Source organism: Taudactylus pleione, unplaced genomic scaffold, assembly GCF_031769625.1.
Source record: "Taudactylus pleione unplaced genomic scaffold, aTauple2 ptg000569l, whole genome shotgun sequence".
NCBI classification, from domain to species: Eukaryota; Metazoa; Chordata; class Amphibia; order Anura; family Myobatrachidae; genus Taudactylus; species Taudactylus pleione.
This window is the reverse complement of record NW_028284971.1, coordinates 133,860-186,690: the sequence shown is the minus strand read 5'-3', so window position 1 is coordinate 186,690 and position 52,831 is coordinate 133,860. Positions and strand designations below refer to the sequence as shown.

At 47.4% G+C, this 52,831-nt stretch overlaps 1 protein-coding gene and 1 pseudogene across 2 annotated transcripts; both read left to right on the top strand.

Moving 5' to 3' along the window:
* Positions 1–17,002: 17,002 nt before the first annotated feature.
* LOC148481720 (U2 spliceosomal RNA) lies at positions 17,003–17,088 on the top strand (annotated as a pseudogene).
* Positions 17,089–24,349: 7,261 nt separating this feature from the next.
* Positions 24,350–38,951, top strand: LOC148481719 (uncharacterized). Of its 2 annotated transcripts, XM_088453069.1 has the most exons (7): positions 24,350–26,612; positions 30,298–30,422; positions 31,068–31,255; positions 31,376–31,454; positions 31,561–31,658; positions 31,767–32,163; positions 36,313–38,951. In XM_088453069.1, the coding sequence occupies exons 4-7, from the start codon at positions 31,388–31,390 to the stop codon at positions 38,022–38,024; spliced, it is 2,274 nt and encodes a 757-aa protein (XP_088309195.1). In that variant the 5' UTR covers positions 24,350–26,612; positions 30,298–30,422; positions 31,068–31,255; positions 31,376–31,387; the 3' UTR covers positions 38,025–38,951. The 2 variants fall into 2 exon arrangements, with proteins under 2 accessions (XP_088309195.1, XP_088309194.1); XM_088453068.1 differs by lacking the exons at positions 24,350–26,612; positions 30,298–30,422; positions 31,068–31,255 and having other exon boundaries at positions 31,370–31,454.
* Positions 38,952–52,831: the final 13,880 nt, after the last annotated feature.

The following is a 52,831-nucleotide window of genomic DNA, read 5'->3' as shown; positions in this document are numbered from 1 at the left end:
GTTATTTGAGCTGTAGGGCGGCGGCCATTTTTGTGTAGTTTCTAGAATTGCTTGTTGCACCTTATACGGCAGCTGTGGGCACGTGATGTGGTCGTGGGCGGAGTCACAGACACTTCCTGACGCCATTTTGTTTTGTGGAGAACACGGACCTGTAGGCTGATATTATACAGCGAGGCTGAGGTTATATATATCTATCATACTATATATCATTATTATATAGGGGGAGGGGACTGTACAGTGATATATGAGGGGGAATAACACAGCTCCCAGCACACACTGATATGTGGTATTATTATTATATAGGGGAGAGGGGACTGTACAGTGATATATGAGGGGGAATAACACAGCTCCCAGCACACACTGATATGTGGTATTATTATTATATAGGGGAGAGGGGACTGTACAGTGATATCTGAGGGGGAATAACACAGCTCCCAGCACACACTGATATGTGGTATAATTATTATATAGGGGGAGGGGACTGTACAGTGATATATGAGGGGGAATAACACAGCTCCCAGCACACACTGATATGTGGTATTATTATTATATAGGGGAGAGGGGACTGTACAGTGATATATGAGGGGGAATAACACAGCTCCCAGCACACACTGATATGTGGTATTATTATATAGGGGAGAGGGGACTGTACAGTGATATATGAGGGGGAATAACACAGCTCCCAGCACACACTGATATGTGGTATAATTATTATATAGGGGGAGGGGACTGTACAGTGATATCTGAGGGGGAATAACACAGCTCCCAGCACACACTGATATGTGGTATAATTATTATATAGGGGGAGGGGACTGTACAGTGATATATGAGGGGGAATAACACAGCTCCCAGCACACACTGATATGTGGTATTATTATTATATAGGGGAGAGGGGACTGTACAGTGATATATGAGGGGGAATAACACAGCTCCCAGCACACACTGATATGTGGTATTATTATATAGGGGAGAGGGGACTGTACAGTGATATATGAGGGGGAATAACACAGCTCCCAGCACACACTGATATGTGGTATAATTATTATATAGGGGGAGGGGACTGTACAGTGATATCTGAGGGGGAATAACACAGCTCCCAGCACACACTGATATGTGGTATAATTATTATATAGGGGGAGGGGACTGTACAGTGATATATGAGGGGGAATAACACAGCTCCCAGCACACACTGATATGTGGTATTATTATTATATAGGGGAGAGGGGACTGTACAGTGATATATGAGGGGGAATAACACAGCTCCCAGCACACACTGATATGTGGTATTATTATATAGGGGAGAGGGGACTGTACAGTGATATATGAGGGGGAATAACACAGCTCCCAGCACACACTGATATGTGGTATAATTATTATATAGGGGGAGGGGACTGTACAGTGATATCTGAGGGGGAATAACACAGCTCCCAGCACACACTGATATGTGGTATAATTATTATATAGGGGGAGGGGACTGTACAGTGATATATGAGGGGGAATAACACAGCTCCCAGCACACACTGATATGTGGTATTATTATTATATAGGGGAGAGGGGACTGTACAGTGATATATGAGGGGGAATAACACAGCTCCCAGCACACACTGATATGTGGTATTATTATATAGGGGAGAGGGGACTGTACAGTGATATATGAGGGGGAATAACACAGCTCCCAGCACACACTGATATGTGGTATAATTATTATATAGGGGGAGGGGACTGTACAGTGATATATGAGGGGAAAAACACAGCTCCCAGCACACACTGATATGTGGTATAATTATTATATAGGGGGAGGGGACTGTACAGTGATATATGAGGGGGAATAACACAGCTCCCAGCACACACTGATATGTGGTATTATTATTATATAGGGGAGAGGGGACTGTACAGTGATATATGAGGGGGAATAACACAGCTCCCAGCACACACTGATATGTGGTATTATTATATAGGGGAGAGGGGACTGTACAGTGATATATGAGGGGGAATAACACAGCTCCCAGCACACACTGATATGTGCTATTATTATTATATAGGGGAGAGGGGACCGTACAGTGATATATGAGGGGGAATAACACAGCTCCCAGCACACACTGAGATGTGGTATTATTATTATATAGGGGAGAGGGGACCGTACAGTGATATATGAGGGGGAATAACACAGCTCCCAGCACACACTGATATGTGCTATTATTATTATATAGGGGAGAGGAGACTGTACAGTGATATATGAGGGGAATAACACAGCTCCCAGCACACACTGATATGTGGTATTATTATATAGGGGAGAGGGGACTGTACAGTGATATATGAGGGGGAATAACACAGCTCCCAGCACACACTGATATGTGGTATTATTATTATATAGGGGAGAGTCGGGACCGTACAGTGATATATGAGGGGGAATAACACAGCTCCCAGCACACACTGATATGTGGTATTATTATTATATAGGGGAGAGGGGACCGTACAGTGATATATGAGGGGGAATAACACAGCTCCCAGCACACACTGATATGTGGTATTATTATTATATAGGGGAGAGGGGACCGTACAGTGATATATGAGGGGGAATAACACAGCTCCCAGCACACACTGATATGTGGTATTATTATTATATAGGGGGAGAGGGGACCGTACAGTGATAGATGAGGGGGAATAACACAGCTCCCAGCACACACTGATATGTGGTATTATTATTATATAGGGGAGAGGACTGTACAGTGATATATGAGGGGGGATAACACAGCTCCCAGCACACACTGATATGTGGTATTATATAGGGGAGAGGGGACTGTACAGTGATATATGAGGGGAATAACACAGCTCCCAGCACACACTGATATGTGGTATTATTATTATATAGGGGAGAGGGGACTGTACAGTGATATCTGAGGGGGAATAACACAGCTCCCAGCACACACTGATATGTGGTGTTATTATATAGGGGAGAGGGGACTGTACAGTGATATATGAGGGGGAATAACACAGCTCCCAGCACACACTGATATGTGGTATTATTATTATATAGGGGAGAGGGGACCGTACAGTGATATATGAGGGGGAATAACAGCTCCCAGCACACACTGATATGTGGTATTATTATTATATAGGGGAGAGGGGACCGTACAGTGATATATGAGGGGAATAACACAGCTCCCAGCACACACTGATATGTGGTATTATTATTATATAGGGGAGAGGGGACTGTACAGTGATATATGAGGGGGAATAACACAGCTCCCAGCACACACTGATATGTGGTATTATTATTATATAGGGGAGAGTCGGGACCGTACAGTGATATATGAGGGGGAATAACAGCTCCCAGCACACACTGATATGTGGTATTATTATTATATAGGGGAGAGGGGACCGTACAGTGATATATGAGGGGGAATAACACAGCTCCCAGCACACACTGATATGTGGTATTATTATTATATAGGGGAGAGGGGACCGTACAGTGATATATGAGGGGGAATAACACAGCTCCCAGCACACACTGATATGTGCTATTATTATTATATAGGGGGAGAGGGGACCGTACAGTGATATATGAGGGGGAATAACACAGCTCCCAGCACATACTGATATGTGCTATTATTATTATATAGGGGAGAGGGGACTGTACAGTGATATATGAGGGGGAATAACATAGCTCCCAGCACACACTGATATGTGCTATTATTATTATATAGGGGAGAGGGGACTGTACAGTGATATATGAGGGGGGATAACACAGCTCCCAGCACACACTGATATGTGGTATTATTATATAGGGGAGAGGGGATTGTACAGTGATATATGAGGGGGGATAACACAGCTCCCAGCACACACTGATATGTGGTATTATTATTATATAGGGGAGAGGGGACTGTACAGTGATATATGAGGGAATAACACAGCTCCCAGCACACACTGATATGTGATATTATTATTATATAGGGGAGAGGGGACTGTACAGTGATATATGAGGGGGAATAACACAGCTCCCAGCACACACTGATATGTGGTATTATTATTATATAGGGGAGAGGGGACTGTACAGTGATATATGAGGGAATAACACAGCTCCCAGCACACACTGATATGTGGTATTATTATTATATAGGGGAGAGGGGACTGTACAGTGATATATGAGGGGGAATAACACAGCTCCCAGCACACACTGATATGTGCTATTATTATTATATAGGGGAGAGGGGACTGTACAGTGATATATGAGGGGGAATAACACAGCTCCCAGCACACACTGATATGTGCTATTATTATTATATAGGGGAGAGGGGACTGTACAGTGATATATGAGAGGGAATAACACAGCTCCCAGCACACACTGATATGTGCTATTATTATTATATAGGGGGAGAGGGGACTGTACAGTGATATATGAGGGGGAATAACACAGCTCCCAGCACACACTGATATGTGCTATTATTATTATATAGGGGAGAGGGGACTGTACAGTGATATATGAGGGGGAATAACACAGCTCCCAGCTCACACTGATATGTGATATTATTATTATATAGGGGGAGAGGGGACTGTACAGTGATATATGAGGGGGAATAACACAGCTCCCAGCACACACTGATATGTGGTATTATTATTATATAGGGGAGAGGGGACTGTACAGTGATATATGAGGGGAATAACACAGCTCCCAGCACACACTGATATGTGGTATTATTATATAGGGGAGAGGGGACCGTACAGTGATATCTGAGGGGGAATAACACAGCTCCCAGCACACACTGATATGTGGTATTATTATTATATAGGGGAGAGGGGACCGTACAGTGATATATGAGGGAATAACACAGCTCCCAGCACACACTGATATGTGATATTATTATTATATAGGGGAGAGGGGACTGTACAGTGATATATGAGGGGGAATAACACAGCTCCCAGCACACACTGATATGTGGTATTATTATATAGGGGAGAGGGGACCGTACAGTGATATCTGAGGGGGAATAACACAGCTCCCAGCACACACTGATATGTGGTATTATTATTATATAGGGGAGAGGGGACCGTACAGTGATATATGAGGGAATAACACAGCTCCCAGCACACACTGATATGTGGTATTATTATTATATAGGGGAGAGGGGACTGTACAGTGATATATGAGGGGGAATAACACAGCTCCCAGCACACACTGATATGTGGTATTATTATTATATAGGGGAGAGGGGACTGTACAGTGATATATGAGGGGGAATAACACAGCTCCCAGCACACACTGATATGTGATATTATTATTATATAGGGGAGAGGGGACTGTACAGTGATATATGAGGGGGAATAACACAGCTCCCAGCACACACTGATATGTGGTATTATTATTATATAGGGGAGAGGGGACTGTACAGTGATATATGAGGGGAATAACACAGCTCCCAGCACACACTGATATGTGGTATTATTATATAGGGGAGAGGGGACCGTACAGTGATATCTGAGGGGGAATAACACAGCTCCCAGCACACACTGATATGTGGTATTATTATTATATAGGGGAGAGGGGACCGTACAGTGATATATGAGGGAATAACACAGCTCCCAGCACACACTGATATGTGGTATTATTATTATATAGGGGAGAGGGGACTGTACAGTGATATATGAGGGGAATAACACAGCTCCCAGCACACACTGATATGTGGTATTATTATATAGGGGAGAGGGGACCGTACAGTGATATATAAGGGGGAATAACACAGCACCCAGCACACACTGATATGTGCTATTATTATTATATAGGGGGAGAGGGGACAGCACAGTGATATATGAGGGAATAACACAGCTCCCAGCACACACTGATATGTGGTATTATTATATAGGGGGAGGGGGGACCGTACAGTGATATATGAGGGGGAATAACACAGCTCCCAGCACACACTGATATGTGCTATTATTATATAGGGGAGAGGGGACTGTACAGTGATATATGAGGGGGAATATCACAGCTCCCAGCACACAATGATATGTGCTATTATTATTATAAAGGGGAGAGGGGACTGTACAGTGATATATGAGGGGGAATATCACAAATATCACAGCTCCCAGCACACACTGATATGTGCTATTATTATTATATAAGGGAGAGGGGACTGTACAGTGATATATGAGGGGGGAATAACACAGCTCCCAGCACACACTGATATGTGCTATTATTATTATATAGGGAGAGGGGGACTGTACAGTGATATCTGAGGGGGAATAACACAGCTCCCAGCACACACTGATATGTGGTATTATTATTATATAGGGGAGAGGGGACCGTACAGTGATATATGAGGGAATAACACAGCTCCCAGCACACACTGATATGTGGTATTATTATTATATAGGGGAGAGGGGACTGTACAGTGATATATGAGGGGAATAACACAGCTCCCAGCACACACTGATATGTGGTATTATTATTATATAGGGGAGAGGGGACCGTACAGTGATATATGAGGGAATAACACAGCTCCCAGCACACACTGATTTGTGGTATTATTATATAGGGGGGAGGGGGGACCGTACAGTGATATATGAGGGGGAATAACACAGCTCCCAGCACACACTGATATGTGCTATTATTATATAGGGGAGAGGGGGACTGTACAGTGATATATGAGGGGGAATATCACAGCTCCCAGCACACACTGATATGTGCTATTATTATTATATAGGGGAGAGGGGACTGTACAGTGATATATGAGGGGGAATAACACAGCTCCCAGCACACACTGATATGTGCTATTATTATTATATAGGGAGAGGGGACTGTACAGTGATATCTGAGGGGGAATAACACAGCTCCCAGCACACACTGATATGTGGTATTATTATTATATAGGGGAGAGGGGACCGTACAGTGATATATGAGGGAATAACACAGCTCCCAGCACACACTGATATGTGGTATTATTATTATATAGGGGAGAGGGGACTGTACAGTGATATATGAGGGGAATAACACAGCTCCCAGCACACACTGATATGTGATATTATTATTATATAGGGGAGAGGGGACCGTACAGTGATATATGAGGGAATAACACAGCTCCCAGCACACACTGATTTGTGGTATTATTATATAGGGGGAGGGGGGACCGTACAGTGATATATGAGGGGGAATAACACAGCTCCCAGCACACACTGATATGTGCTATTATTATATAGGGGAGAGGGGACTGTACAGTGATATATGAGGGGGAATATCACAGCTCCCAGCACACACTGATATGTGCTATTATTATTATATAGGGGAGAGGGGACTGTACAGTGATATATGAGGGGGAATAACACAGCTCCCAGCACACACTGATATGTGCTATTATTATTATATAGGGGAGAGGGGACTGTACAGTGATATATGAGGGGGAATAACACAGCTCCCAGCATACACTGATATGTGGTATTATTATAATATAGAGGAGAGGGGACTGTACAGTGATATATGAGGGGTATAACACAGCTCCCAGCACACACTGATATGTGGTATTATTATATAGGGAGAGGGGACTGTACAGTGATATATGAGGGGGAATAACACAGCTCCCAGCATACACTGATATGTGGTATTATTATTATATAGGGGAGAGGGGACTGTACAGTGATATGAGGGGGAATAACACAACTCCCAGCACTCACGATATGCGGTATTATTATTATATAGGGGAGAGGGGACTGTACAGTGATATATGAGTGGGAATAACACAGCTCCCAGCACACACTGATATGTGGTATTATTATTATATAGGGGAGAGGGGACTGTACAGTGATATATGAGGGGGAATAACACAGCTCCCAGCACACACTGATATGTGGTATTATTATTATATAGGGGATTGGGGACTGTACAGTAATATATGAGGGGGAATAACACAGCTCCCAGCCCACACGGATATGTGGTATTATTATTATATAGGGGAGAGGGCACCGTATAGTGATATATGAGGGGGAATAACACAGCTCCCAGCACACACTGATATGTGGTATTATTATTATATAGGGGAGAGGGGACTGTACAGTGATATATGAGGGGGAATAACACAGCTCCCAGCACATACTGATATGTGGTATTATTATTATATAGGGGAGAGGGGACTGTACAGTGATATATGAGGGGGAATAACACAGCTTCCAGCACACACTGATATGTGGTATTATTATTATATAGGGGAGAGGGGACTGTACAGTGATATGAGGAGGAATAACACAGCTCCCATCACACACTGATATGTGTATTATTATATAGGGGAGAGTGGACTGTACAGTGATATATGAGGTGGAATAACATAGCTCCCAGCACACACTGATATGTGGCATTATTATTATGTAAGGGGAGAGGGGACTGTACAGTGATATATGGTATTATATAGGGGAGAGGGGACTGTACAGTGATCATATGAGGGGGAATAACACAGCTCCCAGCACACACTGATATGTGTTATTTTTATTATATAGGGGAGAGGGGACTGTCCAGTGATATATGAGGGGGAATGTAAGGTCAGAGTTTGCTGCACTGTTTCCTACCAGGCTCTGTGTTTGTGTAGTTGATCTCAGTGCAGGGAGTTATTTCTGCATTGTATGTGACTTAATGCTAGCGCTGTCAGCCATTTTTTTATCCCTGTTCTGTAAAAGCCCTTGCGGTGCGGTGTTGCAGGGTTCTCATTGCCTCACAGTAAAAATATTGTCTGTGAGGGGAGTCAAATACGCTTCGTTACTCATCATGTCTGAGAGTGAATGTAAATTTCCTCTCCAGCTAAAGTGTACCCCATCTACTGTACCAATAGCGGAGGGTGAGGGGCACACTGAAGGTTTATGTCGGGCATGTTATATAATTTCACGCCCATTTTCTGTAACTGCGCCTGTGCAGGAACCGCCCTGGGCTTGTTTTGCTAAGGCACTTACAACCCTTGTGGGCCAGCTGGCGACACCCCCTGCGTTTCCCCAAATGGGGTTATCGCTGCATTCGGTAGGGTCATCACCCATGCAGGGGTTCCCTAGACAGCTGATGGTACCCCAGTGTCTCCTACTTTCTCTTTCATCCAGTAGGGGACACTGGAGTTGCTTACGCTGGGGTATAGAGGCGTGGTTAGCTGGAGCTGGCACTTTAAATAATTAAGAAGTGTGAAGCTCCTCCCCCTCTATTCCCCACCAGCCCTCAGTTTAGAAAATGTTCCCTAGGAGCTGGTCACTACAGGCTGTGCTCCAGCAATACATTTAATTTTTTTATTTTAATAGGTTAATATTTTTTATTACATCTTTTACAATGTATTAGGTACCCTTCGCCACCTCTCTAAAGATGGGGTCCGGGTACCTGGCGCCCTGTCCTTAGTAGAGCAGGAAGGAGTGCACAGTGCTTATCCTAAAAGCATCTGACAGCTCCTTATCGCCACAGCACATTCTACACAGTGACAAGGTCACAAGAAGAAAGAAGTGCTGTAGCTGAACAAAGAGAGAAGAGACCTCTGAGGGAGCGCAATGAGTATGCTCAACTGCGCATCCCCCGTCTCCCGCCCTGCTTCCCAACGCTGAGCTGCAGCGCTGCTCTCTATCTATTAAGTCTCCCCTCTGCCCGCTAGTTAGAGCGTCGTGGGCAGTAGAGGGGCAGACAGGTGCTGCAGCCAGCGGTACACAGGCTCCCCTTCCCCCGCTAGTAGAGCGGCAAGCGGCTGTTACACAGTAGCGGGGCAGTCAGAGGGGAAAGTTAGTATATGGCCAGCGTTAAGCAGCCATGTTGCATGCTCAGGAGGAGGAAGGGGGCGGAGTCTAATGAGCGGGCTCTCGCTATCTATAAGCGGGAAGCGGCTGTTACAACAGCGTGGCTGCGATTTCTACTTCAGGGTCCATAGGGTATCCACAGGATACCTTGGGGTATAGGTGTGACGTCAGTCATCGGGCACCAAAGAGTTAAGCTTTTCAGCCTCCCAGGATGCACTAGGTCCCCCTCCTATACCCCGCCCCCGAGCCAAGGCACCTCTGTTTAGTTTGGTGCCCGGCCGGAGTCGGGTGCACCTGTCGGAGTGGGGGCTAGAAGAGCCCCTGAAGCTTTCTTCATGCGGCTGTGGCTGCACATCTGGATGGACAGTCAGTCCTGACGTCCATGCTGTCTTCCCTACACCCCCGCCGATACCAGAACGGCGGTACTGATCCGGGGATGCTGGTGAGCATCTGGGGTCACAGCTAGCGGTGACCCCAGATGTTCCGGACCATGGCCGGATTCAAGGGGGACAAAGGTAAGCAGCGGGGTCCCGCGGTGGGTCCCCGCTGGTCACATGGTCCTAAGTCCCCAGGCAGGGGGCTCCCTGGGGACTGGCTGCAGCGTGGAGCCAGGCGACCAACCTGCGATTCCACTACCCCCTGGGACAGTGGACCGTAGCAGAGCGGTAGCGCTGCGGCGTCCCAGGGGTTAAATGCATGCCAGGGGAGCGCGCCTTCCCTGTCTCACAGCCGGCGCCTCCCCCGCTGCACACAGCCCCCTCTGCATGCAGCCGACTGGTCCTGTGGCAGCGCTCCTCCCACAGGCCAGCCTCCTCTCTGCTCCTCGGCGGCCATCTTCCTCTGAACGCATGGTGAACGCTGCTGGAAGCCTGGACGGAAGCATCGTGGTCTGGGTCCCCCCGCATACCTCTCCTCCGATTTGGGTCAGGTCTGTGTATGCTGCGCTGTGTCCTACCAGGCCCTGTGTCTGCGTAGTTGAGTGATCAGCGCTGGTTAGTGCAGGAATTGATTTTCTTTGCATTGTATGTGACTGTGCTAGCGCTGCTGCCTGTAACTTTTCTTCTATTCTGACTGTCAGCTTTATTACTGTCCCTGTTCTTTCTGCTAAGCCCTTGCGGTGCGGTACTGCAGGGTGGTCTCTCGCCTATTTAATATATAATTGGTGAGAGGGGTCACATACGTGGTGCCATCATGTCTGAAAGTGATTTTCCCCTCCGGCTACAGTGTACTACGTGTAAAGTACCGTTAGCGGAGGGGGAGGGTAGCGCGGAGGGCCTCTGCTGGCAGTGTTTGTCCATGGCGCGGCCTCTTACGGGTTACAGCACCGGTACAGGAGCCGCCCTGGGCTTGTTTCGCTCAGGCGCTTACAGCCTTAGTGGGCGAGTTAGCTCCGCAGCCTGCGTTTACACCGATGGGTTTGTCCCAGTAGTCAGTGGTGTCGTCACCCATGCAGGGTTTCCCACGACAATTGGTGGTACCCCACAGTCTCCCTATTTCCCCGCTCCCGGTTTCTCAGGAGCCAGCGTGGGTTAACTCCCTGACGAGTTCTGTACAGCACTTGTCGGATGTGTTGCAAGGGGAGTCTGTGATGCGGCCACATAAACGGCCGGTGGCGTCTCTGTCGGCTCCTTATGAGGATGACGAGGGGACGTCTGATGATGGGGAGATTCTGGATCCTTACGATCAGGAACCCCTCCATACTAAGGACGCTGATGCTAAGTCCAAAGTATATATTCCTGGACTTATTCGGGCGGTCCGCACAGCCTTGGTGATTGAGGACGAAGTTCCCCCAGCGGCTAAATCTAAGTATGCCTTTTTCAAGGATGTGAAGGGCGATGCCACAGTCTTTCCTCTTTCGGGTCAGTTGGTGGACCATTTAGAGGAGACGTGGAAACAGCCTGGCAAAAGATACCAGCCGCAGAGGCGCCTGGCGGTGGCTTATCCGTTCGCAGATTACTATTTTGCAAAGTGGGAATCCCCTCCACAGGTGGATTCTCACGTGACCCGTCTTGTCCGTAGTGCCACATTGCCGATGCCATCCATGTCCTCCCTTAAGGATGCTACGGACCGCAAGGTGGAGATCTGCCTGAAGTCCGCTTATTCCCTTGCGGGGAGGGGGCAGCACGGCCGGTTATGGCCATTTGCTGGGTTGCCAGAGCGATGGAGCGCTGGGCGGATTCATTAGAGGCATCTTTTGATTCCGACTGTCCGGCCGAACAGGCGGAGTTGATTGGTAATCTCCGTGATTCGGCCACTTATATCAACGAGGCGGCTTTAGACATTAGTACTCTGGTGTCTAGAATTTCTTCAGCAGCGGTGGCTGCTCGTCGCACCTTGTGGCTACGATCCTGGAAGGCAGATGCAGATTCCAAAAAGGGTCTGGAGGCGTTGCCATTTACCGGAGAAGTTCTCTTCGGTCCGGATCTGGATAAGATTGTGGCCACGCTGGCGGCAGCCAAATCGGCTTGTCTCCCGTCGGCCGCTGCTCCTTCTGGTTCTGGACCTTCGTCCTTTCGGTCATCTAGGGCCCAGGGCAGGCCCAAACCACAGTCGTTTCCTCGACAGGCTGGCCCTAAGAAATCGGCCAGGCCCCGGAAGCAGGCATGGAGTACCAGACGTCCGGCCCCCAAGCCAGATGACAAGCCTGCGGCCTGACGGTCCGGGCCTCCGTTTGGGGGATCCCAAGGTGGGATGCCGCCTGCTGCAGTTCGCCCAGTGTTGGTCGGCCACTACGACAGACACTTGGGTTCTCGAGGTGGTCTCCCACGGGTACGCCCTCTCCTTCCGGCGCAGACCCCCGGCTCCATTCTTCACCACGGGTCTACCATCAGACCGGAACAAGGTACGGAGCTGCGGAAGGTATTGCACACTATGCTCCAGGCTGGAGTTATAGTGCCTGTTCCATTCTCCCAGAGGGGCCAGGGTTTTTATTCAAATCTTTTTTTGGTACAGAAACCCAATGGGTCATATCGTCCGATTCTCAACCTCAATGCTCTCAACAGGTCTTTGCGGGTTCCGAAGTTTCGGATGGAGACCCTACGGTCCATCATTCTGGCACTGGAACCTGGGGACTACATGGTGTCATTGGACGTACAGGACGCTTACCTGCATGTCCCTATTCTTTTGCGCCATCAACAGTTCCTCAGGTTTGCAATCCACAGCGACCACTTCCAGTTTCGGGCGTTACCTTTTGGCCTGGCGACAGCACCACGTGTTTTCACCAAGGTGATGGCGGTCATGGCGGCTTCTCTGCGGCTGCAGGGAGTCCGCATGTTGCCGTACTTGGACGACCTTTTATTGGTGGCAGGATCTCCAGAGCTCCTGTTACGCCACTTGGACCTGACCATTGCGCTACTGCAACGGCACGGCTGGATAATCAACTGGCAGAAGTCCACTCTAATCCCGTCTCGGAGGATTCTGCACCTCGGAGCCTTATTGGACTCGGAACAGCAGAGGATCTTCGTGACGGAGGAAAAGATCTCTGCTTTACAGTCGAGGGTGCGCAGTTGTCTGCTCAGCCGCCGGGTGTCTCTACACTCGGCGATGAGGTTACTGGGCTCCATGGTGTCGGTGTTCGACATGGTGGAATATGCCCAGTTTCACTCCAGACCTCTGCAGCACCTGATTCTGTCCAAGTGGAACGGGCTGCCTCAGTCTCTGAAGTCCCAGACGATTGTGCTCACCCCGGAGGTTCGCCTGTCCCTTGCCTGGTGGTTACAGACGACCCATCTCAGCGGGGGACGTCCGTTCTGGGTTCCAAATTGGGTCCTGTTGACAACGGACGCCAGTCTTCGGGGCTGGGGAGCAGTTTCGGGTCCACACTTGTTCCAGGGCAGGTGGACGCCGACAGAAGCGGAGCTTCCAATCAATATCTTGGAACTCTGTGCGGTCTTCAATGCTCTACAGCAGGCACATCGGGTTCTCCAGGGTCGTCCGGTACAGGTCCAGTCGGACAACGCTACCACCGTGGCCTACATAAACAGGCAAGGAGGAACCCGAAGTCGGGCGGCTCTCGTGGAGGTCTCTCAGATCCTGGTATGGGCAGAGCGCAATCTTCCGGCCATATTAGCGGTCTTCATCCCGGGAGTGCTAAATTGGGAGGCGGACTTTCTAAGTCGCCAGGACGTTCATCCGGGGGAATGGTCCCTGCACCTGGACGTTTTTCAACTGCTGGTGGACAGATGGGGTCTTCCAGAGATCGACCTCATAGCGTCCCGGCACAACAACAAGTTGCCGGTGTACGGGTCTCGCACAAGAAACGAAGGGGCGTCTCTGGTGTATGCTCTGTCCGTCCGGTGGACGTTCCGGTTCGTATACCTGTTCCCTCCGGTCTCCCTTCTTCCACGGGTAATCCGGAAATTCAAACAGGAAGGAGGGACACTCCTGTTGATAGCTCCCGCGTGGCCCAGACGGCACTGGTTCTCAGACCTTCAGGGTCTGTCCGTGGACAGTCCTCTGCGGTTGCCGCTACGGCCGGACCTTCTGTCTCAGGGTCCTTGTCTTTACCCGGACCTGACTCGGCTGTCTTTGACGGCGTGGCTATTGAGATGGCCATGATGAGGTCCCAGGGGTTTTCCAGCACTGTGGTGCGTACCATGTTGCGAGCTCGGAAACCGGCTTCCGCGAGGATATACCATCGCGTGTGGCATACGTTCTTCCAGTGGTGTCGACCGAGAGGTTATGCATCGCGGGAGTTTCGTCTGTCTCGGATTCTTGCCTTCCTGCAAGCGGGACTAGATCATGGGCTTAGCCTTGCTTATTTGAAGGTACAGGTTTCGGCCCTGTCTGTCTGGTTTCACCGTAGGATTGCTACAATCCCGGATGTGCGCACCTTTATGCAAGGTGTTCTCCGCATTCAGCCGCCCTTTGTTCCACCTGTGGCGCCTTGGGATTTGGCTGTGGTCCTGAGGGCTCTCCAAGGACCGCCGTTTGAACCACTGGGCTCAGTGGATCTTAAATGGCTAACAGCTAAGACTGTTTTCCTTCTGGCTATTGCTTCGGCCAGACGTGTTTCTGATTTAGGGGCTCTTTCTTGTAGACCCCCTTTCTTGGTTTTTCATGGGAACAGGGCAGTGCTCCGCACTCGGCCCGAGTTTCTTCCCAAAGTTGTTTCCCAGTTTCATGTTAACGAGGAAATCGTTGTTCCGGCCTTTAACTCACCGAGTCTTTTCGTGGGTGAGGCCTCTTTGGATGTTGTGCAGGCCTTAAGGACTTATGTTGACCGCACTTCTTCGTTTAGGAAGTCGGACGCTTTGTTTGTCCTCTATGGCTTCCGTAAAAAGGGTTGGCCTGCCTCAAAGCAAACTTTGGCAGCCTGGATCCGTATGGCTATTTCTGAAGCTTATCTTCATGAAGGCCTATCGGTTCCTCCTTCTCTGAAGGCTCATTCCACTAGGTCTGTGGGTCCTTCGTGGGCAGCTCGACGTGGTGCCTCCGCAGTTCAGATCTGCAAGGCTGCTATGTGGTCCTCTGTCCATACCTTCGTGAGGTATTACAGGTTTGACACCTTCGCCTCTCAGGATGCTTCCTTCGGGCGGCGGATTCTCCTTTCAGCACAGGAGCGTACCCACCCTTAAGGGATACTGCTTTGGGACATCCCCAAGGTATGCTGTGGATACCCTATGGACCCTGAAGTATAAAATATGAGATATTGTAAGAACTTACACTTGCTATCTCTATTTCTACGAAGTCCATAGGGTTCCACAGGACTCCCGCCCTGTCGCACCTGTGCTGCAGATGGGCTTTGCTCTGGTCACCGGTTTTTCCGTCTCCCTCTGGTGAGAATGTGATTCTTGTATGTGTCCAGATCTTTTTTCTCTCTCTTCCTTCTCCTCCTCCGGCCTATGGCTTGGTAACTAACTGAGGTGCCTTGGCTCGGGGGCGGGGTATAGGAGGGGGACCTAGTGCATCCTGGGAGGCTGAAAAGCTTAACTCTTTGGTGCCCGATGACTGACGTCACACCTATACCCCAAGGTATCCTGTGGAACCCTGTGGACTTCGTAGAAATAGAGATAACAAGGGTAAGTTCTTACCATATCTCATATTTTTTTATACACCACCTGCATCTCTCCTCATTACAGGAGAGTGCAGAAGACGCACAGTGAGCACATCCCTTATACAGGGTCCTTTCCCAAAAGGGCTGTGACTGAGGTGTACAAAGTGCAGGGAATGTGGATTATAGGGAGGGAGGGAGGGGAGTGAGTGAGTGAGGGAGTGGAGTGAGTGAGGGAGGGGTGTGTGTGAGGGAGGGAGGGGTGTGTGAGAGGGAGGGAGGGGTGTGTGTGAGGGAGGGAGTGTGTGGGAGGGAGGGAGGGGAGGGAGGGGTGTGAGGGAGGGAGGGGCTGGTGTGAGCCTCTTCCTCTGTTTCCCACTAGTAATCTGTCTCTGTGTTCTGTCCCTGTGTAAGCATAGAGTCTGATTCTGTGTGAGTGGCTGTGTGTGTGAGTGGCTGTGTGTGTGTGTATGCCAATGACAGGACTTAGGCTTACCAGAGAAGGTTTGTTCCAAATGTAACAACAACCGAACTAAGACAGATGCTGCTGGCACCACGCTATGTGATGCTTGTTTAGTAACGATCCCTCTGTTACTGTCTCGCCTACTTCTCCATGGGCCGCTGACATGGCAGGTGTTATGGCTCCTGTAACGTCAGAATTGACTGCTAATAGGAGGCAAATATCTGGACTTGTACAGATTGTGTACCACTTCTACATTGTCCTCCACTGCCTATCATAAGCCTGCACTAAGCGTTCTCTGCTAACTGTCCTCCACGGATGAGGAAACCCTCGCAGCTCCGCACCGCAGGTTTTAGAATCTGCCTTTCGGGGTGGAGCCTTTTAATTCTAGCGGTCAGGTAGATCCTTAATCTACCGGTGGAAGTAGTTCCTGCAGCTCAGGAACTCCTCTTTGATAACCAAGCAGTTTTCTGTAGCATGGAAACAACTGGATAAGCGGTTCAAAATCCACTTTGGTTCCCCTCCGGCTATCCATCATCTATGATAGAACAGCGTGAAACACCTCCTCAAGTAGATGCGTTTGTTTCTTCTTTTTTGGGGGGAAATGATGCTCCCTGTGTCGGGTGCTACGTTATTTAAGGACTCTTCTGCTCGTAAGTTGGAAGCAACACTGCGATCCATTTACACTGCAGCGGTAAGCCAACTTAGGCCTACGCTTGTTAGCGCCTGAGTAAACATACTGTAACTTGCTGGGCGGGCCAGTAGATACGCCCCCTATCTGGGGGCCATATATTAAATGGATTTTTAGAACACGATCTCAGCCTTTTGGCTAAGATCAAGTGTAGTTTCTGTTCTTATCAGTTTAATATCTGAGAGCTTGCACTGTCCACTCCACAAAAAACTTGGACTTCCAGAGCAGAGTTCCGACTAGCAGAACTCTCCGTGAGTCAGCAGTTTTCCTGACCAGGGTTTCCTGAGATGTTAGTCAGTGCTCGTATGTCCGCTTCTGTTATTTTTGCCGTAGAATTCTCTGCTTGTGCTCTTGGCAGGCGGACGCAGAATCCAACAAGAGAGCGCATGCCTTGCATGTATGAATCGTGCTGTTGAGGGTCTATGGTCATAGGTGATATGCTTTTTGGCCCAGAATTGGACAGATGGATATCCCAAGAAGTCGTCTTTCTTCCCTTTGACTGCTCCGTCACCCAGGAGGACTTACACTGGTCCCTCATTTCATTCCTTTCGTGCATAGCCCTTTAGTTAAAGGGCCAGAGGTACCCCCTCGCACATTAGGAGTGGCAGAGGTAGAGGTCGCTCACATACATTTGCACGTCGACAGGATCAGAAACCAGTCGACCAACAGTTGGCTTGACTGTCTCCCATCCCACCTGGGATCGGTGGGACCTCGCTTACAGACTTTTCAGTAAGCTTGGAACCAGACTGCTTCAGATCCGTGGATTCGCAAGCTGCTTTCCGCGCGGTTCCAAATAGATATCGAGGTTTCTCCTCCACATCGGTTCTTCTCTACGAGTCTGCAGGTGTCCAGGGCAAGGCCAGGGTTCTGCAGGAAGCAATTCAGTTTCTGCAAGAATCGGCAGTGCTAGTCTCCAGTTACCCTGCAGGCAGGCCCCTGTTAAACCTAAAGTCTCCTAACCAGTATCTGAAGCTGTATCGTTTCACTATGGAGTGGATTCAGTCTGTAATTGCGAGAGTGAATCTGGTGGAGTTCCTCATTTCTCTGTATATAAACACATCTCCATGCCCCAAATTGGGAACTGCATCAGGCTTTACTGCATTTTGCAATTTGGCATACTGACCGTTGCCATTTGGTTTCTCCTAGCCTCCCCGTGTTTTCACTAGAATAATGTCTGTCATGACGACCAGTTAATCAAGACTCCATCGGAATCTATTCTCTTGGACCATGTCTCACTGACAATCAATTTAATAATCCGTCCCAGAGACTCCAGTTCTGGGGATATTACAGAGGATTTTCTTCCGGAAGACAGGGCCCGGGATATCCGGTTGTTCTTTCAGCTAGTCCTCAGACCAAAGAGGGTGTCCTTGCTTCTTGGTCTTCGTCTCTTCGGGAAGATGGTAACTGCTTTCAAGGCACTACAATTCGGACAATTCCACTAGCCGCTGTTCCAGCTTGCCCTGCTAACGGGTCAGGGTCTCACCTGCATCTAAATCAACTGATCCATTCGGCCATGGAAACCATCTCCGCTGGGGGATACAATGCAGCAACCTCTTGGTGGGTCGAAGATTCGGAGTGTGGGATTGGATAATCGTGTCAATGCCAGCCTCCAAGGAGGGGGCGCTGTTGTCCTTGACTATCACTTTCAGGGAAGGTGGTCCCTACAGAAAGGACGGTGGCCCATAAATGTGTTGGAACATGCTCTGCTAGAAGCGGCGCAGTTTCTAAGGTCTCTCCCGGTACGAGTTCTGTTTGACAACGCGACGGCCGTCGCTTACATCAACCACCGGGACCGGCACTCGAGGTCGCATGACCATGCAAGAAGTATCTCAGATTCTCTAGTGGGCCGAAAGTCAGTCAGTAATCCGGTCGGCAATATTCATCCCGGGAGTGGACAACTGGGGAGCAGATTCCCTAAATCGCCAGGATAACCATCCCGGGGAATGGCAGCTTAACCCACGCTTGTTGCATGCACTGGGGTTGTCAGGCGGACCTCATGGCATCTTGATTAAACATCAGCGACCAATATACGTGTCAAGAGCTCTGGATCCGCAGGCACAGGCTGTCGAAGCCCTAACAGTTCCATGGACCTACGACATGGTTTACCTGTATTCTCCGATTTCACTAATTTCTCATCTACTCAAACGAATAAAACACGAGTCGGACTTAGTCATTCTCGTGGCACGGAACTGGCCTCGGAGTAGTTAGTTCTTCGGTCCTTCTTGGAAGTCGATCCGGGCCTCTTCCTCTTCGTCCGGACCTTCTGCAGCAGGGTCCTTTGGTCCACCCCAACTTAGAGCAACTGCGTGTAACGGGCTGGTTCTTGAATCCGATATCTTTAGACAGAAGGGCACCCCAGACTCGGTTATTCCCACCATCAGACTCTGTTATTCCCACCATTCTTCGCGCCAGGAAGCAGGTTTCTGCTGAGCATTATCATCTCATTGGGCGCTCTTCTATCATTTGTTGTTAGTCTGGACCTTCCGTCAAGGAAGTTTCGTTATCCTGTTTTTACTTCTCTCCAAAAGGGATTAAATTCTGGTCTTTACGCAGGATCATTAAAAGTGCAGATATCTGCTCTTTCTATTTTCTTTCAACGCAGGATTGGCCCTCCTACCGGCGACGCTGACATTATTCAAGGGGTGTTGCGGGTGCAGTCTCTTTTTGTACCACCGATGGCTCCCTGGGGCTTCTACTTGGTACTTTTGTCTCTTTAGTTTTCCATGTAAGAACCTCTTTAGAGGTTGATGTTAAGTATTTGTCTTGGAAGTCTGTCCTCCTCTGGGCCTTGGCTACGGCTCGTAGGGGTTTCGGTAGGTGGGGCTCTGTCCTCCAAGCTTTGTGATTCATGATGATAGGGTGGAGCTCAGAACGCAAGTTACTTTCCTTCCTACGGTTGTGTCGGCTTTCCACATAGATCAGCCTCTTGTGGTGCCTTCTTTGGTAGGGGACTCCGGTGTTCCTTATACCCTGGATGGGATTCGAGCTCTCCTCTATGATTGCTTGGATGGCGTCCTTACGCTAGTCTGTCTGTTTTTTCTTTTTTTGTCCTCTATGAGGCTGTTCGGAATGGTTGGTCAGCATCCAAACAGGGTAGGCTTGTTGGCTTAGACTGACAATCCGTTTAGCTCATCTCAACTATGATCGTCAGTCTCCTATGTCCTTGTCGGTTCATTCCTCACGTACTGTGGGTACATCATGGACAGCACGTAGGGGTGCCTCGACTTCACTTTTGGGCCGTGTGACCACTTGGTCATTGGTGCTCACTTCTGTGAAGTTTTTTATAGATTTGATACATTTGCGGCTTCAGCATCATGCTTTGCCGCATTGTTTTGCAGGTTCCTCTGAGCGCTCCCGCCCGTGGGGAAAACTTTGGGACGTCCCCAGTGTAAGCAACTCCAGTGTCCCCTAGTGGATGAAAGAGAAAATGGGATTTTAGTACTTACCGGTAAATCCTTTTCTCTGATTCCACAGGGGACACTGGACGCCCATCTCAGCGCTCTTCGCCTGCCTGTTCAGTTTGTTCCATATGTTGTATGGTTTTGTTGTTGTGTAATATTCTCTTCCTTTCATTCCTGTTTTTCTCCATCTCCTCTCGGTCTTCATTTTCTAAACTGAGGGCTGATGGGGAATAGAGGGGGAGGAGCTTCACACTTCTCAATTATTTAAAGTGCCAGCTCCAGCTAACCACGCCTCTATACCCCAGCGTAAGCAACTCCAGTGTCCCCTGTGGAATCAGAGAAAAGGATTTATTGGTAAGTACCAAAATCCCATTTTCGCCCCCCCCCCAGGTATCCCAGGAACCTGCGTGGGTAAACTCATTGTCCAGTACGGTACAGCACCTGATGGATGTTTTACAGGGGGAGTCCTCATTACGGCCTGCTAAGCGGCCTTTAATGTCTCAGACAGCTCATTATGATGAGGATGACATGACGTCTGATAACGGGGAGATTTTTGACCTCTCAGACCAGGAGCTCCCCCGTACTAAGTAGGTGGAGTCAAAGTCTAAAATATATATATACCTGGCCTTATACGGGCAGTGCGTGCCACCTTGGTTATTACAGATGATGATCCCCCGTGGCCAAATCTAAATATGCTTTCTTTAAGGATATTAAGGGTGATGCCACTGTATTCCCTCTATCTGGTCAGTTAGTGGATCATTTAGAGGAGGCGTGGAAAAATCCAGGTAGGTGGTACCAGCCTGTTTGGCTTTTGCATACCCCTTTGTGGATTATTATTTTTCCAAATCCAGATGGATTCTCATGTCACACGGGATACGTTTAGGAAGCCGGCGGTCGGCTATCCCGGCTAGGGTTAAATGACAGGCATCTAAAATCTAGCCGGGAGATAGGCGCCCGGCATCCCGATCGAATGGATGCCGGGTGCCGAGAGCGGACAGCCGTGGGGGGGGAGGGTTAGGTTTAGGGCCCCCGGGGGGGACTTGGGGTGAGGCACCCCCCCGGGAGGGTTAGGCTAGGGGGAGGGAGGGTTAGGCACCCCCTGGGGGGACTTAGGGTTAGGCACCCCCTGGGGGGACTTAGGGTTAGGCATCCCCTGGGGGGACAGGGTTAGGCACCCCCCGTGGACTTAGGTTTAGGCAGCAGGGAAGGGTGGGGTTAGGGTTAGGCACTTGGGGGGGAGGTTAGGGTTAGGCACCCTAGTGTTTACTTTCCTTATGGACGATCGGGATTTCCAGCTGCCGGGCTCTGCTCTTTTGTCGGGCTGCCGCTGCCGGGAATCGAACTGCCGGCCATGCGGCAGCCGGGATTTCATACCGATTGCTGTCACACCCCTAGTGAGGAGTGTTACATTGCCCATGTCCTCCTTAAAGGATGCTACAGATCGAAAGGTGGAAACATGCCTGAAATCCATTTATTCCCTTGCGGGGGGGACAATGGCCGTGTGCTGGGTAGCCAGAGCCATGGAGCATTGGGCTGATAGCTTGGAGATGTCTCTAGCCTCTGACTCGTCACCTGAGCAGGTGGAGTTAGTGGGTAACCTCAGAGCCTCAGCTACATACATTAATGAGGCAGCCTTAGATATAGGGCTCCTCACTTCCAGAATCTCCTCAGCAGCAGTGGCTGTACGCCGCACCCTCTGGTTGCGTTTTCGAAAAGCAGATGCAGATTCAAAAAAGGGATTGGAATGCTTGCCCTTTAATGGACAGGTACTGTTTGGCCCTGATCTGGACAAAATTGTGGCCACTCTGGTAGCTGCTAAGTCTGCATGTCTGCCATCGCCGACAGTCCCATCAGGGTCTGATATATCTATAGGGCCCAGGGTAAGTTCAAAGTGCAGTCCTTTCCTAGACAGGCAGGGGCCAAGAAATCTGCTAAGCCAAAGAAGCAGGCTTGGAGTACAAGATGTCCAACTCCCAAGTCGGATGATAAGCCCTCAGCCTGATGGTACGGGCCTATCCTTGGGGGACACCAAAGTGGGAGGCTGGCTTCTTCAGTTCGCCCAGTGCTGGTATCTTACCACCGTAGACACTTGGGTAAGAGAAGTGGTCTCTCAGGGATACACCCTCTCCTTCCGGTGGAGGCCTCCCAGCCGGTTGTTCACCACAGGCCTTCAGTCAGACCAAGACAAGGCCCGGGAATTCCGGAAGGTGATCCACTCTGTGCTCCAGGCTGGAGTTATAGTGCCGGTCCCATTGTCCCAGAGAAGATCGGGGTATTAGTCCAATCTTTTTCTGGTACAGGAACCCAATGGGTCTTATAGGCCCATCCTCAACCTCAAATCACTCAACAAATTTTTGAGGGTTCCTTGGTTCAGGTTCCTTGATGCGTTCCATCATTTTGGCAATGGAACCTGGGGATTTTATGTTGTCACTAGATATTCAGGATGTTTACCTGCATATTCCCATTGTCTCAGCACACCAGCGTTTCCTCAGGTTTGCAGTAGGAAACCAACACTTCCAATTTCAGGCACTGCCCTTTGGTCTGGCCACAGTGCCTCGAGTGTTTGAAAAAGTCATGGCAGCCCAGCCCACTCCAGACCTCTGCAGAAGTTGATCCTCTCTAGATGGAATGGGTTGCCCCACCAGATAAAGACACAGACAATAGTGCTGTCACCTGAGGTACATCTGTCAGCCTGGTGGCTGCAGACTACTCACCAGAACAAGGGTTTGCCCCTTTTGGATTGTGGACTGGGCCCTTCTGACTACGGACGCCAGTCTCCGAGGTTGGGGAGCAGTGTCGGATCCACACTTCTTCCAGGGAAGTTGGATGCCAGTAGAATCTGCGCTTCCAATCAACGTCTCGGAACAAAGCTCTTCAACAAGCAAGACATGTTCTCCACGGAAAGCCTGTGCAGGTGCAGTCGGACAACGCCACCACGGTGGCTTGCATAAACCGCCAAGGAGGAACCCACAGTCAGGCGGCCCTGACAGAGGTGTCCCACATTCTAGCGTGGGCGGAAGACAATCTCCCTGCCATCTCGGCAGTGTTCATACCAGGAGTCCTCAACTGGGAAGCAGACTTTCTCAGCCATCAAGACGTGCATCCAGGAGAGTGGTCTCTTCACCAGGAGGTGTTTCAGCTACTGGTGAACAAGTGTTGCCTTCCAGACATATACCTCATGGCTTCCCAACACAACAACAAGCTTCCAGTGTACGGGTCAAGAATAAGAGACACAGAGGCACTTCTGGTAAATGCTCTGTCTTTCCGGTGGACTTTCTAGTTTGCGCACCTCTTCCCTCCGTCCTCCCTTCTTCCTCGAGTGATTTGCAAATTCAAGCAAGAAGGCGGCACGCTCCTGCTGATAGCTCCAGCGTGGCCCAGACGGCACTGGTACTCAGATCTCAGGAGCCTATCCATAGACGCGCCGATGCTGTTGCCTCTACGTCCGGACCTGTTGTCTCAAGGTCTTTGCCATCACCCGGACCTGGGCCATCTGTCTTTGATGGCATGGCTATTGAGACTGCTCTCTTGAGGTCCAGGGGTTTATCCAGCTCTGTAGTTAACACCATGCTCAGAGCTCAGAAGCTGGCTTCTGCAAGAATTTACCACAGAGTGTGGCATACTTTCTTTGAATGGTGTCGAGCTAGAGGCTATGATCCTTAGGTTTTTATGATATCCAAGATTTTGGCTTTCCTACAAGCAGGCTTAGATCATGGTCTTCGCCTTGCTTCAATGAAGGTGCAGGTTTCTGCCCTCTCAGTGTGGTTTCAGCGTAGGTTTGCTACACTTCCTGATGTCCACACCTTTATGCAAGGTGTACTTTGCATACAGCCTCCCTTTGTTCCACCTGTGGCTCCTTGGGACTTGGCTGTGGTCCTTACGGCTCTCCAATGACCCCCATTTGAACCACTCGGCTCAGTGGATTTAAAATGGCTCACAGCTAAGACTGTGTTTCTTCTGGCCATTGCTTTGGCCAGAAGAGTGTCAGATTTGGGGGCTCTCTCATGTCTCCCCCTATTCCTAATTGTTCAAATGGACAGGGCAGTGCTGCGCACTAGCCCTAGGTTCCTACCTAAGGCTTGTATCTAGTTTCCACATAAATGAGGAAATTATAGTACTGGCCTTTAATTCTCCAGACCTATCTGCTGGTGAGGCCTCCTTGGATGTGGTATGGGCTCTTAGGATTTATGTTGACCGTACCAGTTCATTTAGGTAATCGGATTCTCTTTTTGTCCTCTATTCTTTCCATAACAAGGGTGGGCCTATAAGTTTTCTTCATCAACATGAACAAGAAATATCTGAAATATATAAATCAAATCCGTTACTATGGACAACTCGAAAGATGTGGCACATTTTACGACATAAGGCTGGATTAAATGCTTACTACACTCTTCACCTTCCACTAATTCGTAATCCTAGTTTCCTTGACGGCATGGCTGCTCACCCTTTCACACTATGGCGTCTAGCGGGTATAATCAATTTGAAATCGCTGGTTTCAGTTGAAGGAAAACGTATGCTCACATACACGGAAGTCTCAAATAATTTCCCAAAGATAAACCCTTATCCATTGGCATTTTTGCAAGTGCGTTCCTATCTTGCACACGTTCTACAATATTATTCCAATAAGGATTGAGACAATACATTGGACACATTTCTGTCGTATCAGGTACCACACCGTAGAGCTATCTCAATCCATTATAATTTTTTAAGAGATATAATTGATCATGCTACAATCTCCGGAGGTGTGGCTAAATGGCTAACTTATTTCCCAAATTTGACGATTCCAAGGCTAGAAAAGGCATTGGAGTTCTCTAGAAGAACTTTGCCAGCCAGTATGTATACTGAACTCTTTATAAATGTTTATCATAATGTCTATCTTTCCCCCATTAGACGGTACAAAATGGGTTCATCTAGTAATCATTTATGTCCACGATGCCAACAGGAGGAAGAGGACAATTTTCATTGTCTATGGGCGTGCCCAATAGTTAAAAATTTTTGGCATCAGATAAGAAGATATGCAGAAAAAAACTTTATAAATTATGTTCCATTTACTCCTGAGTGGGCGATATTGGGGGGTTTTGATCCAGAACAGCGTATGACCTTAGATAGTAAGAAATTACTGTTGATTATGAGCGCGGCAGGTAGGAAAACCATACTGCAGGGTTGGTTGGATAGCTCACCCCCCCAATGGTCCCTATTCATTACAAAATTGTATTTTATTTTTAAAATGGATTGGGTAGAGACTTAGACACAAAAAGAAAAAAAAAGTGGAACGTTTCTTTTCACTATTGGAAATATACATAGACACACTCCCAGTTACTATAAGGAAACAAATACCCCACAGTTTGAAAAATACCACATGGTATCTCACAAGACTGGCGGTAGGTGATCCTCCTATTAATATTTAGAAAGATTTGGTTTGCTCTCTCTCCGGCTCAATAATTTTGTAATGGTTTATCAAAATAGAAATATAAATGTAAAGGATTAAATTGAAGACTTGTTTATAAATTTGAAAGTTGTACTTCACAAAATGATCAATGTGATTTTATGTTGGATGTTGTAATACATATTGTCTCAATAAAAATGTATCGAAAAAAAAAAAAGGGTTGGCCTGCCAGTAAGCAAACCTTGGCAGGATGGTTTCGCATGGCGATTTCTGAGGCTTACATTTATGAGGGACTGTCTGTACCATCCTCTCTTAAAGCTCACTCTAATCTGTCTATGGGTCCTTCATGGGCAGCTCACCGTGATGCCTCTACAGTTCAGCTGTGCAAGTCAGTCCACGTGGTCCATACCTTTGAGGCATTATGCATTTGATACCTTTGCCTCTAAGGATGCTTCCTTCAGGCGGCGGATTCTCCTTCCAGCACAGGAGCGTCCCCACCCTTAAAGGATACTGCTTTGGGACATCCCCAAGGTATCCTGTGGATACCCTATGGACCCTGATGTAGAAAATAAGAGATATGGTAAGAACTTACCCTTGTTATCTCTATTTCTATGAAGTCCATAGGGTTCTACAGGACTCCCGCCCTGTCGCACCCGTACTGCAGATGGGCTTTGATCTGGTCACCAGTTTTTCAGTCTCCTTCTGGTGAGAATGTGATTCTTGTGTGTTCCAGACTTTCTTCTCTCTTTTATCCTCCTCCCGCCTTTTGGCTTGCTACGAAACTGAGGTGCCTCTGGCCCGGGGGCAGTCTATAGGAGGGAGACCCAGTGCATCCAGGGGGAAAAATTTACTGCGTAAGGTGCCCGGATGACTCTGCATCACCTATACCCCAAGGTCACCCTGTGGACCCTATGGACTTCGTAGAAAGAGAGATAACAAAGGTAAGTTCTTACCATATCTCTCGTTTTTGCTACTTGTGCTGTTTTTTAATTTTTTGGTTTATTTGTATCTATTATTATAAAATTGGCCCATGGTGAAACTTAGGCCATCATGTCTGTGTCAGCCAAGATGACTGGGAAGTGGGTTACGTATAACAGGACGGTGCAGAGTAGGGGCAGCTAATATTACCTGGCAGATGCCGATTTTAATTTCTAAAAATTTCATAAAATTGGACTTCAGTGACCATAAATAGAATCAAAAGGGTTTTTTTTAAGAATCAAAAGTTCTCACATTCACCTGGCCACCCATGGACATTAGAAATTATGGTTTGTCAGTCGCACAAGATATGCCTTCTCAATTCTAAGACAATAATAACCCCTTTAAATAATCGTACGATCAAGGGGGTGCTACCATGGACATACAGATTCAATAGCTACAAAGGAAAAGAGAGAGGGAATGAAATGTCCAAAATTGGTGCACTAACTCAAAAATATTATTATTAAAACATAACTTTTATTGTTATATATCAAATAAAATATATACCTGAATTACAACAGGAAAAGCAGCGAAAATTATTTAAAATACAAGTAAGTAGTGTCAAAAGATAAGAAATAAGTGATTAATAAATTGTTCCAATAGGAACATAAATAACGGCGCCTCTACACTGTCATATAATTCCGTGTATACACTGATAGTGATTAATCTATATGTATATATAGTGTCCCCACATTTCTATATAGTATCACTTCAGTCAAAATTCCTGGTTACAGCTGAGCAATATTGACTACAGTTCGTTCACCACTGAGTTCTAATATCATTCAGTGTGTTGTACACCAACAAGCAATATAAATATCCTCATCAGCACATTCATCTAATGCATGATCAACATCATCCTAAAATTGGCTGACAGTGTATTTTCTAATACAGATAAAACCATAGGTTTCTGATTTTATGTACAACCAGTTGTTATTTAACCATGGGGGTGACTCTCAGAGAATGCTGGTATAATTAAGGTCACTAATATAATTCACTTCATATGACATTTAGTTCCTCCTTGACATATCCCCATACATTGGTAAGTGTGATTCAGGTAGTGAAATTATATTAAATCTTTATTTCAGATTTATTTAATCACATAATCCTCATTCATTCATGAAAGTGCTTCCTGGGAAATATGCAAATTAAATGATTCATCTATAGTAATGAAAGTCAGCAGACTTATGCTGTTCAAGCAATATAGACTCTAACTACTGTGTAGTTCAGCACTCTAATTCACACTGGTATGTACATAGATTATCATGGATTTGCTCAGAAAATGATTATAACAACATGTAAATGAGTAGTAGAGACGCCGTGAAACTGACGCAGCGTTTCGCTATAGAGCTTTTTCAAGGTCAAGCAGAGCTGTTCTCCAGACCTCCCTTAAATACCCCTTGATGTGTCACATCTCCTATCACATCGTTGATGGATCTATGGGCACCAATCGATTCATGCCACATCCTTCTGAATCCGCCCTCCTTGTCTAGATTGACATGTTGTGACTAATCACTTTCCCAGAGGCTGTAATAGATGATCTCCAATATATGGATACTTTTTAAGTCCAGAGCAATCGATCACCGATCCGTGCTCTGCTTTTCTAATATAACTCCATTTGGAGATAAAAAATGGTAGCATCTATATGTTAAATATGTGTTTCTAACATTAAAAATTTAGGTAGGGAACTTCTCCCATATCAGTAATGAATGTAAAATAAGAAATCAGTTACAGCTCTATAGGTCACATGACCACTAGTCCAATGATAGAGCCTATCCAGGTTTACCTAATCGAAAATAGATCAGGGAGTTCTTTCCAGGTAAGCTAATAATAATGAAATACCTATTTAACATTAAAACAGGCTGATAATGGAGAAAATATAATATAAGTAGGTTAAAAAAAAGGATATATTGAATATATAGCTACATAAAACTATATTATAAATGTTACATAATATATTGTGAAAAAATATCTAATAATAAGGTAATCAATCATTATAAAAAGTATAATATTACAGGGATCCTAAATATTGTCATTAATATATTCTTTTTCTCAAAAATCTAAGTCTGAAAAAGATACTGTATATGATAATTCAGATCCAATAATATCTCTCATTATAAAGTCATATATCATTCTATCTGGCATATAGAGTGTAAATCCACACCTACGTGTATATAAATGTGTATATGTGCATACTTATAAGTGTACATCATGTCATAATCATGTTCCAAAAACCGGAAACAGAAAATGTGATAGTGAAAATCCCAAAACAATCAAATATATGTGATACCGTCAAAAAATATGATAGGTCAGTGAATAAAAGAACAAAAATTTTTTTTGGTGTACCTGAATAAGGAAAGGGATATTTTCCTTTCAATTAGTGAACATAAAGTGAAGGTATAAGAGTGTGTAAATAAGTGAATAGGTGTCATTGGAATAGACATCTATATATATACCCTTTTGGTATTCAATATGTGTAAATTGTTTATATATAACAAAAATATAATATACATTACTAAAAAAAATTCAAAAAATATTAATACACAATATTCAATGTATCCATGATAATCTATGTACATACCAGTGTGAATTAGAGTGCTGAACTACACAGTAGTTAGAGTCTATATTGCTTGAACAGCATAAGTCTGCTGACTTTCATTACTATAGATGAATCATTTAATTTGCATATTTCCCAGGAAGCACTTTCATGAATGAATGAGGATTATGTGATTAAATAAATCTGAAATAAAGATTTAATATAATTTCACTACCTGAATCACACTTACCAATGTATGGGGATATGTCAAGGAGGAACTAAATGTCATATGAAGTGAATTATATTAGTGACCTTAATTATACCAGCATTCTCTGAGAGTCACCCCCATGGTTAAATAACAACTGGTTGTACATAAAATCAGAAACCTATGGTTTTATCTGTATTAGAAAATACACTGTCAGCCAGTCTTAGGATGATGTTGATCATGCATTAGATGAATGTGCTGATGAGGATATTTATATTGCTTGTTGGTGTACAACACACTGAATGATATTAGAACTCAGTGGTGAACGAACTGTAGTCAATATTGCTCAGCTGTAACCAGGAATTTTGACTGAAGTGATACTATATAGAAATGTGGGGACACTATATATACATATAGATTAATCACTATCAGTGTATACACGGAATTATATGACAGTGTAGAGGCGCCGTTATTTATGTTCCTATTGGAACAATTTATTAATCACTTATTTCTTATCTTTTGACACTACTTACTTGTATTTTAAATAATTTTCGCTGCTTTTCCTGTTGTAATTCAGGTATATATTTTATTTGATATATAACAATAAAAGTTATGTTTTAATAATAATATTTTTGAGTTAGTGCACCAATTTTGGACATTTCATTCCCTCTCTCTCTCTTCCTTTGTCACCTACGGACATTTCCACTCCATACCACTTAATCACAAAAAGAGCTATAAACAACAAGTGTGTATGAGAAGATCTATTTTATTCTCTTGTATTTCATTTATAAATTTTTATCGTAACAATTTTATCGTGTTAAACATAGCATCTGACACATTCCAGCGCTCTCAAGTCTATTTTCACATAAATAGATTAGGTCAAATAATCTTTATAAATCCATTTTTTTTCCAGGCTGCAAAACTGATTTTTTAAATTAGAAGAAAAGAAATATATCTTCTAATTACCATTCATCTGTGGATGGACAAGGATAACAGTGTGATGACACCCTGGAGATAATCTACCTGCTGACTGGCGAGGTGAGAGGATCTGGGAGTGTCACAGTGACATCACTTATATCTATAGTAATAATACAGGGACATGACTGGGGAGGTGAGAGGATCTGGGAGTGTCGCAGTGATATCACTTATATCTATAGTAATAATACAGGGACATGACTGGGGAGGTGAGGGGAACTGGGAGTGTCACAGTGACATCACTTATATCTATAGTAATAATACAGGGACATGACTGGGGAGGTGAAAGGATCTGGGAGTGTCACAGTGACCTCACTTATATCTATAGTAATAATACAGGGACATGACTGGGGAGGTGAGGGGATCTGGGAGTGTCACAGTGACATCACTTATATCTATAGTAATAATACAGGGACATGACTGGAGGTGAGAGAATCTGGGAGTGTCACAGTGACATCACTTATATATATATATATAGTAATAATACTGGGACATGACTGGGGAGGTGAGAGAATCTGGGAGTGTCACAGTGACATCACTTTTATACCTATAGTAATAATGTAGAACCATGACTGGGGAGATGAGGGGATCCGGGAGTGTCACAATGACATCACTTATATCTATAGTAATAATACAGGGACATGACTGGTAGGTGAGAGGGATCTGGGAGTGTATACAGTGATATTTTGTGTCTGCCTCAATACACAGGAATAGACAGTTGTGAAGAAGACATTCGGTAAGCGTGAGTCACCCAGCTGCTGTCCCCGTGTGTCAGGAGGACTGGGCAGCACCCAGAGACCCATCACGGTGCCTACACCTCACTCACTTATACATGATACGAAAACCAGAAGATCCTGGAACATACCAACAAGATCATTCAGCTGCTGACTGGAGAGGTGACTGCTGGGAATTGGACATTATACAGTTATACCTGGGATGTGTCTGGGTGATGACTGTATTGTGTGTGTCAGGTTCCTATAAGGTGTCAGGATGTCACTGTCTATGTCTCCATGCAGGAGGGGGAGTACATGGAGGAACACAGGGGTCTGTACAAGGACGTGATGATGGAGAATCACTTGACCCTCACATCACTGGGTAAGAGGAGACTTTTGTATTTGCTGGGAAGATCAGGTATGGGGGCCCCCTATATATCACCTGATAATCACATATATACAATGTACTCACTGTGTGTCTCCTACAGATGGACTCAGTAACAGAAATACCCCAGAGAGATGTCACCGTCCTCTTTATTCACAGGATTGTACAGAGGAGAATCACAGGATCCCTCAGGAGCATCAGGTAGAGAACTGTGTCTGTTTTATGTAATTAAATTATATTGTATAATCTCCATTATTGAAAAGAAACATAACTAATTTGTTTTTATTTATTGTTTAATGGATTAATAAGGTTGATGTTCTGACTGATATTAAGGCAAAAGATATAGAGGGAGAAGAAGAGACGTATGTGACTGATATAAAGGCAGAAGATATAGAGGGAGAAGAAGAGACGTATGTGACTGATATAAAGGCAGAAGATCTAGAGGGAGAAGAAGAGACGTATGTGACTGATATAAAGGCAGAAGATATAGTGGGAGAAGAAGAGACATATGTGACTGATATAAAGGCAGAAGATATAGAGGGAGAAGAAAAGACGTATGTGACTGATATGAACGCAGAAGATATAGAGGGAGAAGAAGAGACGTATGTGACTGATATAAAGGCAGAAGATATAGAGAGAGAAGAGATTTATGTAATGGGTGATCAGCAGTATAAGGAGGAGGAAATCCCTACAGAAATCAGCTCTGGTGAGTAATAAACACTTATTACAGAATAGACTCACATATTCTCCTTTTTCAGTCACTACAGCAATCTCTTATCCTACACCCTCCTCTGTCAGTTCAAGCTAATGAGGTAAATGTAATCAACCCTTATTAGACTCCTATTCCCCTAATCCTATCATGTCACTGTGTGTTACCAGCCCAGAGATCTGACCAGTCTCCTCCCCACACTCTCTGGTGTATCTCATACATCAGGAGTCATCAGCCCCTATTATACTCCTGCTCTCCTCCTCACATCATGTCACTGTGTGTTACCAGCCCAGAGATCTGACCAGTCTCCTCCCCACACTCTCTGGTGTATCTCATACATCAGGAGCCATCAGCCCCTATTATACTCCTGCTCTCCTACTCGCATCATGTCACTGTGTGTTACCAGCCCAGAGATCTGACCAGTCTCCTCCCCACACTCTTGGGAGGCCGACTACCTCAGTCAGCAGGACATTAATCTGGGGGAATGGTCACTCAATCCTCATGTATTCCACCAACTGACTCTGCGGTGGGGCCGACCTCATGGCGTCGAGGTTGAACCACCAATTACCAATTTACTGTTCCCGAACAAGGGATCCGCAGGCAGCAGCAGTGGATGCACTGACAACAACGTGGCCGTTTCACTACATATACCTATTCCCTCCTTTCCCGCTCATTCCCCGATTGCTTCATAGAATCAAGCGAGAAAATGTCAAGGTGCTACTAGTAGCTCCAGATTGGCCCAGACGAGCGTGATACTCACAGAACGGAATCTGTTGATAGACGAGCCATGGCCGCTTCCTCTACAAGACGACGACCTTCTTCAGGAGCCGTTTATCAGGATTTAAGGTGGCTTCGTTTGACGGCATGGCTATTGACGGCCGTCCTCAGGAAAAAGGGTATCCCGTCAAGTGTGATTCCTACCATGATTCGGGCTCAGAAAGAGGTTACCTTTCAACATTACTATCGCATATGGAAGACGTACAGTATGTAGCTTGGTGTGAACAACGCAATTCACCTCCGTCAGTAGTCAAGGTATCACGCCTCCTTCTTTTCCTTCAGGCTGGTTTAACAGCAGGCCTTCGTCTTGGTTCCTTAAAGGTACAGGTATCCGCGTTGTCCATTTTCTTTAAGAGGAAATTAGCCTTATTGCCAGATATCCAGACCTTTCTCCAGAGAGGAGTCAGAATTCAGCCTCCTTTTGTGCCTCCAACGGCACCATGGGATTTGGTACTGTCTTTTCTCCAGTCTGACACCTTTGAGCCGTTACAGAGGGTTGAGATAAAGTATTTAACTTGGAAGGTGGTTCTTCTTTTGGCGCTCGCCTCAGCGAGGCGTGTGTCTGAACTAGGTGCTTTATCATGTCGTCCTCCTTATCTCATTTTCCACGAAGATAGGGCAGAGTTGCGAACACAAAAGTCTTTCCTTCCAAAAGTAGTATCTGCTTTTCATATAAACCAACCAATTGTGGTCCCTGTGTTTAAGGATGAGTCTCCGGCCTCTAAGTCCTTAGATGTGGTCAGAGCGCTCCGGATTTATGTCAATAGAACTGCTTTTCTCCGAAAGTCCGATGCTTTGTTCGGTTTGATCTGGCGCGTCCAGGTTGGCCGGCTTCCAAACAAACCATTTCAAGATGGATTCGTCTGACTATCAGACAAGGTTATGTGGTGGCTTCAAGGCAACTACCTGTTTCCATTACGGCGCATTCAACGCTCTCGGTAGGTCCATCATGGGCGGCTTCTCGTAGGTTCTCCTTAAACCAGCTTTGTTGAGCGGCCACTTAGTCAGGCAGGCATACTTTTCTAAAGTTCTACCGTTTTGATACTTTTGCGGCCTCAGTCAGAGTTTGGCCATGCAGTTTTGCAGAGTTCTCAGCGCTCTCCCACCCGGGATGAGATCTCTGGGGCGTCCCCATTGTACTGAGACTCGAGTGTCCCCTAGTGGATGAATGAGAAATTAGGATTTTGGTACTTACCGATAAATCCCTTTCTCCGATTCCACAGGACACACTTGACGCCCACCCTGCGCTGCTCTACCTGCATTAATTATTCTTTTCCATTTTCAGACGGTTGTTTGTTTATCCAGAGTCTGTTTGGAATGTGTTTCTTTTAAAACACTGTTTACGTCTTTGTACATGAATGCTGTAGCTTTTCTGTTTCCTTTCTCCTTAATTTCCATCTCCCCTCGGGCACAGTTTATTTAGACCTGTAGGGGGTATAGAGGGGGAGGAGCTAGCTACCATTCAAATTTTTTATAGGTGCCAGCTCCCCGGATAACCCACTTCTATACCCCATTGTACTGAGACTTCAGTGTCCCCTGTGGAATCGGAGAAAGGGATTTATCGGTAAGTACCAAAATCCAAATTTCAGGACAAAGAACAGTATTGTTTCGTCCTCCCTATGTGTTATTTTTATGTTTTCCAAGATTTGGCTCTTAGAACTATTGTTAAACGTCATGATCATTGGGATGTTATAGGGTCCTCGGAGAACATGGCTACCGTTATCGCTGGGGCTTTCCTTTGCGTTTGCTTGTGGATGTCGGTGACCACTAGGTTACAGTCCATTATCCTAGAGAAGGTAGAGAAACTCCAGACCCGCCCTCCTCACAGATGGATGACTCCTCAGTACCTATATATTTGATTGCTCCACATTTTAGATTTCTATATATTACTCATTTCTCTAGTTACTGATTTTTTTTCTTTTTTTTTTGTAAATTGCCATCATGTATGTCTTTATGTCTTTATTTGCAGTTTAGTTTTGCTGATGGGTGTTTTTGTGCCTTCACCTCAGTTGTTGTCACTTAGTATCCGCTGTTTTATTGGCCCCCCCTTGTCTTTTCTCCTTCTCCTCTTGGCTGGAACTGGCTTGTTCTCCCCCTGATGAGATGTTCGGTGAAACTGACCTGTAACATTTTTTGTATTTGTTTTGAATATTTTAAAGAGATTCTCTTTGATAAAGTGTCTATATAGGGGGTGACACTAATCAGAGGGGCTTTTGGCTGGACCCTGCAATCACATACATCCCGTGTGATCCAGCTACAAACCCCCCCCAGTTGCTTACCCTGATCCGCACGGTGACAACACTTTCCCCCGATGTCTGTCAGGGAGAGGAACGCAGTGGTTCTGTGTGGCACAAGGATGTCCAGCCCCTGGGTGGCTAATCTGCTGCCTGTCTGACCTGGGACATACTCTATAAGCCAAAGCATCTGCTAATTACATCAAACTACTCCCAGTTATTCATCCGACTGTCCGGTTTGGGACTTGTAGTCCCACAAGTGTTTTCCCCCAGTTTTGTGACTGCATATTACACAATGTAACACTATATTGGATCCTATAAGGGACGTATGATGCGATGATACCAGTATATGCTTTTATATTGTATGTAAAGGGCTTATATCAGCTAGAAGTTCTTATTGTCTTCAATCAATTTTTTATATATATATTTGTTGTTTATCCTTATTAAATTGATATTATTAATTTGCAGACAACATGGTGTTTCCTGATTTCTTACTGCCCTACCATATGTATAATACTCGGTAATACCGGTACACACAAGCTTGCCGTCCGGTACTGCCCCCGGTGCCCTACCATTACCTTTCCCAGTCAGGAAAGGAATAAATATATAGCATCTGCGGCAGCACTCAGGGCGACTTGTAAGACAGATATACTGTATATATAGATACAGATAGATAATTATACATCCATAATCCATTAGTATTTTGTACATTTTTTTATTAGCACTGAGGAATTGTTTCTGCCTATTTATCTTGTGTAAATAGAAATGGCAGCCTCATAAAGACGTATAGCCTAAATGCTGAGGTGAGGGATAGACCTATCACCCTTTGCCTATAACCTGGGAACCGGATGAAAGTTCCCCCTTGGGCATTATCTAGGGCTGGCCGGCTCCTGGGCTAGTAAGAAGACCTAGAGTCCTAGGGGTCTGCTCCATTTAGTAAGTCTTATTGCTCTAATATGGCAAACTCCTTGTTTCCTTTCTTCTCCTATATTATGTGTATGAGCGTGACCGGTACCAGCCCAAAGTGTTCTGCAAGATGTACTAAGCACAAATCTATGGGAATAGGGGTGAGATAAATAATGGTTAATGATGCCTTTGCTGTGGGATACTTGGATAACTATTTTATTTCTACCAGATGGACACAATACCAGGAAGACCTCGGAGGGGCATCTCGTTTTGTCTCCAGATTTTAAATTAGAAGATAACCCCACACAAGGATCTCCAGAAGAAAACCGCATTACCCTAAATATACATCCAGCTCTTCTTAGTGCAGATATATCATCTGATCCCTCTATTATTGAGGAATGTTCTCCTGGTAACTCACATATTGCTGCACATAGTACAGATCATAGCGGTGATACAGTCACTTCTGAGAGTGGGAAATGTTTTACGTCCAACTCAGCTCTCGTTAGACACAAGAGAAGTCACACAGGTGAGAAACCATTTCCATGTTCTGAGTGTGGGAAATGGTTTACACATAAATCAGATCTTGTTACGCATGAGAGAAGTCACACAGGTGAGAAACCATTTATATGCTCTGAGTGTGGGAAATGTTTTACACAGAAATCAAATCTTGTTAGACATGAGAGAAGTCACACAGGTGAGAAACCATTTCCATGTTCTGAGTGTGGGAAATGTTTTACATATAAATCAGAGCTTATTATACATAAAAGAAGTCACACAGGTGAGAAACCATTTCCATGTTCTGAGTGTGGGAAATGTTTTACAAAGAAATCATATCTTGTTACACATGAGAGAAGTCACACAGGTGAAAGACCATTTCCATGTTCTGAGTGTGGGAAATGTTTTACATGTAAATCACAGCTTGTTACACATCAGAGAAGTCACACAGGTGAAAGACCATTTCCATGTTCTGAGTGTGGGAAATGTTTTACATGTAAATCACAGCTTGTTATACATCAGAGAAGTCACACAGGTGAGAAACCATTTCCATGTTCTGATTATGGGAAATGGTTTACACAGAAATCACAGCTTGTTATACATCAGAGAAGTCACACAGGTGAGAAACCATTTCCATGTTCTGAGTGTGGGAAATGTTTTACATGTAAATCACAGCTTGTTACACATCAGAGAAGTCACACAGGTGAAAGACCATTTCCATGTTCTGAGTGTGGGAAATGTTTTACATGTAAATCACAGCTTGTTACACATCAGAGAAGTCACACAGGTGAAAGACCATTTCCATGTTCTGAGTGTGGGAAATGTTTTACATGTAAATCACAGCTTGTTATACATCAGAGAAGTCACACAGGTGAGAAACCATTTCCATGTTCTGATTATGGGAAATGGTTTACACAGAAATCACAGCTTGTTATACATCAGAGACATCACACAGGTGAGAAACCATTTCCATGTTCTGAGTGTGGGAAATGTTTTACATGTAAATCACAGCTTGTTACACATCAGAGAAGTCACACAGGTGAAAGACCATTTCCATGTTCTGAGTGTGGGAAATGTTTTACATGTAAATCACAGCTTGTTACACATCAGAGAAGTCACACAGGTGAAAGACCATTTCCATGTTCTGAGTGTGGGAAATGTTTTACATGTAAATCACAGCTTGTTACACATCAGAGAAGTCACACAGGTGAAAGACCATTTCCATGTTCTGAGTGTGGGAAATGTTTTACATGTAAATCACAGCTTGTTATACATCAGAGAAGTCACACAGGTGAGAAACCATTTCCATGTTCTAAGTGTGGGAAATGTTTTAAAAGGAAATCAGCTCTTGTTACACATAAGATAAGTCACACAAATGAGAGGCCATTTCCATGTTCTAAACCAGTTACATGCCCTAAGTATGAGAAATTTTACCCTAGTAATTAGTGTGGTTATACTGTGATGTTACATCTCATCATTCTACCACTGCTGGGTGACATACAGACCTAGGACACAGCACTAGTGTGTGGTTATAGTGTTACAGCTCATCATTCTACCACTGCTGGGTGACATACAGACCTAGGACACAGCACTAGTGTGTGGTTATAGTGTTACATCTCATTCTACCACTGCTGGGTGACATACAGACCTAGGACACAGCACTAGTGTGTGGTTATAGTGTTACAGCTCATCATCCTACCACTGCTGGGTGACATACAGACCTAGGACACAGCACTAGTGTGTGGTTATAGTGTTACAGCTCATCATTCTACCACTGCTGGGTGACATACAGACCTAGGACACAGCACTAGTGTGTGATTATAGTGTTACAGTTCATCATTCTACCACTGCTGGGTGACATACAGACCTAGGACACAGCACTAGTGTGTGGTTATAGTGTTACAGCTCATCATCCTACCACTGCTGGGTGACATACAGACCTAGGACACGGCACTAGTGTGTGGTTACAGTGTTACAGCTCATCATCCTACCACTGCTGGGTGACATACAGACCTAGGACACAGCACTAAGAGGACTATACATTGTGTTACATATACAGGTGTATGATTACATTAGTCAGTGAGTAGAAGCTTATCGCCATCTCTATACAAGGTGACATTGTGTGTGATTGTACATATAACAATATTATTACTGAATTGGACCCTATAACACTCTGGGTTAGTAACACATTGTACAAGGTGATACAGTGTCAGGGTGACAGTGACATTGGTCTGTCTCACAGTTGCTGTCTGTAGTGATATCTGTTAGATATTTAGTCCTTATCAATTTTTATTGTATATTATATTTTATTGTGCGCTCATTAACACCTAAATGAATGTTTTTGTAATTAATAAATCATATACTTCTATATTATTATCTATGTTGATTATATATATATATATGACACCCCCATTGGCGATTGTTTATATCACTTTTTGTAGATTTTAGGTAATCCAGAATTACCGGCTGCATTTACTAACACAGATCCCTGATTCCGCAATGAACGCAGGTCTGATCACGAACGCACCTGGCCACTGTGATATGTTACTGACCCCAAACGCAATGCATCCACGCCACGATAACCAGATGTCCCGGATCACTAATGACGCCCATTACTCTTTACTGACATCCGCAATACCCCGCAGGACAGGGAAAACATCGGTAACATACACACAATAGTGTCTGACCTCACTCACATAACAATACCCCGCAGGACAGAGAATACATCAGTAACATGGAGAACCATCTGTCCCATACACACAATAGTGTCTGACCTCACTCACATAACAATACCCCGCAGGACAGGGAAACATCAGTAACATGGAGAACCATCCGTCCCATACTCACTATAGTGTCTGACCTCACTCACATAACAATACCCCGCAGGACAGGGAAACATCGGTAACATGGAGAACCATCTGTCCCATACACACAATAGTGTCTGACCTCACTCACCTAACAATACCCCGCAGGACAGGGAAAACATCGGTGACCCTATGTGTGAGAGCTGCTGTGAGTGTGACCCTGTGTATGTGTGAGACTTGCTGTGAGTGTGACCCTGTGTATGTGTGAGAGCTGCTGTGAGTGTGACCCTGTGTATGTGTGAGAGCTGCTGTGAGTGTGACCCTGTGTATGTGAGAGCTGCCGTGAGTGTGACCCTGTGTATGTGTGAGAGCTGCTGTGAGTGTGACCCTGTGTATGTGTGAGAGCTGCAGTGAGTGTGACCCTGTGTATGTGAGAGCTGCTGTGAGTGTGACCCTGTGTATTGGAGAGCTGCTGTGAGTGTGACCCTGTGTATGTGTGAGAGCTGCTGTGAGTGTGACCCTGTGTATGTGTGAGAGCTGCTGTGAGTGTGACCCTGTGTATGTGTGAGAGCTGCTGTGAGTGTGAGAGCTGCTGTGAGTGTGACCCTGTGTATGTGTGAGAGCTGCTGTGAGTGTGACCCTGTGTATGTGAGAGCTGCTGTGAGTGTGACCCTGTGTATGTGAGAGCTGCTGTGAGTGTGACCCTGTGTATGTGTGAGAGCTGCTGTGAGTGTGACCCTGTGTATGTGTGAGCTGCTGTGAGTGTGAGAGCTGCTGTGAGTGTGACCCTTTGTATATGTGATGCCGTGAGTGTGACCCTGTGTATGTGTGAGAGCTACTGTGAGTGTGACCCTGTGTATGTGAGAGCTGCTGGGAGTGTGACCCTGTGTATGTGAGAACAGCTGTGAGTGTGACCCTGTGTATGTGTGAGAGCTGCTGTGAGTGTGACCTAGTGTATGAGTGAGAGCTGCTGTGAGTGTGACCCTGTGTATGTGAGAGCTGCTGTGAGTGTGACCCTGTGTATGTGTGAGAGCTGCTGTGAGTGTGACCCTGTGTATGTAAGAGATGCTGTGAGTGTGAGAGCTGCTGTGAGTGTGACCCTGTGTATGTGTGAGAGCTGCTGTGAGTGTGATCCTGTGTATGTGAGAGCTGCTGTGAGTGTGAGAGCTGCTGTGAGTGTGACCCTGTGTATGTGAGAGCTGCTGTGAGTGTGACCCTGTGTATGTGAGAGATGCTGTGAGTGCGACCCTGTGTATGTGTGAGAGCTGCTGTGAGTGTGACCCTGTGTATGTGTGAGAGCTGCTGTGAGTGTGACCCTGTGTATGTGTGATAGCTGCTGTGAGTGTGACCCTGTGTATGTGTGAGAGCTGCTGTGAGTGAGACCCTGTGTATGTGTGAGCTGCTGTGAGTGTGACCCTGTGTATGTGTGAGCTGCTGTGAGTGTGACCCTGTGTATGTGTGTGGCTGCTGTGAGTGTGAGAGCTGCTGTGAGTGTGACCCTGTGTATGTGTGAGAGCTGCTGTGAGTGAGACCCTGTGTATGTGTGAGAGGCTGCTGTGATTGTGACCCTGTGTGTGTGAGAGCTGCTGTGAGTGTGACCCTGTGTATGTGTTTGAGCTGCTGTGAGTGTGACCCTGTGTATGTGTAACAGTTGCTGTGAGTGTGACCCTGTGTATGTGAGAGCTGCTGTGAGTGTGACCTTATGTGTGTGAGAGCTGCTGTGAGTGTGACCCTGTGTATGTGAGAGATGCTGTGAGTGTGACCCTGTGTATGTGTGAGAGCTGCTGTGAGTGTGACCCTGTGTATGTGTGAGGCTGCTGTGAGTGTGAGAGCTGCTGTGAGTGTGACCCTGTGTATGTGAGAGCTGCTGTGAGTGTGACCCTGTGTATGTGTGAGAGCTGCTGTGAGTGTGACCCTGTGTATGTGAGAGATGCTGTGAATGTGACCCTGTGTATGTGTGAGAGCTGCTGTGAGTGTGAGAGATGCTGTGAGTGTGACCCTGTGTATGTGTGAGAGCTGCTGTGAGTGTGACCCTGTGTATGTGTGAGAGCTTCTGTGAGTGTGACCCTGTGTATGTGTGAGAGCTGCTGTGAGTGTGACCCTGTGTATGTGTGAGAGCTGCCGTGAGTGTGACCCTGTGTATGTGAGAACTGCTGTGAGTGTGACCCTGTGTATGTGAGAGCTGCTGTGAGTGTGACCATGTGTATGTGTGAGAGCTGCTGTGAGTGTGAGCCTATGTATGTGATAGAGCTGCTGTGAGTGTGACCCTGTGTATGTGAGAACTGCTGTGAGTGTGACCCTGTGTATGTGTGAGAGCTGCTGTGAGTGTGACCCTGTGTATGTGTGAGAGCTGCTGTGAGTGTGACCCTGTGTATGTGTGAGGCTGCTGTGAGTGTGACCCTGTGTATGTGTGAGAGCTGCTGTGAGTGTGACCCTGTGTATGTGTGAGAGCTGCTGTGAGTGTGACCCTGTGTATGTGAGAGATGCTGTGAGTGTGACCCTGTGTATGTGTGAGAGCTGCTGTGAGTGTGACCCTGTCTATGTGTGAGTGTGACCCTGTGTATGTGTTTGAGCTGCTGTGAGTGTGACCCTGTGTATGTGTGAGAGCTGCTGTGAGTGTGACCCTGTGTATGTGAGAGCTGCTGTGAGTGTGACCCTATGTATGTGAGAGTTGCTGTGAGTGTGACCCTGTGTATGTGTTTGAGCTGCTGTGAGTGTGACCCTGTGTATGTGAGAGCTGCTGTGAGTGTGACCTTATGTGTGTGAGAGCTGCTGTGAGTGTGACCCTGTGTATGTGAGAGCTGCTGTGAGTGTGACCCTGTGTATGTGAGAGCTGCTGTGAGTGTGACCCTTTGTATGTGTGATGCCGTGAGTGTGACCCTGTGTATGTGAGACCTGCTGTGAGTGTGACCATGTGTATGTGTGAGAGCTGCTGTGAGTGTGAGCCTATGTATGTGATAGAGCTGCTGAGAGTGACCCTGTGTAGGTGTGAGAGCTGCTGTGAGTGTGACCCTGTGTATGTGTTTGAGCTGCTGTGAGTGTGACCCTGTGTATGTGTGACAGTTGCTGTGAGTGTGACCCTGTGTATGTGAGACCTGCTGTGAGTGTGACCATGTGTATGTGTGAGAGCTGCTGTGAGTGTGAGCCTATGTATGTGATAGAGCTGCTGAGAGTGACCCTGTGTAGGTGTGAGAGCTGCTGTGAGTGTGACCCTGTGTAGGTGTGAGAGCTGCCGTGAGTGTGACCCTGTGTATGTGTGACAGTTGCTGTGAGTGTGACCCTGTGTATGTGTGACAGTTGCTGTGAGTGTGACCCTGTGTATGTGTGAGAGCTGCTGTGAGTGTGACCCTGTGTATGTGTGAGAGCTGCTGTGAGTGTGACCCTGTGTATGTGTGAGAGCTGCTGTGAGTGTGACCCTGTGTATGTGTGAGAGCTGCTGTGAGTGTGACCCTGTGTATGTGTGAGAGCTGCTGTGAGTGTGACCCTGTGTATGTGTGAGAGCTGCTGTGAGTGTGACCCTGTGTATGTGAGAGATGCTGTGAGTGTGACCCTGTGTATGTGTGAGAGCTGCTGTGAGTGTGACCCTGTGTATGTGTGAGAGCTGCTGTGAGTGTGATCCTGTGTATGTGTGAGAGCTGCTGTGAGTGTGACCCTGTGCATGTGTGAGAGCTGCTGTGAGTGTGACCCTGTGTATGTGTGAGAGCTGCTGTGAGTGTGACCCTGTGTATGTGTGAGCTGCTGTGAGTGTGACCCTGTCTATGTGTGAGAGCTGCCGTGAGTGTGATCCTGTGTATGTGTGAGAGCTGCCGTGAGTGTGACCCTGTGTATGTGTGAGTGTGACCCTGTGTATGTGTTTGAGCTGCTGTGAGTGTGACCCTGTGTATGTTTGAGAGCTGCTGTGAGTGTGACCCTGTGTATGTGTGAGAGCTGCTGTGAGTGTGACCCTGTGTATGTGAGATCTGCTGTGAGTGTGAGCTGCTGTGAGTGTGACCCTGTGTATGTGTGAGCTGCTGTGAGTGTGACCCTGTGTATGTGTGAGCTGCTGTGAGTGAGACCCTGTGTATGTGAGAGATGCTGTGAGTGTGACCCTGTGTATGTGTGAGAGCTGCTGTGAGTGTGACCCTGTGTATGTGTGAGAGCTGCTGTGAGTGTGACCCTGTGTATGTGTGATAGCTGCTGTGAGTGTGACCCTGTGTATGTGTGAGCTGCTGTGAGTGTGAGAGCTGCTGTGAGTGAGAGCTGCTGTGAGTGTGATCCTGTGTATGTGTGAGAGCTGCTGTGAGTGTGACCCTGTGTATGTGTGAGCTGCTGTGAGTGTGACCCTGTGTATGTGTGAGAGCTGCTGTGAGTGAGACCCTGTGTATGTGTGAGAGGCTGCTGTGATTGTGACCCTGTGTGTGTGTGAGAGCTGCTGTGAGTGTGACCCTGTGTATGTGTTTGAGCTGCTGTGAATGTGACCCTGTGTATAACAGTTGCTGTGAGTGTGACCCTGTGTATGTGAGAGCTGCTGTGAGTGTGACCCTATGTGTGTGAGAGCTGCTGTGAGTGTGACCCTGTGTATGTGAGAGCTGCTGTGAGTGTGATCCTGTGTATGTGTGAGAGCTGCTGTGAGTGTGACCCTGTGTATGTGTGAGAGCTGCTGTGAGTGTGACCCTGTGTATGTGTGAGAGCAGCTGTGAGTGTGACCCTGTGTATGTGTGAGAGCTGCTGTGAGTGTGACCCTGTGTATGTGAGAGCTGCTGTGAGTGTGACCCTGTGTATGTGTGAGAGCTGCTGTGAGTGTGACCCTGTATATGTGTGAGTGTGACCCTGTGTATGTGTTTGAGCTGCTGTGAGTGTGACCCTGTGTATGTGAGAGCTGCCGTGAGTGTGACCCTGTGTATGTGTGAGAGCTGCCGTGAGTGTGACCCTGTGTATGTGTGAGAGATGCCGTGAGTGTGACCCTGTGTATGTGTGAGAGCTGCCGTAAGTGTGACCCTGTGTATGTGAGAGCTGCTGTGAGTGTGACCCTGTGTATGTGAGAGCTGCTGTGAGTGTGACCTTATGTATGTGTGAGAGCTGCTGTGAGTGTGACCCTGTGTATGTGTGAGAGCTGCTGTGAGTGTGACCCTGTGTATGTGTGAGCTGCTGTGAGTGTGACCCTGTGTATGTGTGAGCTGCTGTGAGTGTGACCCTGTGTATGTGTGAGAGCTGCTGTGAGTGTGACCCTGTATATGTGTGAGTGTGACCCTGTGTATGTGTTTGAGCTGCTGTGAGTGTGACCCTGTGTATGTAAGAGCTGCCGTGAGTGTGACCCTGTGTATGTGTGAGAGCTGCCGTGAGTGTGACCCTGTGTATGTGTGAGAGATGCCGTGAGTGTGACCCTGTGTATGTGTGAGAGCTGCCGTGAGTGTGACCCTGTGTATGTGAGAGCTGCTGTGAGTGTGACCCTGTGTATGTGAGAGCTGCTGTGAGTGTGCCCCTGTGCATGTGTGATAGCTGCTGTGAGTGTGACCCTGTGTATGTGTGAGAGCTGCTGTGAGTGTGACCCTGTGTATGTGTGAGCTGCTGTGAGTGTGACCCTGTGTATGTGTGAGCTGCTGTGAGTGAGACCCTGTGTATGTGAGAGATGCTGTGAGTGTGACCCTGTGTATGTGTGAGAGCTGCTGTGAGTGTGACCCTGTGTATGTGTGAGAGCTGCTGTGAGTGTGACCCTGTGTATGTGTGATAGCTGCTGTGAGTGTGACCCTGTGTATGTGTGAGCTGCTGTGAGTGTGAGAGCTGCTGTGAGTGTGACCCTGTGTATGTGAGAGCTGCTGTGAGTGTGACCCTGTGTATGTGAGAGCTGCTGTGACTGTGACCCTGTGTATGTGTGATAGCTGCTGTGAGTGTGACCCTGTGTATGTGTGATAGCTGCTGTGACTGTGTCCCTGTGTATGTGTGAGAGCTGCTGTGAGTGAGACCCTGTGTATGTGTGAGCTGCTGTGAGTGTGACCCTGTCTATGTGTGAGAGCTGCTGTGAGTGTGACCCTGTGTATGTGTGAGAGCTGCCGTGAGTGTGACCCTGTGTATGTGAGAGCTGCCGTGAGTGTGACCCTGTGTATGTGTGAGAGCTGCCGTGAGTGTGACCCTGTGTATGTGTGAGAGATGCCGTGAGTGTGACCCTGTGTATGTGTGAGAGCTGCCGTGAGTGTGACCCTGTGTATGTGAGAGCTGCTGTGAGTGTGACCCTGTGTATGTGAGAGCTGCTGTGAGTGTGACCCTGTGTATGTGTGAGTTCTGCTGTGAGTGTGACCCTGTGTATGTGTGAGAGCTGCTGTGAGTGTGACCTGGTGTATGTGAGAGCTGCTGTGAGTGTGACCCTTTGTATGTGTGATGCCGTGAGTGTGACCCTGTGTATGTGTGAGAGCTGCTGTGAGTGTGACCCTGTGTATGTGTGAGAGCTGCTGTGAGTGTGACCCTGTGTATGTGTGAGCTGCTGTGAGTGTGACCCTGTGTATGTGTGAGAGCTGCTGTGAGTGTGACCCTGTATATGTGTGAGAGCTGCTGTGAGTGTGACCCTGTGTATGTGAGAGCTGCTGTGAGTGTGAGAGCTGCTGTGAGTGTGACCCTGTGTACGTGAGAGCTGCTGTGAGTGTGACCCTGTGTACGTGAGAGCTGCTGTGAGTGTGACCCTGTGTATGTGTGAGAGCTGCTGTGAGTGTGACCCTGTGTATGTGAGAGCTGCTGTGAGTGTGACCCTGTGTATGTGAGAGATGCTGTGAGTGTGACCCTGTGTATGTGTGAGAGCTGCTGTGAGTGTGACCCTGTGTATGTGTGAGAGCTGCTGTGAGTGTGAGCCTTTGTATGTGTGATGCCGTGAGTGTGACCCTGTGTATGTGTGATAGCTGCTGGGAGTGTGACCCTGTGTATGTGTGAGAGCTGCTGTGAGTGTGACCCTGTGTATGTGAGAGCTGCTGTGAGTGTGAGAGCTGCTGTGAGTGTGACCCTTTGTATATGTGATGCTGTGAGTGTGACCCTGTGTATGTGAGAGCTGCTGTGAGTGTGACCCTGTGTATGTGAGAGCTGCTGTGAGTGTGACCCTGTGTATGTGACAGCTGCTGTGAGTGTGACCTTGTGTATGTGTGAGAGCTGCTGTGAGTGTGAGCCTATGTATGTGATAGAGCTGCTGTGAGTGACCCTGTGTATGTGTGAGAGCTGCTGTGAGTGTGACCCTGTGTATGTGTGAGAGCTGCTCTGAGTGTGACCCTGTGTATGTGTGAGAGCTGCTCTGAGTGTGACCCTGTGTATGTGAGAGCTGCTCTGAGTGTGACCCTGTGTATGTGTGAGAGCTGCTGTGAGTGTGACCCTGTGTATGTGTGAGAGCTGCTGTGAGTGTGACCCTGTGTATGTGAGAGCTGCTGTGCGTGTGACCCTGTGTATGTGTGAGAGCTGCTGTGAGTGTGACCCTGTGTATGTGTGAGAGCTGCTGTGAGTGTGACCCTGTGTATGTGAGAGCTGCTGTGAGTGTGCCCCTGTGCATGTGTGATAGCTGCTGTGAGTGTGACCCTGTGTATGTGTGAGTTCTACTGTGAGTGGGACCCTGTGTATGTGTGAGAGCTGCTGTGAGTGTGACCCGGTGTATGTGTGAGAGCTGCTGTGAGTGTGACCCTGTGTATGTGAGAGCTGCTGTGAGTGTGAGAGCTGCTGTGAGTGTGACCCTGTGTATGTGTGAGAGCTGCTGTGAGTGTGACCCTGTGTATGTGAGAGCTGCTGTGAGTGTGACCCTGTGTAGGTGTGAGAGCTGCTGTGAGTGTGACCCTGTGTATGTGAGAGCTGCTGTGAGTGTGACCCTGTGTATGTGTGAGCTTCTGTGAGTGTGACCCTGTGTATGTGTGAGAGCTGCTGTGAGTGTGACCCTGTGTATGTGTGAGAGCTGCTGTGAGTGTGACCCTGTGTATGTGAGAGCTGCTGTGAGTGTGACCTTATGTGTGTGAGAGCTGCTGTGAGTGTGACCCTGTGTATGTGAGAGCTGCTGTGAGTGTGAGCCTTTGTATGTGTGAGAGCTGCTGTGAGTGTGAGCCTTTGTATGTGTGATGCCGTGAGTGTGACCCTGTGTATGTGTGAGAGCTGCTGTGAGTGTGACCCTGTGCATGTGAGAGCTGCTGTGAGTGTGACCCTGTGTATGTGTGAGCTTCTGTGAGTGTGACCCTGTGTATGTGTGAGAGCTGCTGTGAGTGTGACCCTGTGTATGTGTGAGAGCTGCTGTGAGTGTGACCCTGTGTATGTGAGAGCTGCTGTGAGTGTGACCCTGTGTATGTGTGAGAGCTGCTGTGAGTGTGACCCTGTGTATGTGAGAGCTGCTGTGAGTGTGAGCCTTTGTATGTGTGAGAGCTGCTGTGAGTGTGAGCCTTTGTATGTGTGATGCCGTGAGTGTGACCCTGTGTATGTGTGAGAGCTGCTGTGAGTGTGACCCTGTGTATGTGAGAGCTGCTGTGAGTGTGACCCTGTGTATGTGTGAGAGCTGCTGTGAGTGTGACCCTGTGTATGTGTGAGAGCTGCTGTGAGTGTGACCCTGTGTATGTGAGAGCTGCTGTGAGTGTGAGAGCTGCTGTGAGTGTGACCCTGTGTATGTGTGAGAGCTGCTGTGAGTGTGACCCTGTGTATGTGTGAGGCTGCTGTGTATGTGAGAGCTGCTGTGAGTGTGACCCTGTGTATGTGAGAGCTGCTGTGAGTGTGTCCCTGTGTATGTGAGAGCTGCTGTGAGTGTGAGAGCTGCTGTGAGTGTGACCCTGTGTAGGTGTGAGAGCTGCTGTGAGTGTGACCCTGTGTATGTGAGAGCTGCTGTGAGTGTGACCCTGTGTATGTGTGAGAGCTGCTGTGAGTGTGACCCTGTGTATGTGTGAGAGCTGCTGTGAGTGTGACCCTGTGTATGTGAGAGCTGCTGTGAGTGTGACCTTATGTGTGTGAGAGCTGCTGTGAGTGTGACCCTGTGTATGTGAGAGCTGCTGTGAGTGTGAGCCTTTGTATGTGTGAGAGCTGCTGTTAGTGTGAGCCTTTGTATGTGTGAGAGCTGCTGTGAGTGTGACCCTGTGTATGTCTGTGAGCTGCTGTGAGTGTGACCCTGTGTATGTGTGAGAGCTGCTGTGAGTGTGACCCTGTGTATGTGAGAGCTGCTGTGAGTGTGACCCTGTGTATGTGTGAGAGCTGCTGTGAGTGTGACCTTATGTATGTGAGAGCTGCTGTGACTGTGACCCTGTGTATGTGTGAGAGCTGCTGTGAGTGTGACCCTGTGTATGTGTGAGAGCTGCTGTGAGTGTGACCCTGTGTATGTGTGAGAGCTGCTGTGAGTGTGACCCTGTATATGCGTGAGTGTGACCCTGTGTAGGTGTGAGAGCTGCTGTGAGTGTGACCCTGTGTATGTGAGAGCTGCTGTGAGTGTGACCCTGTGTATGTGTGAGAGCTGCTGTGAGTGTGACCTTATGTATGTGAGAGCTGCTGTGACTGTGACCCTGTGTATGTGTGAGAGCTGCTGTGAGTGTGACCCTGTGTATGTGTGATAGCTGCTGTGAGTGTGACCCTGTGTATGTGTGAGAGCTGCTGTGAGTGTGACCCTGTATATGCGTGAGTGTGACCCTGTGTAGGTGTGAGAGCTGCTGTGAGTGTGACCCTGTGTATGTGTGAGAGCTGCTGTGAGTGTGACCCTGTGTATGTGTGAGAGCTGCTGTGAGTGTGACCCTGTATATGCGTGAGTGTGACCCTGTGTATGTGTGAGAGCTGCTGTGAGTGTGACCCTGTGTATGTGTGAGAGCTGCTGTGAGTGTGACCCTGTATATGTGTGAGAGCTGCTGTGAGTGTGACCCTGTGTATGTGTGAGAGCTGCTGTGAGTGTGACCCTGTGTATGTGTGACAGCTGCTGTGAGTGTGAGAGCTGCTGTGAGTGTGACCCTGTGTATGTGTGACCCTGTGTGTATGTGAGAGCTGCTGTGAGTGTGACCCTGTATATGCGTGAGTGTGACCCTGTGTATGTGTGAGAGCTGCTGTGAGTGTGACCCTGTGTATGTGTGAGAGCTGCTGTGAGTGTGACCCTGTGTATGTGAGAGCTGCTGTGAGTGTGACCCTGTGTATGTGTGAGAGCTGCTGTGAGTGTGACCCTGTGTATGTGTGAGAGCTGCTGTGAGTGTGACCCTGTGTATGTGTGAGAGCTGCTGTGAGTGTGACCTTATGTATGTGTGAGAGCTGCTGTGAGTGTGACCCTGTGTATGTGAGAGCTGCTGTGAGTGTGCCCCTGTGCATGTGTGAGAGCTGCTGTGAGTGTGACCCTGTGTATGCGTGAGAGCTGCTGTGACTGTGACCCTGTGTATGTGTGATAGCTGCTGTGAGTGTGTCCCTGTGTATGTGAGAGCTGCTGTGAGTGTGACCCTGTGTATGTGAGAGCTGCTGTGAGTGTGACCCTGTGTATGTGAGAGCTGCTGTGAGTGTGACCCTGTGTATGTGAGAGCTGCTGTGAGTGTGCCCCTGTGCATGTGTGATAGCTGCTGTGAGTGTGACCCTGTGTATGTGTGAGAGCTGCTGTGAGTGTGACCCTGTGTATGTGTGAGAGCTGCTGTGAGTGTGACCCTGTGTATGTGTGAGAGCTGCTGTGAGTGTGACCCTGTGTATGTGTGAGAGCTGCTGTGAGTGTGACCCTGTGTATGTGTGAGAGCTGCTGTGAGTGTGATCCTGTGTATGTGTGAGAGCTGCCGTGAGTGTGACCCTGTGTATGTGTGAGAGCTGCTGAGAGTGTGACCCTGTGTATGTGAGAGCTGCTGTGAGTGTGACCCTGTGTATGTGAGAGCTGCTGTGAGTGTGACCCTGTGTATGTGTGAGAGCTGCTGTGAGTGTGACCCTGTGTATGTGTGATAGCTGCTGTGAGTGTGACCCTGTGTATGTGAGTGTGACCCTGTGTATGTGTGAGAGCTCCTGTGAGTGTGACCCTGTGTATGTGTGATAGCTGCTGTGAGTGTGACCCTGTGTATGTGTGAGAGCTGCTGTGAGTGAGACCCTGTGTGTGAGAGGCTGCTGTGAGTGTGACTCTGTGTATGTGTGAGAGGCTGCTGTGAGTGTGACCCTGTGTATGTGTGAGCTGCTGTGAGTGTGACCCTGTGTATGTGTGAGAGCTGCTGTGAGTGTGATCCTGTGTATGTGTGAGAGCTGCTGTGAGTGTGAGAGCTGCTGTGAGTGTGACCCTGTGTATGTGTGACCCTGTGTATGTGTGAGGCTGCTGTGAGTGTGAGAGCTGCTGTGAGTGTGATCCTGTGTATGTTTGAGAGCTGCTGTGAGTGTGACCCTGTGTGTGTGAGAGCTGCTGTGAGTGTGACCCTGTGTATGTGTTTGAGCTGCTGTGAGTGTGACCCTGTGTATGTGTGAGAGCTGCTGTGAGTGTGACCCTGTGTATGTGTGAGAGCTGCTGTGAGTGTGATCCTGTGTATGTGTGAGAGCTGCTGTGAGTGTGACCCTGTGTATGTGTGAGAGCTGCTGTGAGTGTGACCCTGTGTATGTGTGAGAGCTGCTGTGAGTGTGACCCTGTGTATGTGAGAGCTGCTGTGAGTGTGATCCTGTGTATGTGTGAGAGCTGCTGTGAGTGTGACCCTGTGTATGTGTGAGAGCTGCTGTGAGTGTGACCCTGTGTATGTGTGAGAGCTGCTGTGAGTGTGACCCTGTGTATGTGAGAGCTGCTGTGAGTGTGACCCTGTGTATGTGTGAGAGGCTGCTGTGAGTGTGACCCTGTGTATGTGTGATTGCTGCTGTGAGTGTGTCCCTGTGTATGTGTGATAGCTGCTGTGAGTGTGACCCTGTGTATGTGTGATAGCTGCTGTGAGTGTGACCCTGTGTATGTGTGAGAGCTGCTGTGAGTGAGACCCTGTGTGTGAGAGGCTGCTGTGAGTGTGACCCTGTGTATGTGTGAGAGGCTGCTGTGAGTGTGACCCTGTGTATGTGTGAGAGCTGCTGTGAGTGTGACCCTGTGTATGTGTGAGAGCTGCTGTGAGTGTGATCCTGTGTATGTGTGAGAGCTGCTGTGAGTGTGACCCTGTGTATGTGTGAGGCTGCTGTGAGTGTGAGAGCTGCTGTGAGTGTGACCCTGTGTATGTGTGAGCTGCTGTGAGTGTGAGAGCTGCTGTGAGTGTGATCCTGTGTATGTTTGAGAGCTGCTGTGAGTGTGACCCTGTGTGTGTGAGAGCTGCTGTGAGTGTGACCCTGTGTATGTGTTTGAGCTGCTGTGAGTGTGACCCTGTGTATGTGTAACAGTTGCTGTGAGTGTGATCCTGTGTATGTGTGAGAGCTGCTGTGAGTCTTTCCCTGTGTATGTGTGAGAGCTGCTGTGAGTGTGACCCTGTGTATGTGTGAGCTGCTGTGAGTGTGACCCTGTGTATGTGTGAGAGCTGCTGTGAGTGTGACCCTGTGTATGTGTGAGAGCTGCTGTGAGTGTGATCCTGTGTATGTGTGAGAGCTGCTGTGAGTGTGACCCTGTGTATGTGTGAGAGCTGCTGTGACTGTGACCCTGTGTATGTGTGAGAGCTGCTGTGAGTGAGACCCTGTGTATGTGTGAGAGCTGCTGTGAGTGAGACCCTGTGTATGTGTGAGAGGCTGCTGTGAGTGTGACCCTGTGTGTGTGTGAGCTGCTGTGAGTGTGACCCTGTGTATGTGTGACCCTGTGTATGTGAGAGCTGCTGTGAGTGTGACCCTGTGTATGTGTGAGAGCTGCTGTGAGTGTGACCCTGTGTATGTGTGAGAGCTGCTGTGAGTGTGAGAGCCGCTGTGAGTGTGACCCTGTGTATCTGTGAGAGCTGCTGTGAGTGTGACCCTGTGTATGTGTGAGAGCTGCTGTGAGTGAGACCTTGTGTATGTGTGAGAGCTGCTGTGAGTGTGACCCTGTGTATGTGTGAGTGCTGCTGTGAGTGTGAGAGCCGCTGTGAGTGTGACCCTGTGTATCTGTGAGAGCTGCTGTGAGTGTGACCCTGTGTTTGTGTGAGAGCTGCTGTGAGTGTGACCCTGTGTATGTGTGAGAGCTGCTGTGAGTGTGACCCTGTGTATGTGTGAGGCTGCTGTGAGTGTGAGTGCTGCTGTGAGTGTGAGAGCCGCTGTGAGTGTGACCCTGTGTATGTGACAGTTGCTGTGAGTGTGACCCTGTGTAAGTGTGAGAGCTGCTGTGAGTGTGACCCTGTGTATGTGTGAGTGAGACCCTGTGTATGTGTGAGCTGCTGTGAGTGTGACCCTGTGTATGTGTTTGAGCTGCTGTGAGTGTGATCCTGTGTATGTGTGACAGTTGCTGTGAGTGTGACCCTGTGTATGTGAGAGCTGCTGTGAGTGTGACCCTGTGTATGTGAGAGCTGCTGTGAGTGTGACCCTTTGTATGTGTGATGCCGTGAGTGTGACCCTGTGTATGTGTGAGAGCTGCTGTGAGTGTGACCCTGTGTATGTGAGAGCTGCTGTGAGTGTGACCCTGTGTAT

Excerpts from the sequence above, each read along its gene's own strand:
- LOC148481719 (XM_088453068.1), top strand. The coding sequence starts at position 31,370 with ATGCAGGAGGGGGAGTACATGGAGGAACACAGGGGTCTGTACAAGGAC. Across the intron at positions 31,455-31,560 it reads CTTGACCCTCACATCACTGG|ATGGACTCAGTAACAGAAAT; the intron begins GTAAGAGGAGAC and ends TGTCTCCTACAG. Across the intron at positions 31,659-31,766 it reads GGATCCCTCAGGAGCATCAG|GTTGATGTTCTGACTGATAT; the intron begins GTAGAGAACTGT and ends TGGATTAATAAG.